Source organism: Marmota marmota, unplaced genomic scaffold, assembly GCF_001458135.2.
Source record: "Marmota marmota marmota unplaced genomic scaffold, marMar, whole genome shotgun sequence".
In the NCBI taxonomy this organism is placed as follows: Eukaryota; Metazoa; Chordata; class Mammalia; order Rodentia; family Sciuridae; genus Marmota; species Marmota marmota.
In genome coordinates, this window is record NW_026000080.1 from 3,959,482 (window position 1) to 4,031,570 (window position 72,089).

The 72,089-nt window shown below is 38.4% G+C and overlaps 2 protein-coding genes and 1 long non-coding RNA gene across 8 annotated transcripts in view; 2 read left to right on the forward strand and 1 right to left on the reverse strand.

The window, feature by feature from the left end:
• Nucleotides 1–8,065: 8,065 nt before the first annotated feature.
• Mcoln3 (mucolipin TRP cation channel 3) lies at nt 8,066–44,508 on the forward strand. The gene is made up of 13 exons (XM_015504747.2): nt 8,066–8,214; nt 17,983–18,212; nt 21,426–21,593; nt 27,528–27,681; nt 28,787–28,871; nt 28,953–29,049; nt 33,861–33,960; nt 36,421–36,533; nt 36,617–36,766; nt 39,893–39,994; nt 40,101–40,223; nt 41,047–41,253; nt 42,930–44,508. Exons 2-13 carry the CDS (start codon nt 17,985–17,987, stop codon nt 43,062–43,064), a joined length of 1,662 nt encoding a protein of 553 aa, XP_015360233.1. The 5' UTR covers nt 8,066–8,214; nt 17,983–17,984; the 3' UTR covers nt 43,065–44,508.
• LOC125620332 lies at nt 36,201–39,279 on the reverse strand. Its single transcript, XR_007351932.1, has 3 exons — nt 39,104–39,279; nt 36,441–36,550; nt 36,201–36,349 (listed from the first exon to the last, which is right to left on the reverse strand). It is a non-coding gene; the product is annotated as an uncharacterized LOC125620332 (long non-coding RNA).
• A 4,083-nt stretch (nt 44,509–48,591) lies between the features above and the next one.
• Nucleotides 48,592–72,089, forward strand: part of Mcoln2 (mucolipin TRP cation channel 2) — a 64,527-nt gene continuing 41,029 nt past the window's right edge. The window contains exons 1-4 of one of the 6 annotated variants that reach the window (XM_048814998.1): nt 52,208–53,584; nt 55,919–56,016; nt 61,990–62,149; nt 69,902–70,075. In XM_048814998.1, coding sequence (XP_048670955.1) covers nt 61,997–62,149; nt 69,902–70,075 — 327 coding nt within the window. In that variant the 5' untranslated portion in view covers nt 52,208–53,584; nt 55,919–56,016; nt 61,990–61,996. Of the gene's footprint in view, nt 49,327–49,622; nt 49,667–52,207; nt 53,585–55,918; nt 56,017–61,989; nt 62,150–67,574; nt 67,674–69,901; nt 70,076–72,089 lie in introns of those variants that run through there. The other 5 variants (XM_048815001.1, XM_048814996.1, XM_048814997.1 and 2 more) reach the window with 5 other exon arrangements.

Consider the following 72,089-nt stretch of genomic DNA (forward strand, 5'->3'; position numbering starts at 1 on the left):
TACTGGATTTAAAATGGGAAAATAGTGTTGAAGACTAAATCTGTCACTTTTTAGATAAGCAGCATCATATAAACTATTTTTAAAATTTATTTATTTATTTATTTTTTAGTTTTCGGTGGACACACCATCTTTATTTTATTTTTATGTGGTGCTGAGGATCGAATCCAGCGCCCCACACATGCCAGGCGAGCATGTTACCTCTTGAGCCACATTCCCAGCCCTAAACTATTAAATTCTTTAAATCTCAGTTTTATATCTGAAAAATTTGGGATCATGATGCTCTCCTCAGAGCAAGACAGATAAAGGGTGGGAGCAAGCACATTGTTGCCATAGGGGAATTCTTCAAAAGGTCATTTTTGAAATGAATTGCAAATAGTTCAGGTTTCTGTAGGGAACTCTCATTTGCTGGGAAATAGAAGAATTGATTCTTCTCTCAACCCAGCTTCAGATTTGAAATAAAATCTATGGTGAATATTTTTGTCATGTGAGGTTCCAAGTCATAAGGTGCAATTAAAAAGCAATACTCCCATCCTGGAGTCTGCCCAGTTTTCATAGCCAAATGTTGAACAGTTCAGTATGCTCCCTCAAAGTTGTATAGTTTAGAAAATTGTGTTTAATAAATCATTTAAAATGTAAAGAACAAGCATATGTTTATTTTCCCCCTCTTGCCTTCAGATAAATGGTAGATGAGCCTTTGAGGATGGATATGAAGAGATTACCCATTATTAGCCTGTCCAGATTGCCCATAGATCTTCATCTGGTCCTTCTTACATAACATTGCCATAAAAAGGCCCGCATAGTGCCTTAAATGTGGTATATATTTAGCGAATGCTTGTTAAATCAGAATCTTAATTCTGTGCAAAGTGAATTTAAAGACATTGTTATTGTCCTTTGGTTATGATTAAATATAAATTTAAATATCTATCTGTCTTCTAGGCATTTCCACTTGGATGACTAACACATAGTTAACCAGAGTGTGTCAGTCAGGTCAGTGCCTGCCAGGAAATACTTGTTACTAGTCCACTAGCCCGTGAAATATTTGTTACCATTCCACAAAAGAAGTGCAGAAATTGAAAGTGCTTAAAAACTTTTTAGCAATTCAGTAGAGTCTCTTTGTGTTACATATGAAGAAAATTGAGGTTCATATTCAAAATGTCTTTATTCCAGTTTTCCATTTGTACTGTATTTTATAGAAGTATCAGTGTGTAAAGAGATGAAAATGAAATAAAGCCAACCAGCCCTTTAACGGTCTGAAAAGAACTCGATTGACATCTCAGATACACATTCAAGACTAAATTCTCCCCACCTTCCTGTTCACCCTGCAGTCTTCTTCATTGCAGTGGATGGCAACTTTGTCTTCTTGGTTGTGTGGCAAAAATATATCAGATGCTATGTTAGGCAGTGCAGACAAAAAAGCCTAAGTCAATATCACGTCAGTCCTTTGCTTAAAACCCTCAACTGGCTCTCATTTCACTCCATTGAAAGCTCACATTTGATGGCCTGCAAGGTCCAGGACAACCTGGTTCCTGTTACTAGTTTCATTTTCTACCATTGCTCCCTGCAGCTCACATCTGTGCAGACACACTGGCTTTCCTGTGGTTACTCAAACACACATGGCAGGTAGCTCCTCTCTTGCATTAGATATTCCCTCTGTCTGGAACATTTAAACCACATACCCTTCAAACTTTTGCTAAAATACTAACTTCTTAGTGAGGCCTACCCTTCACCCTTTAAAATGACAACTCCCCAGCACCCTTCATTCTCTTAAGAGTATTTATCACCTTTCAGGGCATTGCAAAATATACTTATGTTCATTGACTGTCCACTGAGAAATAAACTCTACTAAGGCAGAGATTTTTGCCATTTTTACTGCTACACTATAAATGTGTGTTCAGTGATGTGGGGCAACCATTTTGGAGATCATTTGGGTGGTCTACATTAAAACTGAAAATGTACACTCCTATAATCTAGCAATTCTATTCCTGGATACTTACCCTACCTAGGGAAACTTTTACACATGTGCATAAGGAATTGGTTCATGGATGTTCACTGACAATTTTATATCTTTGTAATGGAAAAAAAAGTGCATTAGTCGTGAAATGGATGGAATGCTATGGTACAGTCAATAAATTATTATGAAGCTGTTAAAATAAATACACTTGCCTGGATATAACTAGAACAAAATTATCAGGTAAGCATTGAAGATTAGGTACAGAAAAATCTCATCTTTATGAACAAAAACATGCATGAATTATTTCTATATGTGAGAGAAATATTACATAGATATGAATTGAAAAGATTTACATGAATTCATGACTGAAGCTGCATTGAGGTAGAGCAGTCAATTTTGTAATGCTTTATTTCAATAAAATAAAAAGACTGGACCTGCAAAAAATGAAAACTAATATTTGTTCAATTGGAGGATTGTGGGTATCAATTGGGATCGACCTGTTATTTATTTTTTGTATTTTCTCTATTTGAATTTTTCCCATAATTAAAAAAACATTGTTTACTAGATTAAGATTGTTAGAATAGGAACTATATTTTATTTTATTTTGTGCAGTGCTGAGCATTAAACCTAGGGCTTTGTACATGCTAGGCAAATGTCCTGCCACTGAGCTCTATTCCCAACCAGGAATTATGTTTTATTTCTATTTTTATCAACAGTACCTAACAATCTCACTGTAATATAGGAGGTCCTCAATAATCTAAGTGTGTGTGTGTGTGTGTGTGTGTGTGTGTGTATGCTGAATAAATAAACATTTTATTAGGATCTCCTTTAGGGACAGAAGATGAATGCTTTAGACAGAAATGTGGACAACCTTTTGGGTTTACATATGTGTGACTTAACACCCATACTACCTGAGACTTCAGCTGAGCTGTTACTATAAAGCAAATACAATTTTGACATGGCAAGAATATCTGGGAAATAAGGAAAAAAAGTCCCCTTCTATCCACCAGATACCAAGGATGTCATGAGGATCTATTGGTTATCATAGAAGTGTTTCCAAATTTCAAACAGATGTTAATCACTGGAATTCAGGAATAGAAAAAAATTGAAATTTCTAAAATTATAAGTTATTTTGTATTTTTCATACCATTTTATTTAGATGTTCTTAAAATGTAGGGAGTAAGAATAAACAGTGAATAGTTTTTCTGTGTTAGAATTATGCTAAAAGTTCCAAGGATTTCTTTTCGTTTAAAAAAGATAATAAAAGCATGGTTTATTATTACTGTGAACCAGTATATTGAACGAGATTAAATATTTCAATTATATATAATAATGATTGCTGTTATAGTTTGTGTGTGCGTGTGTGGAATTAAGAATTGAATCGCCAGCCATGTGCTTGCTAGGCAAATGCTTCACTACTGAGCTGTATCCCCAGCACCAAGCCTCTCCCCCCACCTTTTTTTGGTACTGGGGATTTAACCCAGGGGCATTTTACCACTGAAGTACATCACCAGCCCTTTCTATTTTTTATTTTTAGACAGGGTTTTGCTAAGTTGCTGAAAGTGGCCTCAAACTTGTGATCCTCCTGTTTCTGCTTTCCAAGTAGCTGAAATCTGCCACCATACCTGGCCTGTTATAGATATTTTATAATAAAAATCATTAAAACAAGGAAGCATTGATACAAACTAATTCTAAAAAATATTTTTAAGTGAAAAATAAGACTAATATTTTAAGTTATTCTGTCAATGGCAATTTAAGACATAAAATAATCACTTTATTTGATATTTTTACTTTGTGATAAATATCTAGAGGTGATAAAATTTCTCTTATTCTGCATTTGATGTTGGTTCAGTTGTTAAAAGTGCTTCCAAAAGCATTATCATATTGAACATAGGGCATATATTGCTTTATATAAACTAACTTTTTTTTTCTTTCATACAACTGAGTGTTTTATTGGTTTCTTTTTTATTTAATTTGGAGAATTTATTAGTTAGGCTTTGGTTAATATGGTCTAGTTCTTCTCAAAAAGGAAATAGTATTCATATATACTGATACTCATAAAAAATACATATTCTTCATTGGAAAACCAGTTAACTTTCTTTTTGCCTCATTTACTTATTTATTTATTTATTATTACAATTCTTAATACACAATTACACAATAATTTATCATATCTCTGATTATATATAAAGTCTGTTCTAATTAACTTTTTTTAATATTTATTTTTTAGTTGTAGTTGGACACAATACCTTTATTTTTAGTTATTTATTTTATGTGGTGCTGAGGATTGAACCCGGGGCCTCACACATGTTAGGTGAGTGCTCTACCACTGAGCCACAACCTCAGCCCAATTAATTTTTTTTAATAATGAAAATATTTCATCTTTTTTTATATACTTTAGTGAATACAGTCATGCTTCTATATTAACAAGGGCAAACTCTGAGAAATGTATCAGGTAATTTCAGTGCTGTGTGAACATCATAGAGTATACTTACAAAAACCTAGATGTGTAGTCTATATACAACTAGTTATATGGGATAGCCTATTACTCCTACGCTACAAATCTGCACAGCATGTTACTATACTGAATACTGTAGGCAATTGTAAAACATTGCTGAGTATTTGTTTTTAAACATATCCAAACATAGAAAAGGTATGGTAAATATGTGGTATAAAAGTTTTTTTTTTAAATACTATACCTTATCAGACACTTACTGTGAATGGAGCTTTCAAAACTGGAATTTTCTCTGAGTGAATAGTGAAAGAATATAAAGGCCAAGGACATTACTGTAGACTGTGAACACTGCACTTAAGCTATATCAAATTTATTTCAAAATTTCCTTCTTTATTAACAAATTATAGCAGTCTTACTTTATACATTTTTAAGTTTTAAACTTGACTCTCATAATAACAGCTTAAAACATAAACACATGGTACAATCGTATGAAAATATTCTTTATGTCCTTGTTCTATAAGATTTTTCTATTATTACTATTTTTACCTTTGAAAATTTTTGTTAAAAACCAAAAAGCATGCACATCATCCCAAGCCCACACAAGACTAGGATCATTAATATCAGTGTCTTCCACATCCACATCTGTCCCACTGGAAGGTCTCCAGGGGCAACAGCATGTGTGAACAGTCATCTCTTCTGGTAACAATGCTTTTACCTGAAGGATCGGTCCAAGGCTATTTTACAGTGAACTTTTGTTTTATATAAGTAGAAGGGGTACACTCTAAAATAACAATAAAAAGTATAGTATGGGGGCTGGGGCTTTAGCTCAGTGGCAGAGTGCTTGCCTCACATGTGTGAGGCACTGGGTTTGATCCTTAGTACTGCATAAAAATAAACAAATAAAATAAAGGCATATTGTCCATCTACAACTACAAAAATTTTTTTAAAAAGTATCCGTGGTAAGTACATAAGCCAGTAACATAATCATTTGTTATTACTATTGAGTATTATATACTGTGTATAATTGTGTGTGTTGCCCTTTTACATGACTGGCAATGCATCAGATTTGTTTACATCAGCATCATCATAAACATGAGTAATATGTTGTGCTAAGATTTTGTGATGCCTACAACATCCCTAGATGATAGGAATTTTTCAGCTTCATTATAATCTTATGAGACCACCATCATGTATGCAGTGTGTTGCTGACCAAAATATCCTTATGCAGCACATGACTCAAATACTGGAAAATGCAGCGAATGAATTGATTGGGTAATATTCAAATAACATTTTTATCTCCTAGCGACAGCAGTAGTATTACACAGAGTCATATGTTGAAACTGCCAATTTAGAGGCTTTCTTGCTTCCAAGACTTACTTCTGGAAGTATCTTTCATGTGTGTAAATGTATTGACATTCATTTTATTTGCAAAAACAACTCCCCAACAGCCCCAGGAACACACACTTAAAACAAGGCAATATTTAAAAGCAAGATTGACTGATTAGATCTTAACTGCTTCTCTTTCTTGAGCTCCTGCCCTGCTTTCCAGAAATGTTTACCTAAATCTTGGAATTATTAGCATTTCCTTTCTTTTACTTGGTGTCAGTGTACTTCTTTGAGCCCGTAATAACACTTTGTTGATTGTTAAGGTTAATTTTCTCCCTTATATTACTTGACACCTTTGAAACAAATCAACTGAACAGGTACATGCATGTGAGTCTATTTTGGACTCTGTTCTATAGTTTATATATATTCTATTTGTCTCTTTTTTCCGACACCAAACTGTTTTGCTTATATAGTTACATTAGATGGCTTGGAATCAGGTAGGGAAAATCCTCCAGACCAATGAACCTTGGTCATTCTAGGTTCCTTGCATTTCCATATGGATTTTAGAATCATCTTGTCAATTTCTATAAAATAGCTTGCTGGAATTTTCCTTGAGAATGGGTAGAGTCTATAAATGAACTTGGTTAAAAACTGACATCCTAATAGAATTAAGCATTGCAATTGATGAACACAGTGTATCTTTTCATTAATTTAGATCTTTAAAAAAACAGAATCAACATTCTCAAGCACATTTAAAAAAACAGAATCAAAATATGCCAGGCACAGTAATGAGTGCTCTATATGCATCATATTAATTAAAATTCACCATTCCATCTATTAGACAATTCAACATAAAATAAATAGAGAGGTGGAAAGAGTAAATAATTTCTAGAGGCTGGTCAGTAAGTGGAATAGAAGGGAATTTGGGACCCCATTAGTGTGACTCCAAAGCCTAGCTTTTTTCATTCATGGGTCTGAATAACTCAGCTCTAAATAGAATTAAGTGAGGGAGAGAAGGCTATCCTTTATGCCTATAAGCCTTCCCATGACTCAGATTGTCCCGAACAATCACACATTGTAAACTCTCACCACCGCCATAAGTTCAATGTTACAGTAAGGAGATAGTGTTAAATTGTGTGGCAGCAAATGGGCATTAGAGATTATATTTTTCAAATTGCACTTGAGAATTGAGTGTGCCAATTATATCTTTTAGGCATCTATCTACCTTCTCTACAACACTTGGGATTCAGGCTAATGAACAGCAAAAAATTATTGTATGCCATTACAAGAAAAGATAATTCCATTTATAAATTGCTATGGCAAACTGATCTATGTCTGACAGCTCTTTTTTTTGCAGGGGCAGAGGGGGGTGGAATACCAGGGATTGAACTCAGGGACACTTGCCCACTGAGCCATATCCCCAGCCCTATTTTGTATTTTATTTAGAGACAGGGTCTCACTGAATTGCTTAATGCCTCATTTTTGCTAAGGCTGGCTTCCTGAGCCGCTGGGATTACAAACATGCGCCACAGCGCGGGGCCTCTGACAACTCTTGATACAATTTCCGGAATATCGTGCTAAGGAAATTTACTGGCATTTACAAACTTACCTGTGGCCCCAAATAACGAAAATCAAATAAATAAATAAATAAATAAATAAATAAATAAATAAAGCAAATCCAAAATGATTGTAATTAAAATCAAAGTTCCTGATCCATTCCTGATAAGGAGTAGACTAAGGTTAAATTCATGAAAAAAAAAAAAAGTTACAGTTCAAAGTCTACTTTAGGTGCTTCTAATCACATTGTTTCTAAGAGGCTCCCAGGGCTCTTCGTCCCACTGCCCAGCCTCGAGAAGAGTCCGGTTTATAGTCTTATTTTCATGGTACTTGTCTGAAGAACCAAGGAGGGCACAAGGCTCGGGCTTGATGTCTTATACTTCAGAATTTCACCTTGTACGCCAAAATCAGAATGACAGGCCTTGGAGTGGACTGTGCTCTTACACGTGCTAGGTGCTGTTCATCCAATATTGGGTGTAAGTCCTACAAATCACTGGAGAGGAATGGACCAGGAGGAGTGGCCCTGGCCCCTATGAGGCCCGAGCCCAGGCACCTGCACCACACCATGAAGTAGGGGTGTTTACTATGAAAGCAAGGGGCGCAAGGGGAGAGGGTGCCAAAGCACTCGGACAGCACCGGAGTCCTTCAGAGGGCTGCTTTGTCCACCCGTCCTGCTAAACGGCTGCCCCAGAAAGGGCGTGGAAAAGAAGCTGAGCAGTGGGGAGGAGGGTCACGGGTTAAAGCGGCCAGGGGAGGGAGGATGCCAGGCTCACGTTGGACTCTGGGCGGAGCGGAGCCTCAGAGGCTGCTCGGGCAATGCGCTGACATGCAGCACGCCCCAGCTGCTGAGCAGATTTGACGCCTCCTCGCCCAGTCGCTCGGTTGTTCCCCACTGGGCGCCCCCTCCTCGCGCCGGGAGCCACAGGTGAGCCGCACCAGGTGCCACCCGGAGGCATCAGGTGTCGTGGGAACAGCGCTTCGCGCGCAGGGAGGGACCACTGTGTAGCGAGCTGTAGGTGACGCAAAGCTGGAGGACAGGGCTTTTGACGCCATGGAAGGCACAGAGGTGGGAGCGGGGTGCGAGATGCAGCTGTTTGGCACAAAGCCAGTTCCATCGCTGGCTAAAGGTCAGTTAGTAGCACGCGCGGGCTGGGGGTAGGGTCCCGGTCTCCGGGGTCCCGTGGGTTCGGCGCGCCTGGTCTGGGTTAGCCCCAGGTGGTAGCTGCGGCGGGTGAGCTCGGCCCATCAGCTCCCGCCAGGCCTCCGCCCACTCAAAAGCCAGGGTCCTGGACTCCGAGAGCAGAAAGCCACCTCCGACCCAGAGTCTCTACCCTGAGAGGCTGCACTCTGCATTGACTTCCTGGAGCTCGGGGATGGTCTTGAAGTTGCTCAGCCCGCTGCTATTAACTCGGATTGTCCCTTTAGTAGAGGCGTGTGGTCAGGGAGTGGAATTGGGTCTACAGTGGGTCTCGGTCCTGGCGGAAAACAGCTGCCAGGGGAGCTTTAGCGGGCCAAAGAGCTTAGGAGCTCACAGGCCGACTGCTCTGGGTCAGCGCGGCATCTCGCACCTCCTACCACCTCACAGAGGAGTAGTAACGCTTGTTGCTGAAGTTTTGTGTCAGGTGAAATTGGAAAGGTTGAATCACTTTGTCACCAACTCAGAGGCTTTCACCATTTACACAGATTCCCTGTCTCTAATTTCCTGCAGCTCAATCCAGTTAAGCCTCTGACAGCTGTAAATCAGTGATTTACATGTATCAGAGCATGCTTCATACCTGGGATAGACTTTTTTGTTGTGGTTGTTGTTTTATTTTTTTAAGTACATGACAGCAGAATGCATCACAATTCTTATTACACATAGAGAACATTTTTTTTTCATATCTCTGTTTGTATATAAAGTATGTTCACACCAATTATTTTGATGGGGTCTGTGCATACCTTGCACTCCTAGTGCCTTCCGGGTAGATGCAAAAAGTAGCTGCCAAGGTGCCTTTTGCTACTGGGGATTCCAGCAATTTGCAGTTAGCAAACTGCACCCTCAGGAGAGTTTTTGAGACAGGTAAAATTAACGTTTGCAGCCAATTGAATGAACCTCCTGTCTTTGTGAATGTAATGTTGGCTTCCGGAGCAACTTGGTGCGATGTACTAAATAAATTAATGGTGGTTGGCTCATGTTCTCTCTGTTCCTGTGGGTTATTGTTACACGGTGTGTGGCTGCCTTGTTTAAGGTTTCATCTTCTCCATATCAAAACGGAAAGAGCTTAATGTGCTCTTAACTCTGTAGTCCATAAAAATATTATTAGCAACTTCGTTTTTATGTTGGTATTCATATGAAAATTTTATCAACATAAATCATCTTTGTAATAAGTCCGATAGTAAAAGTCTTCTTAAATGCTGGCTCAAATAGTTTACTTTTTAAAAGAAGAAAATTAAATGTTTTGTTTGAAAATACAAGATATTAACTTTTTTCTCTCTCTTTTGTCTTAATCTAAGAATTATTCCTCATCATTACATTTTATCCACAAACGTAAGAGCCACACTTTAATAAGTTCTATCACAATTACTTCATTTTGAAGGTACTGCATATGCTACTTGGTAAACATGCTTTATACTTTATTCATTCAGCGATATCCTTATTAATGTTTCTTATTAATCAAGAGTTTAAAAATGTTCCCCATGGCTAGCTTTTATAACCAACAACTATTTCTTGGAAGTGTTTGGGGTTTGCCAAGAATGTTGGAATCCAAATCAAATGTGGTTTCTAGACTTAGAAAACTGTGTGGTACCTAAATAGTGACTTGCCAGGTAGTGTATAAATGTAGGTTGTATTATTCCCCCTTCATTGCTGTTTGTATAAGCTATGAAAACAACAAACAACCAGTCTTTCTATTCTGTCTGGAAGGATTTTACTCTCTTGGTGGTTTGGGATATTTTATTTTGAACAGGTTTCCATAGTATCAAAATTAGTTTGGGGGAAAATCCAAGATAAGTCCCAATCTTTGGAGTGACTTTCTCCATTACTTTGGAAAAGCCACCTCACCCTTTTCAAAGTGACAAAAGAAACAATAGATATCAAATACTTTGAAAAGTAAAGTGTATTATATAAATATAAGGTCTGCAGTGAAAAGCAGAAACAAGTGATGGGGCTAGTTGGGAATTGGACTGCAACTGAGTAACTGCTCTCCCCTTTGTAGAGCATCTCAGTTCCCTGAGGTTCACAATGCTCTGAAGAACCTTATTGGCTGTTTAGAAAACTGCCCTATCTGCTGAGGGTAGAGGGTAAGCAGAGGTAGACATTATGCTAGAGCTTTATTTGCATTTTTATTTAATGCTTGTTATAATCGTATGAGGGTAGATATCATTATTTCTATTTTACAGGACAGGAAACTGAGGTGTCTGAGTGACTTGCATCAAGTCACACAAGTGTTAAACTGTAGAATAGAAACCAAACCAGATCTTGCTTCTCTACCGTACACCCTATTACCTACCACTCAGCGCTTTTAAACTTAAAAAAAATTTTTTTATTAAAGTTTTAGTTTCTCCCCAGAGAAAAAGTGACCATATCCACATATACATAAAATGTTGCATGTAATTTCAAAGTCCACCTACCCTCTGAAGTTCTTTTTTTTTAATTCAGCAGAATGCATTATAATTCATTACATATACAAGCACAATTTTTCATACCTCTGGTTGTATATAAAGTATATTTACACCATTTGTGTCTTCATAAATGTACTTAGGGTAATGATATCCATCTCATTCCACCATTTTTTTTTTACCCTCATGCCCCCTCCTTCCCCTTCCACCCTCTTGCCCTATCCAGTGTTTATCTATTCCTCCCAGGCTCTGCCTCCCAACCCCACTATGAATCAGCCTCCTTACCAGAGAAAACATTCAGCATTTGGTTTTTGGGGATTGGCTAACTTACTTAGCATTATATTCTCCAACTCCATCCATTTACCTGCAAATGCCATGATTTTATTCTCTTTTATCACAGAACAATATTCCATTGTGTATATATACCACATTTTTTTTATCTATTCATCTACTGAAGGGCATTTAGGTTGGTAAACAGTTAAGCTGTTGTGAATTGCGCTGCTGTAAAAATTGATGTGGCTGTGTCACTGTAGTATGATGTTTTTAAGTCCTTTGGGTATAGATCAAGGAGTGTGATAGCTGGGTCAAAAGGTGGTTCCATTCCCAGTTTTCCAAGGAATCTCCATACTGCTTTCCATATTGGCTGCACCAATTTGCAGTCCCACCAGCAATGTATGAGTGTATATTTCTCCTCACATCCTCACCAACACTTATTGTTGTTTGTGTTCTTAACAGCTGCCATTCTGATTGGAGTGAAATGAAATCTTAGAGTAGTTGTGATTTGCTTTTCTCTAATTGCTAGAGATGTTGAACATTTTCATGTATTTGTTGATTGATTGTATATCCTCTTCTGAGAGGTGTCTGTTCAGTTCCTTGGCCCATTTATTGATTGGGCTGTTTGTGTTTTGGTGTTTAGCTTTTTTGGGTTCTTTTTATACTCTAGAGATTAGCGCTCCATCTGATGTGCAAGTGGTAAAAATTTGCTCCCAGGATGTAGGCTCTCTATTCACCTCACAGATTGTTTCTTTTCCTGAGAAGAAGCTTTTTAGTTTGAGTCTATCCCATTTATTGATTCTTGATTTAAATTCTTGTGCTATAGGAGTCTCATTAAGGAAGTTGGGGCCTAATCCGATATGATGGAGATTTTGGCCTACTTTTTCTTCTAATAGGCTCAGTGTCTCTGGTTTAATTCCTAGGTCTTTGATCCACTTTGAGTTGAATTTTGTGCATGGTGAGAGATAGGGGTTTTATTTCATTTTGTTACATATGGATTTCCAGTTTCCCCAGCACCATTTGTTGAAGAAGCTGTCTTTTCTCTAATGTATGTTTTTGGCACCTTTGTTTAATATAAGAAAACTGTAATTATGTGGGTTAGTCTCTGTGTCCTCTATTCTGTACCATTGGTCTGCCAGTCTATTTTGGTGCCAATCCTTGACTTTTTCCAGTTTTTAGAGGGAATGCTTTCAATTTTTTTCCATCTAGAATGGTGTTGGCCTTAGGCTTAGCATAGATAGCTTTTATGATGTTGAGTTTTTTTAAAAATTTAATTTACTTCTTTATTTTTAATGTGGTGTTGAGGATTGAATCTAGGGCCTCACACCTGCAAGCACTCTACCACTGAACTACAACCCCAGCCCTGGGTGTTGTATTTTGTTGAATGCTTTTTCTGCATCAATTGAGGTGATTATATGATTCTTATCTTTAAGTCTATTGATGTGATGAATTACATTTATTGGTTTCCGAACCAACCTTGCATCGCTGGGATGAACCCCACTTGATCATGGTGCACTATCTTTTTGATGTTTTTGTATTCGATTTGCCAGAATTTTATTGAGAATTTTTGCATCTATGTTCATTAGAGATATTGGTCTAAAGTTTTGGTTTTTTTTTTTTCCTTTGATGAGTCTTTGCCTAGTTTTGGAATAAGGTTGATATTGGCCTCATAGAATGAGTTTGGAAGTACTCCCTCTTTTTCTATTTCACAAAAGAATTTGTATAGTATAGGTATTAGTTCTTCTTTATAGGTCTTGTAGAACTCAGCTGTGTATCCATCTGGTCCTGGGATTTTCTTGGTTGGTAGGCTTCTAATGGCATCTTATATTTCCTTGCTTGAAATTGATCTGTTTAAATTGTGTATATCATCCTGATTCAATTTGGACAACTCATATCATATGCCTCTATAAATTTATTGATGCCTTCCATATTCTCTATTTTATTAGAGTACAAGTATTCAAAATAATTTCTAATTATTTTTTGTATTTCTGTAGTGTCTGTTGTGATATATATATATTTTTTTTTCATCACGTATGTTTGATTTGAGTTTTCTCTCTCCTTCTCTTTGTTATCATGGCTAAAGGTTTGCCTATTTTTTAAATTTATTTCTTCAAAGAGCCAACTTTTTGTTTTGTCAATTTTTTCATTTTTTAAAAAAATTTCAATTTCATTGATTTCAGCTCTGATTTTAATTATTTCCTGTCTTCTACTGCTTTTGGTGTTGATTTATTCTTTTCCTAGGGCTTTGAGATGTAGTGTTAGGTCATTAATTTGTTGACTTTTTCTTCTTTCAAGGAATAAACTCCATGCAATGAACTTTCCTCTTAGTACTGCCTTCATAGTGTTCCAGAGATTTTGATTTGTTGTATCAGTGTTCTAATTTACCTCTAAGAATTTTTTAATCTCCTCCTTGATGTCTTTTGCAACCCATTGTTCATTCAGTAGCATACTATTTAGTCTCCAGCGGTTGGAGTAGTTTTTATTTTTTATTGTATCATTGATTTCTTTTTTTTTTTCATTGATTTCTAATTTCATTGCATTATGATCTGATAGAATGCAGGGTAGTATCTCTAATTTTTTGTATTTGCTTTGTGGCATAATATTTGGTCTATTTTAGAGAAGGATTCATGTGCTGCTGAGAAGAAAGTGTATTCACTTGTTGAAGGATGAAATATTGTATATATATGTAAGCTAAGTCTTAGTTATTGTTTATTATTGAGTTCTATAGTTTCTTTGTTCAGCTTTTGTTTAGAAGATATATCCAGTGGTGAAAGAGGTGTATTAAAGTCACCCAGAATTATTGTGTTGTGATCAATTTAACTCTTGAACTTCAGAAGAGTTTGTTTGATGAACATAGATGCTCCATTGTTTGGGATATATATATATATATATATCCAATATTCATGAGCAGTATGAAATGTCCTTCTTTGTCCCTTTTGATTAACTTTAGCTGGAAGTCTACTTTATTTGATATGAGGATGGAAACCCCTGCTTGCTTCTGTAGTGCCTATGAGTGATATGCTTTTTCCCAACCTTTCACCTTCAGTCTGTGTATGACTTTTCCTATGAGATGAGTCTCTTGGAGGCATCATGTTTTTTTTTATCCAATCAGCTAGCCTGTATCTTTTGATTGGTGAGTTTACGCTATTAACATTCAGGATTATTTTTGAGACATGATTTGTATTCCCAGTCATTTTTGTTATTTAACTTGACTTGGGTTTTCCTTTGATTAGCTTTTCCTTTAGTGTAATTCCTCCCTCTGCTGATTTTCTTTTTTTTTTTTAATTTATTTTTTTATTGGTTGTTCAAAACATTATAAAGCTATTGACATATCATATTTCATACAATAGATTCAAGTTGGTTATGAACTCCCAATTTTACCCCAAATACAGATTGCAGAATCACATCGGTTACACATCCACATTTTTACATAATGCCCTATTAGTAACTGTTGTATTCTGCTACCTTTCTTATCCTCTACTATCCCCCCTCCCTCCCCTCCCATCTTCTCTCACTACCCCATCCACTGTAATTCATTTCTCTCCTTGTTTATTTTCCCATTCCCCTCACAACCTCTTATATGTAGTTTTGTATAACAATGAGGGTCTCCCTCTATTACCATGCAATTTCCCTTTCTCTCCCTTTCCATCCCACCTCATGTATCTGTTTAATGTTAATCTTTTCTTCCTGCTCTTCCTCCCTGCTCTGTTCTTAGTTGCTCCCTCTGCTGATTTTCATTGTTGTTTTTCACTTCTTCTTCATAGAATATTTTGCCAAGGATGTTCTGTAGTGCAAGTTTTCTAGCTGTAAATTCTTTTAACTTTTGTTTATCATGGAAGGTTTTTATTTCATTATCAAATCTAAAGCTTAATTTTGTTGGATACAAATTTTTTTTGGGGGGGTTGGCATCCATTTTCTTTCAGAGCTTGATATATATTGTTCTAGGATCTTTTAGCTTTCAGGGTCTGGGTTAAAAAAATCTGCGTATAACCTAATTAGTTTCCCCCTATATGTAATCTGATTTTTTTCTCATGGTTTTTAATATTATATCCTTATTCTATATGTTAGGCATTTTCATTATAATGTGCCTTGGTGTGGATCTGTTGTGGATTTTGTACATTGGTATCTTGTAAGCCTCTTGAATTTGGTTTTCTAATTCGTTCGTGTTTGGAAAATTTTCTGATATTATTTCATTGAATAGATTGTTCATTCCTTAGGTTAGGAACTCTATGCCTTCCTCTATCCCAATCACTCTTAAATTTGGTCTTTTTATGCTATCCCATATTTCTTGAATGTTCTGCTCATGATTTCTTACCATTTTCACTGTGTAGTCTACATTCTTTTATATATTTTGTCTTCATTATCTGAGGTCCTATCTTCCAAGTGGTCTAATCTGTTGGTGATGCTTTCAATTGAGCTTTTAATTTTGTTTATTGTTTCTTTTATTTTAAGGATTTCTGTTTGGTTTTTCTTTAGAACCTCTATCTCCATATTGAAGTAATCTTTTGCTTCTTGTATTTCCTTATGTAGCTCTTTGTCGAAATGATCTTTTGCTGCCTGTATTTGCTCTCTTATATCATCCTTTATTTCACAGAACATTTTGATTATGTTCATTCTGAAATCCTTATCTGTAATTTCATCTGCTGTGCTGGCCATGGATTCTAGTAATGTGGTATCTTAATTTGTTTGGGGCATTTTCTTCCCTTGTCTTTTCATATTGCTTCCTTTCTAGCTCTGTTGATCCGAGGCATTATTGTTTTACCTTTAGACTTATAGCTCCCCTGTAGGGTTCCAATACCTCACCTTTGAGGGGAAGGGCAATGTTAACAGATCCCAATATACACAAAATACCATCTAAAAACAAATAGTTGTTATTAAGACATTAAAGTTTGGTCACAATGTACAGAAATAGTGAATTCAATTATTATCTACAATATAATCCGTAGGTTTGTAAAAAGGTTTACAGTTTCTAATGGTGGACAAAGAACCAGGGGTGAGGTATAGGGAGATATGCTGAGGAGGTATGAGATGAGGATACAGAGTTATTATATCTTAGGAAGTGTGAAAGAGAAATCTAAAGAAGAAGATTAGTAACAGGAGAATAGAGAGGTAATAATTTGGGGTAGACAAGTAAGTGGAAAGTCAGTAGAGTGCCTAAGACAAATACACATATATATTAAGAAAAATTTAAAAATGTTAAAATAGTAAAAATTGGAGGGAAAAAAGAATATATAATACAACTGTAATAAACTATTCAGTCGTCTCAGTTCTCAATATCCTAATTCATGCAAAATACTTGGTTTCACATATGTCGAGGATGTGAGGGTGGGAGAATAAAGGGGAAGAAGAAAGAAAAAAAATCTCAAAGGAAGAAACCACGATTATTTTGGTTGGAGATCAGTCCTGCTTTCCTTCTCATCCAGTAGGTGGGGATTTCTGTTCTTAGTTGGTATCTCCACCCTCAGGATGGTGGGGGTTACCAGGGTGTGAGGTTTGGTCTTGGGTACAGGGTACCTGGAAGTGGGGTATAACACCATCATCCTGTTGGGAGACTGTACCTCAAGGATCTCCTTTGAAGTCTGCTCCTGTGATGAGGGCGCCGGGTCTCCTCATCTCATGTGGACCTCACAGTTCCTGCCACCTAAATTAGTCTCTAAAGTGTATCTCCCTCACCCTCTTCCTTTCTACTTCCTAATCAGGAACCTTTTTCTCTGGGGGTCTTGTGTGTTGCACTCTGGTGGCTGCGCACCTGTCACAGAGAGCTGTTTTGAATTGAGCAGTCACTCTGCTGAGTTAGAGGCTGCTGGGGATTGGGAGGAATTAGAAAACTATGGGTACCTGGCTATTGGGTGTTTCAAACCGGTAGTTTCCCTGACTAAAGATGGTGATGGAGGTGACCCAACATGGAGGCTGCTGCTTTCAGCAATGGGGTGTTGGGTCTGATGGGGGGAGCCCGGTGATGGCTGTGGCATGCAGAGTTGTGGCTATAAGCTTTCTTCAGAGCCTGTGATGTCCTCAGGTGCAGGCAGGCTACCTTGAGTAGGGGACTATGGAGCTAGCTGCTAAATCCCAAGATGGAGGCGACTGGGGGAGCCCCACATTAGTAGATGGGGGTCCACATGGAGTGGCGGCCAGAGTTCCTGCATGTGGGTAGCAGCTGAGTGTCCTTTGCGGGGGTGGTGCCTATGCTGGTGGTTCTGCTAAGGCACCTGCAAGATTTGTATGGGCCAGTACTTGGAAGTCCTTTTCTAACTCTGAGGGCCTGGGCCCTGTGCAGCACAGTGGCTGTGATTCCTGTGCAGGATCAGCTGTGGAGGGGTCCTCTACCACTCTCAGCTAAAGCAGTATTCCCACTAGTTGAGACCCAGGTCATGGATGACACAGAATGACGCCTCCCTCTGGCCCACCATCTTGGATCCCCAGCCCTGTGAAGTTCTTACCCAGAATCTCAGGTCTCCAATCTTTGCTCTAAGTATATCTGTTACTTAATGATATAGAGAGCATATATCTATCTATGTGTATACACACACACACACACACAATACATAATACATGCATATAATCTTTTACTGATAGGAGCAGCTCTTGAATTTGATAACTTTCAACAAGGTGGAAATTCCCTTAGTAATAGAAATAAATGGAGAATGTGATGTCTTGTATTTTAATTGATTCTATAAGCATATAAAGTGCAGTTTAGAATAATTGTGCTTATTTGATACCAGACCTGTGTTTGGACTTCTTCCTGAACTAACCTGAACTCTCAAGCAACATGGACTTGTGTTTTCACTCACCTACTAGAGCTCTTGTTTATCTTCTTCCCTAGAGATGGAAAATCCTGAGACAGGTATAAGTAGCTGCACTTCTCATGAAGAGGAAAATCGCTGCGCCTTTAACCAGCAAACATCTCCATCTGAGAAGCTTCTGTTAGAAGACCAGATGAGGCGAAAACTCAAATTCTTTTTCATGAATCCTTGTGAGAAGTTCTGGGCTCGAGGTAGAAAGCCATGGAAACTTGCCATACAAATTCTAAAAATTGCAATGGTGACTATCCAGGTAAGCAGCTCAGATCACAGGAGTGAGTTTGGTAAAAGCGTCTTTAAATAGCAAGAGAACAATGGAAAATAATTTGTAAATTCACGCATAATGGAGAATAATAAATAAGGAAACATAGGATCTCAACCTTTTTCTCCTTAAAATTAGTGAAAAGCTTTGGCTTTTTTTTTTCTTTTAATCTTTAATTAAACTGTAATTTTAGCCATAGATCTAATTGGTTTTCAGGGATAGACAATTTTAATATTTGGATTCCAATCAATAGGTTTAATAGTATGTGTATGTGTGTGTGTTTGTGGGGTGATTTCTAAATCAGCCATGGAAACTAGACATTGCCTAACAGAAGGACTTCCTTTTCCTTCCTACTTGGTTTTCTGGACATTTATCTCTCTTAAAAAATGTCATAGGTTTCTGCTAAAGGCAAGTTCTTGGATTCTCACAGCCCTGTGACCATGAGAACTATGCAGAGGGAGAATGTGAAGTTAAATGAAAATTGTCATAGCCAGTGAGAGATGGAACCATTTTAATTAATAGGGAAATTTTGAATCTAATTGCCTTGACATCTTTTAAATTTCTTTGAAAACCATATTTTGTGATGCCTATATACAGTAGTTGTAATTCATTCTTTTGAAAATATGTTTTCCTTCTGATGAGAGTAATTATCTCTTGTTAAAAACCATAGGGCAGGGAGTGGGGGGCGGGGAGAAAGGAAGGAAGAAAAACAAAACAAAACAAGCAGATGCTAATGGTGAAAGTAAATGATAGGTTTTTTTTTCTTTTGTTAATTTTTGCTTTCTCTTTTTGATTGACAACTGGTGTTGAAAGAGAGATTTGTGAAAAAAATAAAATCCTGACATTACTAATTTTAATTGCTTTGTAACTGGGAGACACCAAGGGTAATTCCTATAATCCTATGAAGTTGGTAGAATGCTTGCATGTGTTTCTAATACTGGAGGTTATGTTAAGGGAAATGAACATTTGGATGATACTCTGTTCTAGTATATTATTTTACTTAATTCCAACAAACCATTTTATTTAAAATTAATAAAATACTAGCATTACTCATATTGCAGAAAAGGAGACTGATGTTTATAGTTTTAAAAAAGCTAATATGGCTAGTCAGTGGCAGAATCAAGACTTCAGAGGCAGGTGTACTCTCTCTCTAATATTTCACCCTCAAAACAGATTCTGGATTCTCAGTATAGTATTTGTCAACTTTGAATTGAACATCTTAATTTCCAGGTGCTAAAACAATGTGTCACAATAAAGTTTATCTGTGTTGTTTTGTATATAGGGGACTATGTATCAACTAAATGAAAGTATTATTGCTTGAAATAATAATAGGTATCACACTGAGTATTTTCTGTAGACCAGACTAAATATTTTTATAGACATCATCATGTTCAATTTTCACAACAAATTGGAGGTGGGTAATGGGATCTCTATTTTACACACAGGGGACTGAGGCTCAATGTGACAAAATAACATGTCATAGTCAGGAAACTGGAAGAGTAGAACTGAGATTCAAACTCAGGTTTATATCTTCTAACTCTTAGGTTCTCAGTGTGCTTTAATCTTTTAGGGAGTCCATCTAACTTTCTTATAATTAGTAGAGTAGTCAACAAGAAAATTGGCCAGTGGTTTAAGCCTGATGGTAATAAGCATGTAAAAGGTGTTTAGGTGAGCTTTTAACAAGAAACTTAGGGTTTCTTTATTGTAATGTTTCTTTACTAGTACTTGAGCAATCAAACAAATATCACATAAAGGCAACTTTGTCACTGAGCAAATGAGGGTGACATGGTGACAGTTTATCTCTTTTTATAAAAAAGGAGTCTTTCTGTTAAGTTGGAGATTTTTGTGTTTGTAGCAATAGAAGAAAAATGTCTACAATGACAGGCACCCTCCTAAGAATCATCCTTTCCCTCTACCTGGCTTAGTCTCTGAATTATAATCTCAGTCACTCTTACTCTTGTCTGTCATCAGGCCCTTCAGGGCAATGACCTCATTATGTCCTCAGCACCCAGCTCAGTATTGGCATGTGGAAGGTATTCATGTATTTGAATGAATTGGTAAGAATATCCTGGGAAATCTTTGGAGACTTTTTTGGTCATCAAACTCTCATCTTATTGGAATTTGAATGAGGACATTTGGCTTAAAGAGGGTTCTGAGGAATGGGAGCCAAGTTAGGTGGAGGGGATGAACGTGTGGTGTTGGTCAGACATCCTAATGGGAGGAAGAAGGGGAAAGATTTCTTTGCTGATGGAGCACTGCATTGCTTTGCATAGTGTAAAAGGGTGGAGAGAGTTTAGATTTAGTCTCCTGGGTATGGGTTCTAATTTTGATTGAACACTTGCTAATGTTGTGACTTGAAAAAGTTGTTTAACTTCTCTGATCCTTTATGAACTCATTTGTAAATTTGTTATATTAGGAACTATGCTAAGGGGTTGGTTAATAAATATGAGGAAAGTTCCTAGAATAGTTTATGGCACATAGGTGCTCAGAGTTGTTCCTCCTTTCATATAAAATATGCCCTGACTCACCCTGGGATCTAAGTCTTTTTTTGATACTGAGGATTGAACCCAGGGGTGCTTTACTGAGCCACACATCCCCAGTCCTTTCAGACAGGTTGCTAAGTTACTGAGGCTGGCCTTGAACTTTTGATCCTCCTTCCTCAGCCTCCTGAGTTGCTTTGATTATAGAACATGCCACTATGCTGGCTCAGAGTACACTTTCTAAACGGGGAGGCTGGGGGAGAGGGAGAATAGAGTAGATATTGAAATAGATTGGGAGAGAAGAAAAGATGAAAGAGTAAAGCAAGCTTTGGGGTGTGATTGAAAGGGTTTCTGTTACTATGGCAGCAGAGCAGTGAAACAGATTTTTGTGTGTGAACAATTGAGTTTCATGTGAAACTCTGGAGTCAATCCTGCCTAAATATTAAGAACACATTATATTAATATACTTTAACTTAGAGATTAGTTGAAAGGATATTTTTAAATTTTAGTCTTATTGTTACCATTTTGGAAATGAGGCCTAGGTATATAGTTTGGCCATGGGACTTGGACTCTCTTACCATGCAGTATCCAGCAGCTGCAAACCTCCTTGGTATCCTATGGAATTCATGGAAACTCTCGTTTGCTGTTCAAGCCGCTGTACTATCTGCCTCCACTTTTTCTATTCAGATTTTTCCCCTGCTTACTGTTTCTTTTTTCTTTTAAGCTGGTCCTTTTTGGACTAAGTAACCAGATGGTGGTAGCTTTTAAAGAAGAGAACACTATAGCATTCAAACACCTCTTCCTAAAAGGCTATATGGACCGAATGGATGACACGTATGCAGTGTACACACAAAATGATGTGTATGATCAGATCGTCTTTGCAATGAACCGGGTAAGTCAATGAGGGAAAGGAACAGACTGGGAAAATGGTAGCAGTATACATCATAGAAACTGACCCTTAAGGACAGAATGGGAATAGTTTCATGTGGAAATGTCTTATGTATAAGGTCATTTTAAAATTGTCTTTTAAAAAACATTGCCAATAAACATTTATGAAACTAGAATTTGAGAAAAGCTTTTGTTTAGCATTAATAGAAATAGATACTTTAACGACTTAATTAAAAGCTTCAGAGATAGGGCTTGGCATGGGAACTTCAAAGATTTTTAAATGATTAACCATGACCCTGATTAAAGTTTTCATTAAGTCTTCAGAGCTCCTGTTTGCAGAGGGCCTCAACAAATAGTGAGATTATTAACTTTGCAGAGTTTATATAGCAATCAAGATCTGAAAGTTCATTTAAAATAAAGTAAGGCTTTAATGTCATATATTACAATGATTTTATTGTGCTATCGACTACCTGTCAAACAAAAAATAAAATTGTTTTTGATACTGGTGAGTCTCTAATCAGTTTTTTTTTTCTAGAAATAGTACTTTAGCGAGATCCCAAGTATCTTATTTTGTAGCTGAAAGTGTTCTTGAAGTTGGTATTTCCAACCTGGGTTAGTTTATAGCAATGTTTCATAATTATTACAACTCTTCTTCAAAACATAATTTTAGTGTGATTGTGACTCTTCATTTTCTAGAGACAATCTATGCACTGTGATGAAAAATTGTTAGAATAAAATACGTCTTTATGGCATTAAGATTTTGGTTAGCATTGGGAGTAGAAAAATTAGTGATAGAAATAAGTTGCATAAATTGTTAAACAAAATTACGTCCTACAATTTGTAGGGAAGAAATAGCATAATGCTCAAGCGATTAGTTTTTTTCCATTTTTCTTTTTATTTATTTATTTTAATTAGGTATATATTATAGCAGAACACATATTTATTCATTGTACACAATTGCAGCACAACTTTTTATTTCTCTGATTTTATACGATGTAGTGTTGCACCATATGTGCAGTCATACATGTACCTAGGGTAATAATATCCATCACATTCCACCATCTTCCCTGCCCCAATACCTACCCCCCTCCTCTCCTTCCCCTCTGCTCAATTCAAAGTTCCTCCATTTTTCTCATGCCTCTGTCCATTTGGAATCAGCATCCACTTATCAGAGGGACCATTCAACCTTTGGTTTTTTGGGGGATTGGCTAACTCCACTTAGCATGACATTCTCTAACTCCATCCATTTACCTGCAAATGCTATAATTTTATTCTCTTATAATGTTGAGTAATATTCCATTATGTATACATGCCACATATTCTTTATCCATTCATCTATTGAAGGACATGTAGGTTGCTTCTACAGTTTAGCAATTGTGAATTGTGCTGCTATAAGTATGCTGGTTTTAAGTCCTTTGGGTATAGACCAAGGAGTGCGATAGCTGGGTCAAATGGAGGTTCCATTCCAAGTTTTCTAAGGAATCTCCATACTGCTTTCCAGATTGGCTGCACCAATTTGCAATCCCACCAGCAGTGTATGAGTGTGCCTTTTCTCCCCACATCCTTGCCAACACTTATTTTTGTTTGTATTATTGATAACTGCCATTCTGACTGGAGTGAGATGAAATCTTAGAGTAGTTTTGATTTGCATTTCTCTAATTGCTAGAGATGTTGAACATGTTTTCATATACATTTGTTGATTGATTATATATCTTCTTCTGATAAGTATCTGTCCAGCTCCTTAGCCTATTTATTGATTGGGTTTTTTTTTTTTTTTTTTTTGGTGTTAAGCTTTTTGAGTTCTTCATATATCCTGAAGATTAGTGCTCTATCTGACATGAGTGTGGCAAAAATTTGTTCCCAAGATGTAGGCTCTCTATTCACCTCATTGATTGTTTCTTTTGCTGAGAAGAAGCTTCTTAGTTTGAATCTATCCCATTTATTAATTCTTGATTTTATTTCTTGTGCTTTGGGAGTCTTGTTAAGGAAGTCGGGGCCTAATCTGATGTGATGAAGAGTTGGGCCTACTTTTTCCCTCTATTAGGCACAGGGTCTCTGGTCTAATTCCTAGGTCCTTGATCCACTTTGAGTTGAGTTTTGTGCGTGGTGAGAGGTAAGGGTTTAATTTCATTTTGCTGCAGATGGATTTCCAGTTCTCCCAGCACCATTTGTTGAAGAGGTTATCTTTTTGCCAATGTATGTTTTCAGCTCCTTTGTCTAGTGTGAGATAACTGTATTTATGTGGGTTTGTCTCTGTGTCTTCTATTCTGTACCATTGGTCTACATGTCTGTTTTGGTGCCAATACCATGCCATTTTTGTTACTATCACTTTGGAGTATAGTTTAAGGTCTGGTATGTGATGCTTCCTGCTTCATTCTTCTTGCTAAGGATCACTTTGGCTATTCTGGTCTCTTAGTTTTCCAAATGAATTTCATGATTGCTTTTTCTACTTCTATAAAGAATGACATTGGAATTATAATTGGAATCACATTGAATCTGTATAGCACTTTGGGTAGTATGGCCATTTTGACAATATTAATTCTGCCTATCGAAGAGCATGGGAAATCTTTCCATTTTCTAAGGTCTTCTTCAATTTCTTTCTTTAGTGTTCTGCAGTTTTCATTGTAGAGGTCTTTCACCTCTTTTGTTAAGTTGATTCCCAAGAATTTTATTTTATTTTATTTTGAGGCTATTGTGAATGAGGTAGTTTTCCTAATTTCTCTTTCAGAGGAGAAATTGCATTTGATTTATGGGTGTTGATTTTATATATCCTGCTACTTTGCTGAATTTATTTATAATTCTAGAAGTTTTCTGGTGGGTTTTTTTTTTTAGCCCTCTTAAGTATAGAATCAGCAAAGAGTGATAGTTTGATTCTTCTTTTCCTATTTGTACCCTTTGAATTTCTTTCATCTGTCTAATTGCTCTGGCTAGAGTTTCAAGGACTATGTTTGAATAGAAGTGGTGAAAGAGGGCATCCCTGTCTTGTTCCAGTTTTCAGAGAGAATGCTTCCATTTTTCTCCATTTAGAATGATATTGGCCTTGGGTTTAGCATATATAGCTTTTACAAAATTGACATATGTTTCTACTATTTCTAGTTTTTCTAGTGTTTTGAATAAGAAATGGCGCTGTATTTTGAAGAGACTTGATTTTGAGATTTTTCATTTTAAGTGTATTAAATTTCTCTAAGGTACTCAGCACCAAATTAGTAAGTTTTTTTTTTTTTTTGGTGGGGGGAAGTGTGTTAATTAGAGGCAAGAGATAAACAGTCCATTAAAATTCTTTACAAAACATCTTTACTATTATTGACAGGCCTAAAATCAATCTTTAAAATACAATATTTGGCATTCGGGTCATTCTGCTTATCAGATCTCCATGTTCTTTAAATGTAAAAATCCTTATAGATTCTTTATCCTAGTTGCATCCTAGTTGGTCTATTCTTGATACTACAATAAAATACCTGAGACTGGGTAACTTATAGACAACAGAAATCCATTTCTTACAGTTCTTAGGCTAGAAAATCTAAGACCAAGTCATCTGCAGGCTGTGTTCTCACATGGTGGAAGGGCTAAAGGACCTATCTTACTTTTAGTCCTTTTATAATGTTCTCAATCCCATTCATAGGGGCTTCTCCTTCCTAATCACTTCCTAAAAGTCTCACCTCTTAGTATTATCATATTGTGGTTTAATTTCTAACATAAGAATTTGGGAGGATCATAATACATTCAAACCACTGCACTAGTATGTAAATAAATAATACTAACCATGGTGATTTTCTTTGGTCAGGTGAGTCCCAACTATCTTCCAAGCACTCATTTTTAGCTGAGGATGAATACTATCTATTTTTGTGAACAAATAGAATTTTTATGGTTAAGAGATGAGTTATTCCACATGTATCTGTGGAGTTGGAAATGGTTCATGCTAAAGAGCTTAGACCCCAGATGGCATCTAGCTGGATAACCATCAGGGCTCATTCTGATCAAATATTGCAATTTTAACAGTTTCACATTTTACTATGCTTTTCATGTTTTACCTGTGCATCTACATTTGAGTGTCAAAGACCTAGTTACTTTGTTTTACTGCTAGGTCCTGACTTTCCTCTTACTTCCTCAGTCATTTTTGAGTCATCTTCATTGACTCCTTTTCTTTCATCTGCCCCTTAAATTTGGACAATTCTCAAAGATTTGTCTTTTTCCTGAAGAAATTCCCCCCACACACACTACCAGCTTTTGGCCAGCGCGAGGATAAGGTGACTCCCAATCTGCTGCTCACTGTGCTTTGTGCTGCTCCTCAGAGCTGCCAGTCCACAGCAGCTTTGAGTTCTCTTCCACCTGCTCCCCAGACTGCTGCCTCTTTTTGGCCAGTTGCTTATGTGTAAAGGCCTTAAGTTCTTCTTGGAATCTTTTATTCTTTTAACTCATACTGTATAAATTCCTGTGTCTGGTTCGCCTCCTTTTTTTTCCCCACTCACCTGTTCTACCATTTCTTGGTTATTTTCTAAAGAATTCACCTAGAATCACAGAACTGATTGCATAATATTTCCCATGATATAGATTTAAAGATAGAAACATATAGACTATCTTTATAAATATATCTATAGCTCCATAAGCAGTGTGCAGCAACACAGAATTGTGTTTTTATTCTTTTGTGGTTTTATTCCACAAAAGGAGAGTTATAGAACAGGAGCTCAGATGTTTGCGAATGAGCTCATAAGACTCATTATAGGTGGTTGGATCTGGAGATCATAGAAGGGCCACAAACAAGCATTCTATAATCAGGAGCAATCAGTTTTAATTTTCTTTGCTTTTGGTGCCACATCACTACTCAGCTTTTAATTATGTTTGTATATTATCATCCAAAGGATGATTTGGGATCTTGCATCTGAGTAATAATTTCCTCTCAAGGCTGCAGAGGCCAGAGGGACAGATATCCAGCCTGATTAAAGCCCCACAGAGGTCACAGCCACTTAAGTGCCCTTTGCAGTGTCTTCAGAAGTTCCCCAGGGTACTGCCGTCCAACCACACACTCATCTCACATCAAACACAATGGAGGAGTGAAGTTAGATGAGGATGAAGAACTACCATAGATTTGGTAACATGTTGCTCATTGGTGACCTTGGCAAGGCCCAGCTTGGAATGTACCGCATAGGCCCATATTATAAATTATTTCCTTCATTTATCAAGGCATGTTTCCCATGCATCTTTTGTAGAATTATTGTTCTGTGTCCATCATACAAAATTGTTAATTCCAGGAGAGACAGGTATCACATACCTATCTTTATATCACCAATTGTGCTAAACGTATTGCTCAGGGTAAGCTCTGGAACCGTCTACAGAAATCCATCAGGTGTACATTGGCAATTATTTCAAGGTACCATAGGATTCTCATTTGTAAAAGTATTCTTTTGTTTTATTTAGAGGACTCACTGAAACAAGGGAAACATTTCCAAGAAAGTGATTAAACTGTATTATAAAGATTAAGTTCCTTTTTTTAAAAGAAAAAGTTTAAATGGTGAGCCTGGAACAAGTGTATCCCATTTCTATTATAGTTGTAAGTAGAACTCTGATCTTGTAGGAAATATTTCAAAGATAAACAACATTTTTACTCACACTGACTGTAACAATCAGTCTCTGGACATAGTTCTTTAAGGAAGGAAAGAACCTCAAAGATGGTGTGGTTTCAGGCTTTAGTTTTGCGGATAAGGAACCAGAGCTCAGAAAACGTGTGACAGACAGAGATAAGTCTTGAAACCAGAATTCAAGTTCAAGGGTGCTCTTTGCCCTTAGCCTTCCAGGTGCTCAGCAGCAAGTCACTTACTCTGCATATTAGTATCTCTGCCCTGAGGGGAGGTGGGAACCTGCCAGAGCTGGGGAGGGAGGGACATCATGGCTTACCTCTGCCCTGGCTGGCATGCCACTTTCTATTTCTTTTTGGTCGCAGTTCTTGGAGCTGCGCAACATTTCAGTTGGGAATCACGCTTATGAGAACAAGGGGACCAAGCAGTCTGCTATGGCAATCTGTCAGCATTTCTACAAGCAAGGAAGCATCTGTCCTGGAAATGACACTTTTGACATTGATCCCGAAATTGAAACAGGTGATGTTCATCTATAAGCTGGAAGTTTAGTTTTTAACTCTTTGCTTTGTACCTAAAATCATTTATTTCATCTCTGAAAACATGGATATGGTCACTATTAGGGCATAGTAAGAATTATACGGAAGTCATTGTGTCAGCTTCTGTTCTAAGCCTTTACTACAACTCATGAATCCTCACAGAAACCCAGATAAAGCAAGGTTTATTATCATTCCCCATAGAAGGTTGAAGTATGGCTCAGAGAGTTAAGAGCTCTGCTCAGGATGGAGCTAGTAAGAGGCACACTGAAAGTTGGCCCAGGCTGTCTGTGCTTGGACACTATACTACACCACCTCTCATGCCCAAAAGTCAATTAAAGAGATGAATAGTATGTCTACGACACATCATGGGCTCACAAACTCTTTATGTATTGTATTAAGAGGGATAGTAAAGGACAGTGGTAGCAACTAGTGAAATTTTTCTAAAATGCTGCTTTTCTTTTTTTGGTACTGGGAATTGAACTCAGGAGCACTCAACCACTGTGCCACATCCCCAGCCCTATTTTGTATTCTATTTAGATAAAGGGTCTCACTGAGTTTCTAACCCTGTTGCTAAAGTTGGCCTTGAACTCACAAACCTCCTGCCTCAGCCTCCCCGAGCTGCTGGGATTATAGGTGTGTGCCACACCACCAAACCTGGCTAAAATGCTTTTCTTTATTAAAAAATTGCTTATAGAGAAAAAATTGTAAACACATAATATTTTTAAAAACAGGGCCTTTAAACCATTTAGAAAATCTTAAGCACTGCAAATGCTTCAAATCCTGTGTTTAGGATACTAAAAGGAAGTGAGAGGCACTCAGAGTTAGGCTTAAAAAGGAAGCAAGAGGGCATTCTAAGGAGGAGCTAGAGTCTCCATCTCCCAACCAACCCAGAAGTGCTGTGGTCTCTCGTGTCTTAAAAACACAGGAGGCCCTGTAACCAAGTGGTATTGATGTCTAGCTTCCAAAATCTTATTTCAGAAAAACATGAGGCTCTGAATAACTGATCTTAAATGTGCTATCCTTTCAAAATGCAGTTTTATTTTTCTGTTTTAGACACTACATCATGTTTTTGTTTCTTTCTGTGGCAGAATGTTTCTTTGTAGAACCGGGTGAGGCTTTTCATATTGGAACATCAGAAGAAAATAAACTCAACTTCACGCTGGACTTCCACAGGTAAGGGAAACAGACAGGAACGTAACTTGTGTTTGTTTGTGTGTGTGCTGCCGCTGAGCCAATGCCTCCTCTCTTTTCTAGACTGGTGACAGTGGAGCTTCAGTTTAAACTGAAAGCCATTAACCTGCAGACAGTTCGTCATCAGGAGCTCCCTGACTGCTATGATTTTACTCTGACTGTAAGTGTGAGGTGCACTGAATTCGGTTCCAATCTGGAGGAAAAAAAAAATCATTTTATCTAGTTATATGCTTCACATACTTGTATTGAGGCAAGATCAAAATGACAAAATATTTCCACATGAATGTTTGTAAGTGGGGTATGGATACAGCTAGCTCTATTTTGCTATAAATTATCTACTTGAGAAATTCTGTAACAGCAGGGGCTTGTCTTATCTCCAGTACCAAGAATAGTGTCCGGCGCAGAGTTGATGTTCATACATGAAAGGAGCAGAGGTGTGTGGTTGTGAGTCCAGGGTTCCCTACTGAGTTTCCTCATCGTGGATGGTTTAGCCTTTGGGTTATTGCTCACAGTGGCTTTCTCACATTGCCTCTGAATGCTCTGAATGTCTCTCCTCCTTCCGTCCACCCCATCACTTCTATGTTGTCTGCATTCCAGTTGCAGGTGGAGCTGTAAAGCTCTCTAGCAAGCAAGAGATGCTCTCATGTGAATTTAACAGCTCACAAGATCAGATCACTCACCTGCTACTGTCTGGTCATAGCAGAAGAGCGTTTGAAACAACTTGGCTTCATATGATCCAGATTTCTGTTACTTCTCTGGTCGTTTTAATCAAAAGCTATGCTTCTGATAGTCAGCTAATTGTAAAAAAAAAAAAAATCAAGTTTTCAGAGATTGAGGTTAGAAAAAAATCTAGCATATAATGTAATGTAATAGTTATACAGAACATTTAACAAGAAAAAGCACTAAAACCATAAGACTAGTTAGAATTAGGCTACATATTTTGATCCTAATATTATCAGCAAGTTATGAATTATCAGTGTTACTTGATTTCTTAAACTTCAGCTATCATCCACAATCTCCTCTCTTTATTCTTTCTCTCTTGGGTTTGAGAAATGACAATTTTCAGGTGTTTTCTAATTTTTCTACCTTCTTCATGGACTTCTTTGTGATTCCTTGGTTAGAAATACATTCTACACACTGAACTCCTAGGTGTTTTGTGGGCTTCCTCTTTTGCTCACCCCCCTACCTGCTGGTAGAAAGCCCCTTGAAGTCAGGAACCATTTTGTTAATGTTGTGATCCCTCAGCAAAAATAAAGGTGACAAAAATATTTGTGGGACAGGTAAATGAAACATTTATGAGATCTGGACCCTTGTCAGTGGCCCAGTTCAGTGGTGTCAGCAAACTTGATTTTGAGCCACAGGCAGATTTATTTTATTTTCAACATTATTGGTGGATCATCCTAAGCTGTGCCTCTTTATGGTGAATTTAGCATTGTATCTCACAGAACTGCAGTAGAGCTTGTGTCCTATGAAGTGATTTAATCATAAAAGCCATTAATGCACCTGTATCCTTGGAAGGAAACATGCACTACACAGCATATATCTGATACAAAATGTAGGGGATCTGGAGTCAGATAAGTCTAATTTCAGCTCACCAGTTAGTAGCTATCTAATGTTAGGCAAATTACTTATGTGGTTTGCACCTCAGTTTTCTCATCTATAAAACAAAAATCAATGTCTGCCTGACTGACAAGATTATCACCAAGATGTGAGATAATATATATACAGGACTGACTTAAGTATTTGTTATGTACTAGAAAACAACTACTCTTCTTGGTTTTCCGTGTTTGTTGTTGCCTTTGTTTTTTTGTGGTGCTGGAGTTTCAACAGAGGGCTTTGTCCATGTGAGGTGAAGGACTCTACCACGGAGCTACCGCTCTTGACCTTCAACAGCTATTTTTAAACCTTTGTGTGGGTGCCCCCAGTTAGATTTATAACAGAAAAAAAACAGCGCATTTTCAATCATGCATAGTACTTTAATGATTTGTGCATCATGTACTTTGAAGATCTTTATTAGAGGCATAAATATCTAGGATTCTTATATTCTCTTGAAGAATTAGTTCTTTCATCATTATGAAACAGTAGTTTTTAACCCTGATAACATTCTTTACTCTTCAGCTTTCTTTTGATTAGTGTTAACATGCTACATCTTTTTTATCTTTTTAATATTAGTCTATTTGTGTCTTTTTATTTAAAGTGGGTTTCTGGTTAGGCATAAAATTGGGTCATCCTTTTTTATCCAGTCTTACAATCTCTTTTCATTAGCATGCTTAGGACATTTATTTTTTTGTGGTTATTAATGTTTTCCCTTTTTTTCTGCCCTCTTTAAAAATTTTTTTTCTGTAGTTGTAGATGGACAGAATGCCTTTATTTTATTTGTTTGTTTTTATATGATGCTGAGGATCGAACCCAGTGCCTCACACATACTAGGCAGGCACTCTACCAGTGAGCTACATCCCCAGCCCTCTGCCCTTTTTGATTAAGTATTTTTTATTATTTCATTTCTCATTTTAGTTATACCTCTTTGATGTTTTATTCTGGGGCTTATAGTATACATCTCTAAAATCTACCTTCCAGTGATGCTACTTTACTGCATGAATAGTAGTTTTAGAACCTTATAATCATGATTGCACATCTCCCATCTTAGTTTTTATGTTATTGTTGTCACACAATTTCTTTCTTTCCTTTTTTAAAATTAGAGCTTAAGGGTTGTACATGGTAGTTGGGTTCATCTTGACAAACTCATACAACAATTTATTTCAGTATGTGTTATGGAGTTATAAAGCTCTGTAGAAAGCACACGATGCTCTCATGTGAGTTTATCAGATCACTCACCTGTTACTCTTTGGTTATACCTTATTATTATTTTTCTTTAAATAGCCAATTATTTTAAAAATGATTAAAATGATAAGAAAAGTATCTGTATATTTTCTTATGTACCTACCATTTCCAGTGTACTCCATTCTTGTTTGTAGAACAGTTTTGCATCTGGTATCATTTTCCTTCTGACAAAGGGCTTTCTTTAACATTTCTTTCTCTTTTAAAAAATATCTTTAGTTGTAGATGGACACAATACCTTTATTTTGTTTATTTAGTTTTTTTTTTTAAATGTGGTGCTAAGGATTGAACCCAATGCCTCACTCGGGCTAGGCAAGCACTCTACCACTGAGCCACAACCCCAACCTCCCTTAACATTTCTTACAGTCCAGGTCAGCCAATGATGAATTCTTTCAGCTTTACATCTGAATAAGTAATTTGACTTTATTTTAAAATACAGTTTGGATATAGATATCTTGTCCTTCCCCTCCATGGTACTTTAAAGATGTAACTCTTCTATCTTATACTGTTTCTGATGAGAAATATGCTGTCATCCTTATCTTTGTTTCTCTGACCAGGATGTGTTTTCCCCCTGACTCTTTTTAACATTGTCTCTTTATTTTTTAATTTAAGCAATTTGGCTGTGAAATGCCTTGAGGTTATTTTATTCATGTTTCCTATGTTTGAGGTTCATTGAGCATCTTTGGTTGGTGATTTGTAGTTTTTATTGCATTTGATATTTATTCGTCATGATTTCTTCCCATATTTTTCTGTCATTTTCTCCTCACCTTTTAGAGAATTCAATTACATCTATATTTGGTCACTCAAAGTTGTCCCATAGCTTTGCTAATGTTCTGCTTATTTGTTTCATGTTTCAGTATTTATTCTCTGTGTTTTTCATTTTGGATGGTGTTTATTGCTGTGTTTTCAAATTTACCATTTTTTCCCCTGTGCTTTTTAATTTTTTCTAATTCTATCCAATATATTTTTCTTTTTTGTATGAGGCATTCAGCTTCTTCTGAACCTTATTTGAGATGCGATTGACATTAAATCATGGTTTACTCATTCCAGATATTTAATGAGCACCTATTATTCATAAGATTCTAATGCTCTTCAAACAAAACATTTTCTCCTTGGCAAGGATTTCTGACTCTGCCACATAATACTGAGCATTTTTATTGCATGAGGCTGTTCTGGGCCTTCTAGCCACTGTGAAGAACAGTCAATGACAGTGCTCTCTGTTACTTGTGGAGGAAAGAAGCTTGTAATTCATCATGACAAACAGAGTGACAAGATTCTAAACCCATTTGAAATCTCATATCTGAAGTGAATCTGACTGCCTCACATGAAGAAGCTTCAATAAAATTATTCAAATTACAGACTTTCAACAAAACTGCTTCTGGATTTGAGAGGGAGAGAAGAAGAGAGGGGAGGTGAGGGGCAGTGGGGTGCTGTGGGGCAAGGATTGATTTTCTTGCCTTGTCTTCCCTTTCCCTGCACGGAAGAGGGAGGCAGCTAGAAGGGGAAGACAGCAGGAGGCCTGTGGGGGGCATTTCAGCATAGCTTCACTCTGCTTGTTGCCCTGTGTTTTACTGGTTATCCCAGAAGCAAGACATGGCTGGCGACTTCCTGTCACCAAGCCCTTTATAATATATGTGAAGCTAGAGTGACCACATAATCTAGGCCCCGAATGAACATTTTGAAAGCTCCACCTGAAATGTGTCAAGACAGAATGAGTGCCTGTGTTAGTAAAACTTGCAGGAGCACTGAAAATCTACCCCCAGCTGAGGCCCTGCTGGAAGTTAAGGTAAAACATAGCAGCACCAGCTCTTACCACATCAAGAGGGTTTCTGGAGGGGCTTAGAACCCGTAGATGGAGTAGGTACTCTTGTTATAGAAGGTGTGCAGGGGTGGAGTGCTGTCCTAGAAACACAGGGTTTTGGAGACTAAAAGTTCTCTACAGAAGACTCCTACAATCTTCTCAATTCACAGAGAAATACAGAAAACTTCCCAAGGTTGAATAGAGGTATCAATAGGTTGGAGATAGGAATCTGGGTCTCCTGTACCAAAAGAATTGCTTCTCAATCAATACATCGTGGTATTTTAGCTTCAAAAACTGTACACATGTCTTTGACCTTTTTAATTTCTTCACAGATAACATTTGACAACAAAGCTCATAGTGGAAGAATTAAGATAAGTTTAGATAATGACATTTCCATCCGGGAATGTAAAGACTGGCATGTATCTGGATCAAGTAAGTGATAAGTTCTACTCATTTTTAGAATGCTTACTAAAAAATGTAAAATGTTTATTAAATTACTGCCCAAAATATGTGTGGAGCACCAATTAAAAGATTCCCAAGTCCCAAGTTCTCTGCAGTATCAGTAGATACCTGATATTTCGGGTAATATGTAAGTTATTAGTATTGAAATGACTCCTTCCATTCTCCACGTGTCCTTGCTTGCCTACTCCTTACCAAGAACATACTCATAGACCCCGCTATAATCTACATGTACCAAATCGATATTTATTGAATGCATATTGCATATTTCTATCTTCATTTTTCTCCTTTTAATATTTTAAAATATCTTTGTGAGAGGCTGAATCCTTGTTTACAGAGGAAGAAACCAAGGCTCAGAAGTTATGCATACTGTCTATGGTCATGCAGGCAGGGAGAAGTCAGGTATGATTTTACCCTGAAGCATCCCACATATTATAATTGTCTTCCATCCAGGTTAAAAAGTAGACTAAAGGAGAAAAGGGTCTACTCTTAGAATCCAGGTCTATACTGAATACTGTCAAGAATTTTGCAGCTGGAGACTAAGGACTTGAGAAAACTGCCTAGAAAGAATTTATCTGTCTATTTTATGGATAGATTATCTATCCATTAGATTTTAGATCCAAATTAGATCTATACATTTTATCTATCCCTCATCAATAACAATGGAGTGCTTAATAATTAGGTCAGGGGTTCTTGGATTCCATTGAGAAAAGGGATCATGGCCGGTATCTGCACCCAGGAATGGGTAGTAATCCTTGCTCAGACAGTATTTGGATAATTACTGTTTTAGGGGTTCCTACTAATTGATTTACCAAGTTCAAAAGTAATAATGATATAATATGAGTAAATGAAAAGAAATTTCTGCATTGTAGTTTTTTTTTTTTTTTTTTGCACTGACAGGCAACTTTGAATATATGAGGCTCTTGAATCACAAAGTTTATTTCAATCACAAACTTGTTTATTTCAAAGACAAACCTGTTTTGTCATCTGTAACACCATAATGCTTTTTCCCACAAACTTTAGGGAAAATTAGAGGATATGAAATACTATTCCTGGCACACAGGCTTCCTCTCAATGTTTGTTTCTTGGTTTTGAAGTTTTTCTAATGTAGATGTAGCCATTGTGTAGCCCTTAGGTGCCCCTTGGCAAATAGGATGCTTCAGGACAGAACTAGTCTTAAGTACTTTACCTTTATATCTGTATAGAGCAGTCTAACTGGCTAGAAATAAGTTCTGTAGCAGAGCTGAGGCCTTTGTCCATCTTTCTTCATTGACTCTACCCATGTAGCCAGATTCTAAACTTTTTCTTTTATGATACTAAGGACTGAATCCAAGGCCTCACACATGGTAGGCAAGCACTCTACCACTGAGTTACCTTCCAAGCCCTTTTTATTTTTTCAAGAAAGAGTCTTGCTGAGATGCACAGGCTGGCCTTTTGGTCCTCCTGACTCAATCTCCTGAGTCACTGGGATTACAGGCATATGTCACCATGTCTAGCAACTCTGTACTTTTGATTCTCCAAAAGCTCTGAGTGGGTGACCCTTTCTTATCACTCAGGTATCAGCTAAAACTTACTGCCCCCTAGGTGAGACTTCTTACTATGCAATATACACAGAACTCCTCCCCACTTTCCCACCCCAACCGCTCCACACACTACAGTGGTTCTCAAATATTAGCATCACCTAGAGGATGTAAGACCCATAGAGTTTCTGAGGTGCATTTCTAACAAGTCCCCTAGGGATGATAAGAACTAACAATATAGAGTGACAGGTGCTGGAAACAGCCGACAGAGGTTTAAACCCTGACTTTGCTACTTATATCACCTTGGGCAAATTATGTAACTTGCACAAGGCCCTGGGTTCAATCCCCAGCACCACAAAAACAAAATAGAACAAAACAAACAAACAAAATAAACATATAAAGGACTTGGTGCTATGTCAAGAAATGTGCTCATTACATATCAGCTATTGTGATTTATTTGGTCTATATCCCTGACTTCCATCTGAAAGTATTTTGTTCATATACTTATTTACTTCTTAACTTGTCTCACTGCAGTAGAATAGAAACTCTGGAAAATCAGGAGTCTTGTCTGTTACTGTGTCCCAACCTCTAGAAAATGGCAAATGAATAGTGGGTACTTAAGGAATATTTATACCCAGAAAAATAGCTGTTAATAGGCAGTGCGGGAAGGATAATTCTATTTAGAACAAAAGATCACAAGCTGATAATTTTATTTGATTGATGGCCATGGTGATTTTCTAAAGAAGGGCTTTCAATCTTAGTTAAATGCTGGTTGGAAGAATGTCAGGTCTTCTTTTCTTTGTTGTCTTTCTGGAAAGAAAGTTGAAATTTTCTGAATTATTCTGAAAAAGAAGTAGATGCCATCATATTAATGTCTTACCTCATACAAACTACGTATGCTGTTTGCTTCTAGTTCAGAAAAACACTCATTACATGATGATCTTTGATGCTGCTGTCATTCTGACTTGCTTGTCTTCGTTACTCCTCTGCTTCAGGTCTGTGGTTAGAGGACTTCAGCTTCAACAGGTAGGAGCTGATGTTTTCTGGGAATGCAGATGGCATTTTGATAGAGAGGGAAATTCACTGTACCTCTCTTCTTTCCTCTAAAGGAATTTGTCAATTTTTTCCTCTTCCATTATAAGAAGGAAGTTTCTGTTTCTGATCAAATGGAATTTGTCAATGGATGGTACATTATGATTATCATTAGTGACATGCTGACAATCATTGGATCAATTCTGAAAATGGAAATCCAAGCTAAGGTAAATATTTTTACTAATGATTTGTAACATTTCCATCATTAGTATCTGATTTGGATTAATGATAATATATTTTTGCAGAATGTGAGAATTCATTCTCTCTCTCTCTCTCCCTCCCCCACCCTCTCTCTCTGTATTTTTTGTACCAGGGATTGAACCCAGGGGTGTTTAGCCACTGAGCCACATCCCCAGCCTTTTAAAAATACTTTATTTAGAGATAGGGTCTTGCTGAGTTGCTTAGGGCCTTGATAAGTTGCTCAGGGTGGCTTTGAATTTTGATTCTCCCACCTCAGCTTCCCTAGCTGCTGGGATTACAGATGGGTACCACCAGGCTAGGCAATAATTTCTTCCAAGCTTTATGTTGAGTAAAGTTGAAATTGATAACAGTAATTTTCTTTACTCTAGTCAGGAAGTCTCTTAGGCAGATGTTTTTGGAGTATAATCCATAAGCCACTGTGTCAAAATCATGGATGCCCAGTAAAAATGCCCTGTTGGACCTTCTGAATCTGAACTCTTCAGGTGGGGTCTGTAAATTCTTATACACAACAAAATTCATACACACACCAAGATAATAATGGTGAGAGTTTAAAAAAATCTTAAAAGACATATTAAAATCCTTAACATAAAAAAGAATGGGTTAGAGGGGAAAGTAAGGTCAAGGTACTATGGTATAGTGCTTGCATTTGTTTCCTATCATTCAGAAAATACTCTCATTTACTTGCTTTTCCCATTGATGTGCTCCAAGATTATCCTTTTAAAGTTATGATTCACCTAGCTCTGAAAGAAATCCTTCCCCCAAAATAAAAACCAAATTAAAAAACTAATATTGTTCAAAATAGTCTTGCTCAATCTTACATTTTTCTAGCCTTGGTGCAACTAATTATGACTCTTGAGTCACAAAAGGAGCCAGTGATGAGCCTGGGCAGAGACCACAAACGCAATGGCTCAGATCAAAGAGGAGCTTATTTCTCTCTTAGTAATAGTCAGGGTGGGTATTCTAGGATGGCAAGTAGCTCAGCTCCCTGCTGTCTTTCAGGGACCCAAGTTCCTCCTGTTTTTGTTTGTTTGTTTGTTTGTTTGTTTTGCCATCCCTAAGGCTCAGCCTGACTATATGATCCACACTGGGTCACCTCACAAATGGGTGGCCTCTGGGAAGTGAAACTATCCCTAAATATACATACACCAAGGTAATGGTGGAAACTTTCCCTTGTTTTATAACCCTGGTTCAAGGGTGGTAGACCTCATTTCTTTTCATATCTTACTGGAGACAACCCAGTCAAACTGTACTGCAAGGGATCCTGGGGCATGTGCTTTGGAAGTAAATAAAAAAGAAAGAAAGAAGAAGGAGTGGTAGATTTGCAGTATATTTTTATTTTTACCAAACTCAATGATCACTCATCTCCATGAGTCCTTATTGGTGTCCAATAATTTTTCTTCATTTTCCTAGACTATTCATTCCTCCTGTCTCACAGATGATCATTCCTTCTCTTCTGAAACCTCTGACCCCATCCTCACTCTCAGCTGATAACCTTACTTCTTATTTTACAAGACCAAGAGGGGAAAACAAAACAGAACTTTGGCAAACTCCCACATCCCTTACCTACCTATAAGCATGAGTGCCCATACTTCTGTTTTTTCCTCTTTACTGTGACTAATAGGTGCCCTCCCCACTCACTTACTCAAGAACACAGCTCCAGCTAATCTCCCTTCTCTCGGAATCATCAATTTCCCTCTCCCTCCCAGATAGTCATCCCCTAGCATGTTTCTCCTTTCAGAGGGATAAAATCTCAGCTTTATTTCTCTATTCCAGCTTCTGCCCCATTTCTCAGATTCCCTTTTTATAGCAAAGGTCCTCAAAAAAAGTAGTTATCTCATCGCTGTGGTTCTTTCTTTCCCTTTCTCCTTATATCTATTCTGATCAGGCTGCCCTGCCACTCTGTGGAGTCTTTCTTCCAGTGATCTCCCATGTTGCTAAGTCCATGAATCAATTATTTATCCCCATCTTGACGTGTCAGCAACTTTTAACACTGTTGATCGTTCTGTCTTTGGTGGCACTTTTCCACAAGGCTGTCACTTACCTGGCTTTCCTCCTGAGTCACTGTCTGGTATTCAGACTTTCCCTTGCTGGTTCTCCTTCGCCTTGCCAACCTTCAAGGTGTTGTGCTTGTGCACCTTCTCTTTTCTGCCACAGCCTTGGTAAGATCATCTAGTATCGATTAGCTAATGTTCCCCAAATGTATATCTCCAGCTTGGAATTCTCTAGATTCCAGACCTGAGAATCCAAATGGGTATGCCACATCTCCGCTTGGATGTTTACTTGTCCTCCCAAATTTAACTCACCTGAAACAGAAGTAGAATCCCCACCTCCACAGTGCAGACCTGCCTCTTCCATGGCCTTTCCAATTCCAGTTAATGTCAACTCTCTTCAGTTGCTCAAGCCAAAAACCATAGATTCATCAAGAATTCCTCTTTCACTGATTCCCTCTCTCACACATGTAAGCCAAGAGGAAACAATATTGGTCTAGTTTTAAAAATCACCTCACCCCCACCACTATTCCCAGCCTGGTCTCAGCCATCACCAGTTCTTAGCTGTTATTGCAATAGCCCCCCCATTCCTCCTCTAACCATCTGCTGTCAACCACAGCAAGACATTTGACTATGAGGACCTATGCTATCCTTACCTTGTGTCTCCATATTCTATCAGTTGCTCCCTCTCTCACCAGGCTCCCTCCTGCCTCAGGAACTTTGTACTTGTTGGTTCCTCTGCCTGGAAATCTCCTCCCCAAGATTTTTGCTTGACTTGCTTCCTCATTCCTTCCAGATATTTGCTCATGTGCTACCTTTTCATTTGATCATCCCTGGTCACTCTATTTCAAATTATGAACCTGTCCCCATTCCTCATCCCTTCCCTGACTTTTCTTCTCAGCCTTTACCACCAGCTATCTCTCTGAACACCCAGCCTCCCCCTGCTCCATCTAGAATGTCAGCCTCAGGAGGGCAGGGAATCTTTTTGTGTTTTTTTACTGCTTTATCTTGAGCACCCTGGATAGTCCCTGGTTGGTAGTTACCCTATATTTCTTGCCCAGATGACTTTGCTATTTGACTAATTTTTTTTTCACTCCATCTTAGAGTCTAACAAGTTATGATGTCTGTAGCATATTTCTTGGGACTTCTACCTTGCTCGTGTGGCTTGGAGTCATCCGGTACCTCGGTTTCTTCCAGAAGTACAATGTAAGGAAGTGCATGATTCGCCATGCCGTTGGCATTTGTTTCAAAGTTATTGTTCTGCTTTGGACCAATAACAAGGGGATTCTAATGACTTGTCTCACTTTCCCAGCTCCTTATTCTGACCCTTCAGGCAGCGTTGCCCAATGTCATCAGGTTTTGCTGCTGTGCAGCTATGATTTATTTAGGCTATTGCTTCTGCGGATGGATTGTGCTGGGCCCTTACCATGACAAGGTACTGATAAACCACATTTTTATTGTTGTTGTTACTAAGCTCTTAGAATGGGGCCAAGGGCTTGTTTATCCTTTTTAAAGGAACTTCTTTTATTTTGTGATTCAGCCTTAACATGTGGAAGGTAGTATATCTGTCGCCATATTTATAAACTAGAAAAGTATGACCAACTTGAGAAAATCATTGATTCACTCAACTGTCCCAAATTCTGTTTGGAATATGTTAATTATTAAGTTCTTTCTACTTTCAGCAAATTTTAGTCAATTCGATTCATCAGCATATATCAGAGGAGGACATGGCTAAGCCTTCTTAAAATGTGACTTTATTTTTTTTTAAGTTGTATATAGAGAAACTGGTAGCAATATTTGAAAACTTTGTTACCAGAGGTGCAGTCTTGAAAATTATATCTTTCCTTAAATGGAATGAGCTTTAAAATGAAACATACACACATGTATGGTTGGGATCTAGACATCTCTGCAGAATGCCAGGGTCTCTTTCTGTGAAGGTAAAGAGGAAGGGGAAGGCTTATCTTAGAAAGGCCCAGGGGTACAGATTTAGTACTTCTGCCTTCCATTCAGATTGCTCCAATTAAGAGGAGCACCAAAAAAGGGCTGCTTATTCCAAAAAAAAAAAAAAAAAAAAAAGCAGTAGGTCTGTGTGTGGTATATGCATCACAAAGCACATGCTGTGACTACCTCAGGTTATTTGTTTGCAAAGGGTAACTTGGAATATCTGGTCCCAGTATTTTTAAAGTAACATCCTGAACACAGGTCTCTAATGGGAAGGAATGTGGAAGAAAATGAATTTTTCTCTTTTCTTTTTCCAGTTCCGTTCTCTGAACAGGGTCTCTGAGTGCCTTTTCTCCCTGATAAATGGAGATGATATGTTTGCCACATTTGCAAAAATGCAGGAAAAAAGTTACTTGGTCTGGATGTTTAGTAGAATTTACCTCTACTCGTTCATCAGCCTCTTTATATACATGATTTTAAGCCTTTTTATTGCGCTGATCACAGATACATATGAAACGATTAAGGTAGGTTTACCAAGAGACATGTACCAACATTCTAGATTTTGTATGGTGACAATAACACTTAGGACCAAAGAAAGTTGACGGATGTTAACTTCTTCAGGGTAGGGAAGGTCTTAATTTAGAGGCAAAAACAGAACTGAAAACAAAGGAGAATTTCCAGAATGTTAACAGTCTTATCTTTAAGTAACTGTGCTTTCACAAGCAACTTTTCTAACATTTTATTAGAATTAAAAGGATCAGTATTGGGTGAATAAAATATCTGGAATTGCAGAAAGCCAGAATTGTGTGGGAAACTTTAAAAATCTATTTTCATAAAGAAAAACTGAGCCCTCCATTTGGTGTGTGCTGTAACTGAATCCATTACTCTTTGCAATGCTCTTTGGGGCACACCCCCAGGGACTCAGCCTCTGGAGCAGCAAAGGGATTATGGCAAGTACTCTGTGCTTTATCCAGTCAGAAACTTGATTTTAAAAGCTATTGTCATTCATATTGGATATTTTAAAAAATCCATTGAGTCCCTTAAAATATGGAACAGTAGAATAAATATCCTTATGTATTTAAATTTCTAATAACTTTATACTGTTAAGTCTATTATTGGAATTGACACTTCCCCTTGGGGACTTCTCTTTCTGAGAATGAAAATATGGAAATATGATTGGCCCAGGGATGAAAAGAAGGCTGATTTGGAGTTGATAATTATGATCACCTTGCTTGTGAAGACTGAGCCATGACTACATTCTTGACCAACTTTCAGGTCAAGAAATGCTCTCTTCGATTCTTGTTTGGCAGATGTATGCTTTGGTCCCCCAAAATGACTGGGAAAGGTTGCAGATGTAACTGTCAAATACCTCCCCATGGGGCTTTTAAAATTCAGTATCTTCAACTCTGTGTGCAGAGAACTGTGTCATTCAAGGGTGACATCCCAGAAGGCTAAGAGTAACAGTTTGATGACACAAGCTAATAATGTATAATGTTACATTATACATTGTAACATTTCAGATGTTACCCTCTCTCCCTGGGCTCAGAGCACTTGCAAAATGGTGGAGTTGTTTTGGATCCTTTCTGTTGAGGGAATCCTAAAGATCTCATATCCTATACTTTGATGCTTATGTGGCCCTTAAACAAACCTGTCTGCCTGAAGGAGTAACTCCAATAGGGTTCACAGGTGCCTTATAAGGCATTCAGACCTTTGTCCAGAAACCTGTACCAGCTCAGGAGTGTCAAAAGCTGTGTGCTGAGGTCATCTGGGGAAGACCAGGGGTGTCGACCCCTCAGCCCCCCAAAACACCTCCACCAATCTATATTAGTTGGGTTTCATCCAAGAAACTTCCTTCACACAGACATAGAAGCCAAGGGGCTGCAGCAGTGACAGAGGGTCCCACGTTTTATATGTGGCTGACTGGAGTCTCTCCAGAAGGGAGACAGAAGCATAGCCAGACTCCACATGCTCATTGTGGGCTGAAGTGGACTGGGAAGAGCAGAGCTGAGGAAGGCAGCTGCAGAGTCCCAGGTCTACTTTACATCAGCCAAACCTAAGGGTGACTCCAGAGGCTGCATCTCCCTAAGCTACACTGCCCCTCTAGGAAAATCCCTACCCTTATCAAATGGTCCATTTTGTATTTGGAATAAAGCTTTTTTAAGGGCTTTACTAATGAGAGCTTTTCCCTTCTTCTGCATAGCACTCCCAGCAGCATGGATTCCCAGAGACTGAACTTCATACCTTTATATCAGAATGCAAGGACTTACCCAATTCTGGAAAATACAGATTAGAAGAGGAATCTCCAGTATCTTTGTTCTGCTGTTGTAAAAAGTAGCTATTAGGTTTATCTGTGTTCTAGAGGAAAATATAATATGTAGCTGAATTAAGAGACTATTTGAATATTTTGAGATCAGGTGCAGTATGTTCAAATACTATTATTTAAAGCTAATTATAGCTATAGCTCACCAAGAACTTTTTGTATTTTAAAAATAATACTTAATGTCCTTGCTGTTTTATACTGGGTTTACTTTTAAAGAGTAATTTTGATGAGGGAAGCTATTGGATTATTGTTCTTTCTTATTTATTTTGTCATAATGTTTGAATGTGTTCTCTGTGCCCCTCTTTACTCTGCCTGTATGAATTGTGTCCTCAATGAAAAGCAATTCCTAGTTTGACAGTGACCTTGGACAACTCAGTGTCCATCCCTGAGGGAGTGGGGATGGTTGCTGTATATCCAATGATCACTGTATTTAAAAATCTTCTCTTAAGGACTGAACAAGAATGAAACAACCATCACCAGCTAACAGTGTGATATATTTGTTTCTGAAAGACAGTTGTTATCAATTCTGCTTTTAGTTCTGGAGAATATTGGGTATTTTAATATTCATTTACAAGTTTTTTTTTTCTTTTCTGTCAGTGTTAAAGTACAAAGTTGAAAGAGTTTGTATACATAAAATGAAAATGAAACCAAATACCAATTGTATATTAAATAAAGATTATGTTATTGGTATTTAAGTGGCCTTATGAAAACTTTTATGTACTGTGCCTTTCCTAGGCACATTCAGTCTCATGGTAAGGCAATTTGGGGCCGGGAGTTATGATTTTATGGAATAATTTTCTATCAGTCATGCAGAAAATATGTTGGACAATAATTATGCTCAAAATTTAAAAACAAGTGAGAAATGTGTGCCTTAAAAATATACAAAAATATTCTCTATTCCTTGTAGACCATCGATTGGTACTTGCAGGGGTTTTCACAACATGAATATTTGTTTTATGTATTATTATTCAAATAGAAATGAGTTCAATAATGTATAATAAAGGTTTTCTCAACGCAAACTTTTCTAAGGAAACTGATTTTTAAATTGCTGATTTTAAAGGCTTAATGAAGGTGACTTTGAGACACTGAAATCTTCTATTTACAATAATGACTCCAGGTGTTGAAATGTGAGGTTCTACAAAAGTGTAAGCTCTTTTTGTAGTTCTTGTGGCTTTTAAAAAATGAAAAAACTCAACCTCCTGATGAGGATTTGGGGGGACTTAATTCTAATATTCGTATTACAATCATTTTTAGAATTTAGTAGGATGCAAAATGAATTTTAAAATCATGTTTATTATTTGATAAGCCCTTTTTGTTACTCTTTGAGAAACTTCTGCATTAATAATAACTTCAGCGGCGGTATGGAGCCACTCAACGAGGGCTGGGCCTGGAGTGTTGCTTTGCTCTGCATTCACTGTGTTTCTTCCGTGGAATTAAAGTCAGTGACTTGGTGCCTTCAGATCTCTCTTCTGATTCTTTGCGCTTTCTCATTGTGGCAGGAATCCCTGATAAATTCCAAAGCCTAATTTTTAGTAATGCTGCCCATGAGACAATAGCTCAACTATTTCATGAAAGTAACAGCGCTAACTTTCTTGAACGACCCCAAAATCCGACAATAGACTGATCTAGGTTGGAGAACGGTTATGGGCTATTTCTAATTTCTCCTTGTTTGTGCATATGTACCATGAAGAATATCAAAGCAATGATAGGAAGGAATGGAGAGTGAAAGTAATTGCTTTCCCAAGCCCTTCACTCTCCTTAACGCAGGAGACCAGGGTTGGCTTTTGTTGGATACTCCTTTAAGAAGGTGAGCCTCCTTTCCCTCTATACTGATTCTCAAGCTTCTAGTCATAAGAATCCCTGGGGGATCTTGTTAAAACTCTAGATATCCAGGCAGCACCAGAATAGAGTCTTATCAAGTGATATCGGATACTAGGAATCTGCATTTTTAATAATCACACAAGGTGATTCTGATGCAAGTGATGGCCGCATTGCCTAGAGCAGGACCAGAAACTAGATACATTATTTTGTTGGCGCTATAAATAAAAATCTGTCTATAAGGGTCAGAATTCATAACACAAGTTATTTGAGAGTGTAGATGAAATGAGATATCTACTCTGTTATTCTTAGTAAGTACATATTAATTTCAGCTGGAAACAGAAAAATGTGAACATTTCAGAGTAATCTTAGTAAAGTAGTATGTGGTATCAAAAAAATTTTCATGATCTTTTAATAATCAATTTGATAGAAGAATAAAATTTGGAAGGCATAATATAGCATACCCAGTGTATAAAATATGCAAGAGCTATAAAGGTATGAAGGCCCTCATCTAGATTTCAAAGAATATATTGAACTGCCTGGGACCCACCACAGAGTTTCTATGTCAGAAACCTGCCTAGGGAAGAAGCCATCACAGAGCTTCAACCTAATACATCTGTGGGAGTGGGACATGTGCTGGGATCACAAAATAGTTGGGCCACTGGCAGCATGCCACTCAAGCATCTGTGCATTTCCAACCTGGGAGAGCAGCCCTGTGGGCTGAGCTCTGCCAAGCTGTGGGGCCAGAGCTGCCTAGGACTTTGGGAGCCCATACCCTACCCCAGTGTGTCCGGGAGACTGTGCTTGGAGTGAAAGACCATTCTGGTGTTTCAAGATTTAATGTTTTGGATTTGCTTGAGGTTGATCCCCCCTTCCATATATTCTATTTCTCCTTTTTAGAACAGGAATGTCTACCCTATGCCTGTCCTGCCAAAGTATCTTAGAGGCTTAAAGTTAGAAGGAGTTCATCTTGAGTTTCAGATAAGACTTTGGACTTTGAAGTTGGGACTAGTTAACACTTTAGGACTATAAGGATGGAATTAATTTTTTTTTTCATTGTGAGAAGAATGTGAATTTGGGACAAGGTCAAAAGTGAAAAGTTATGGACTGAGTGTATTCTGCCCGAAATTTAGGTATTAGGAGATTGGGCCTAGTGGGAAGTCTGGTTCATGGGAATGGAGCCCTCGTGCATGGATTAGAACCTTTCTCATGGGAATGGGCTAGCAGCCATAGGAGTTTGGTCCCTTTTTTCTTTTGCACATGTGCCTACTTATCCTGGTTTCTGCCGTGTGTTGAAGCAGCACAAGGCCCTCACCAGTAGCTGAGCAGATGCTCTTCCAGAAGGTAGAATCAGAGAGATTATTTCCTAACTCACTCTATGAGACCAGAATTATCCTAATGCCAAAAGCAGACAAAGATATTATATGAAAACAACAGACAAACATCTCTCATGAAATAAGAGATTCAAAAATCCTCAACAAAAATATTAGCAAAATCCAACAATATGTATAAAGAATTATATATTACACGAAGAGGAATTTATTCCAGGTATGCAAGGCTGATTCAACATTCAAAGATAAGTTAATGTAACCCATCATATTAATAGGCTAAAGGAAAACATTCACAAGATCACATCAGTACATGCAGAAAAACCATTTGACCAAATCCAACACACATTCATAATAAAAACTCTCAATAAGCAAGGAATACAGGGGAATTTCCTTAAACTTGATAAAAAAATGTCTATGGAAAAAAGACCTACAGTTAACATCATACTTAACAGTAAGAAACTTAAGAAGCTGTCCTGCTAAAATCAGGAACAAGGCAAGGATATTCCCTCCCACACTCACTTTCAACTTTACACTGGAAGTCCTGGATGATGCAATAAAGTGAGAAAATAAAAGTAAAGGTATACAGATTAGGAAGAAAGGAGTAAAATTGTCTTTGCAGAAGAAAACCTGAAAGAATTTTTTAAAAACTTCACGGAACTAATAAATAAGAATAACAAAGTTGTAGGATACCAGGTTAATATGCAAAAGGCAGCTATTTTCCTATGCATCAGTAATGAATAATTAGAATTTGAAATTGAAACATTTTTTTTAAAAAAAAAATATATATATATATAATATATTTAGTTTTAGGTGGACACAATATCTTCATTTTATTTTTATGAGATGCTTAGTATCGAACTGAGTGTGCCTCATGCATGCTAGGCAAGCACTCTACCACTGAGCCACAACCCCAGCCCTAAACTCCTCTTGATCCTCCTGCCTCAGCCTCCCAAGCTGCTGGGATTATAGGCGGGTGCCACCAAGCCTGCCTACTGTTTATTTTTAAAATGATACATTTATACCTCTTGGTAATATATGCATCATCAGTTACATATATTGAAGTAAATGTATCTCTTTTCCACTTTGTGAGACTGTTACAGCAATTCAGTTAGATCAAGAAAACTACTGAAGGGCAGCAATTGTTTTAATCATATCTCTAATGTAGTCTTGGGGTTAAAGTAAAGATTTTGGAGATTCAGAGACCTGAACGGAAATCTTGGACCTGCTACTTACTCAGTGAGTGACTTCCGGAAAGTGACAAGCCTCTCTGCACCCATTTCCTCACTTCAAAAAGGAGATGATCGCCTATTGAATGCTCAGCACTTGGTGAGCTACAATATGCAAATCAACCTAACTAGTATGCACTCAGGGTTACTTTTGGCCTCTTTGAAGCACAGAACCTCTGCACATTGCAGAGCTTAATAAATGCAATGCACTTTGAAGCTGTTAGGATGTTCCTCTACATGGCAATTTGTCTTTGAGTTTAAAATGCTTTAAACATTTTTTTTTTAGTAAAAAAAAAGTTCATAAATGGTATACAATTTCTTATTATATGCCTCTAACACTCTCCAGTTATGCCACAGTCTGTCTCCTTTACAAGTCTACATCCTTTCCTGAAAAATAGCGCTGGGACATTTTCTTCTAAAAAGGAAGCTAAGCACAACATTGTTCCATCCACCTGTGGGGACTGTGATTGCATGCATATTCTTCCAAGCTCTCTGTACCCAATGGGCACTTCTGATGGTGTGGTCCTCAACCTAACTGTACTTTTTAAAATTGGTTTTATTTTTTAAATACATGACAGCAGAATGCATCACAATTCTTATTACACTTATAGAACAATTTTTCATATATCTGTATATAAAGTATGTTCACACCAATTCATGTCTTCATACATGTACTGTATTTTTAATATGCCGAGACTTTCGACAGAATATTTTTTGCTTAAACCCGAGACCTTTAATACACTTGCCCCTCCAAATAGCCTAGAACTCGCAGGGCGTGCACTCCTGTAACCCCAGAGACTGAGGCAGGAGGATCATTAGTGCAAAGCCAGCCTCTGCAAATTAGCGAGGCACTAAGCAACTCAGGGAGACCCTGTCTCTAAATCAAATATTTTTAAAAGACTGGGGATGTGGCTCGGGCTTTTGCTGCTGTTGCTGCTACCTGTTAAAGACAGGGAGAGGACTCCTCAAAGAAGCTTTTGGCCTTTGCATCCAAACTGTCAAGTCAACCTCTCCTTCTGTTGAGCAACACAGTCTTTGGGCAAGTGCCCACAACCTTCTTCTCTAAGATTCACGAATGGCAACCAATCGTTTCCCACAGGCGTCTTATTTTCGTGCATCAAGAAGGAAGAGCAGTGGCGACTGAGGTCAGGTGCCTTGACTTGGGGAGTCCCGCTGCATAGGCAGTGCGGATCTGCGCCCTCTCTGAATCACGCGGACCCTAGCTCTGGCTGTCGCACACGAGCTAAGGTCGTTTTATGTTGCTTTTTCCTGTGCATCCGTCGCATCTCAGAAACATGACCTCGTCACGGAGATTTCTGGCTATTTTTTTCCTCCAGAATAAAGACATTCCGGAACGAATGAACTTGTCGGTTCTATGAGAAGTCCTAGAGGGAGAGGACGGTTTCTTTCTCATCCCGGTGAACACAAGTACAGCACCATCACTCGGCGTGGTGCTCAGCGAGTGTTTCCGGACGCATCAAAATCAAAATGACCAAAGAAACAGACAAATGAAAGGAGGTAGAAAACGAGAAGTGAACGCCTCCAAAAGTAAAGGAAAGAGGAGAAGTCAGCAAGGGGATGAAAGGCAGGAACCACGGAGGACAGGGCGTGCCCGGAGGCGGGGTGGAGGGCGCGTGGGCCGCTTCGCAACAGCGCTCGCGGGCCAAGTTTCCTTTATAAAGGCTTCTGACCAGTCTTGCCCATGGGGGAGACATCCCGGACGGCGGAGGCTGGGGACAAGCCGCATTGCTGGGTTCCAGGGACCTAGGCAGGTGCAGCCTTCCCACACAGCGCGCGTTCTCTTCCTGTGCCTTTTGCCCGCGCGATGCCTAGAGGAGGGGAGTCACTGGACCTGTCGGTGTGGGACCGCGCCTCAGGCAAGTCCAGGGGGCCGCGCCACAGGTCAGTATCCCTGGGGCATGCCGCAGTTCTCCCACCCTCTATTCCCGTCCCTCTTCGGGCCCTGGCTGCCTCCTCCCGGGCTGATCCTTCCCTGGGTCTTCTGCCGCCTGCAGCTGGGCTCTATACCCTTGCTGCCTCCCGCCCCCGGGAGCTCGGGAGCTCGGAGAAACCGGCTAGAAAGTCCTCCAGCACATCGGGCTGAGAAGCTCTGACCAACAAGCAGTTCCCCGGCTCCCTCGGATCAGGCGGGAGGCGAGGGGCGTAGGTTGTGACTTGGGGCGGAGCGGGAGCGCCCGGCAGCCGCGCCTACTTTCTGTGGCACCAGGAAGCTGGCTGGAAGGTAAGAAAAGTTGGGGCCCCAACTTCTGGGGGCTAGATCCCCGCAAAGCCGGCATGGGTGTCCTTTGAACGATTTTTCCTGCTGCTCCCAATCCCCAGAGCCTTGGAAAGTTGTAAGGGTGGAGGCAGGGCTTGGCAGCCTTATCGTTTCCTCCGGGCAAGGGACCAAGAGGGAAGATCATGTGCTTTCAGGTTAACTGTCAGGTGAGGTGGCTGGGCTGCATCTTTCAGTATACCAGACACTGGAGAAATTCTCCCAGGGGCAATGGCTTTACTATTCTAGGCTAGAACTTTCTTGCTACCGTGGGCATGCTTACAAGTTGGTTAAATAAGGCTGGGCTTTGCTGTCCAGAACAAACAGGCCTTTTCTCAGGTGGGAGGTGAGAGTGTGATTAACCCGCTTCTCAGCCTTTATGAAAAGGCCTACAGTCTAGCCAGATGGCGCTGCCAAGGGGCCCCTCCTCCGTTGTCAAAGCTCCAAGCCCCAAGCTCATTTGAGCAGAAGTGGGAGTAAAAGGGGCCTTGGCTCCTCTGCTCTGAAAACAAATCCAGTGGTGAGCTGTTAAACTTTCCTCAAGTAGTTCGACGAAACTTCTCTGCCTCTCCCGCATGGTGCTGTCAAGGTTATAAATGGACTTAGAGCTAGCAAGGAAAGTCAGAGTCCAAGAGGGGAATTTACTTCCTCTACATGGCCGTCCAGATTAACTAATTTCCAGCTAGTATGGCTTATACTTTTTTTAGACATTTTAAAGACTAAGTTTGCATTAGAAAACGAAATGTTAGTGCAACTTTATTGACAACTGGATATTTGTGTCACACCAAAATGGCATATGTCATGTGATTCATAAACTCTCTTAATGCTGAGGTGTCTATTTTTAATAGTCCAGATGGGCTGAAGTAATACACTACCTCCATCTGCCTTATCCCTAAATATACCATCCTAAAAGGAAGAAGCAAGTGGACTCTGGATTTATTTACCTTCTTCTGCTTGGGCCGGAGAATGGACTTGTGTTCACAGTGGGTGTGGTGTATCATCTCTATTTTTATCTTGACTACACTATTTTTCTCAGCACATTTCCTTCAGGGTTTATATAGCTTTTTACATATCCTGTATCTTTAGAAGCAGCACCCACTGTTAGAATAAAGGGTACATATTTGGGTTTGCATATAAATAATCTTTGAAAGCTTTAAGATTTGAAATCTACTGTATATAGATGTCTGGTTGTTCAGTACTAGTGGAAAACAGAAGAATATGTGACATTATAAATTGAGACTGGAAGAAAAGGTTAAAAAGAGAGATGTGGGAGAGGTTTACTGTAGTTATCAGAAGGCAAATTCTGATATTTTAGGTCGAAAGGACTAAGTACATAATTCTCCCCAAAAGTGGGATGTGGGCTTCAGAGCCAAGAACTGCTCACTATCTCTGTGATGCGCTAACCAGGCAGCTCAAGTTTTGGGCCTCTGGCAGTATGTTTTCCCCCTATCAAGTCAGAGGCCTCTTGAGATTTTAGCATATTTCTTTAAACCTTTTTTTTTTTTTGGTGTGTGTGTGTGTGGTGTTAGGGATTGAACCCAGGGTATTGTGCATGCAAGGCAAGCACTCTTTATACCTTAAGAGGAGTCATTATGACAAATTTTCCCTGGACCCTTCTCCTATAACAAACCTTTAGCAGATTCTGTGGCCAGGTCCCTTTAAAAACAGACAGTTTCCATGCTATCTCTGATCATTCTAAACAGAGGCCTTTATGATAATGCCAGTTTGATTTAACTTCCATGCTGAAAAATTGCTCAGTCCTGATTAAGAGTTTGACGTAGTTGCAGTCTTTTCTCCCAAGGAGGAGACTATAAAAAGTGTCTTTTTTTTAAACAAATAATTTAGCAAATCAAAGGTTTGCATGTAAATAGTCTTTTGAAATATTTAAGATTTGAAATCTACTGTAGATAGATGTCTGATTGTACAGTATTAGTGGAAAACAGAAGAATATGTGCCATAATAAGTTGAGAATGGAAGAAAAGTTTAGTAAGAGATGTGGGAGAGGTTGTTTTTTTGTCTCCCCACCACCAACTTACTTCCTAATGAAACAAGTAAGAAGAATTGGCGGACAAATTTTGAACAGAATGATAAAGAATAGGGAACTGAAAGTTAGAGATGGTCATATTCACAAGCTAATCTCTTTGTTTAATCGCTCCTCTGTTAGTGAAGTGAAACCCAGATTAAGAATAGTTTTGCAATTTAGAGAAAAAAGAAAAAAAAAGGTGGTTTTGTGCGTCTGTAGTTTTCAGAGTAAAAACAGTGGCTGAAGAAAATCTGGTTGGCCGCTAAACTAAAAGTGGATGCTTCCCTGCAGGGAGACTGTTCTCTTTGGCTGAGGCCTAGAGTCTGAGTTCCATGTGTCATTTCCGAAGGACTCAATGACTAGAGAGTTCTAATACTACTGATAGGGCTCATAGAGAGATGTAATTTTATTTCCAGACTTTTATTTATTTATTTATTTTTATCAGACTTGGAACACGTTATTTAGTATCCAATGTTTCAAGCCATTTTTTTTTTTTTTGGCTTGTTTGTTTTGGCAACCATCTGGGTTTTTCCTTCCCATTTTTTTTCTCAGCCCACTTCTGTCTGAGCTGCTGACTTCTGTCATCTCTTTCCAGCTTGGGCCTCAGCCCCCTTCTCCCTGATATAGAAGAGACTCCTTTAGAGGCACATTGCACGTTTGTCTTTCCCCTCAGTCAGGTGAGCTGCTTCCTTTATTCCCCTTTGAAAGTTAAATATTTTTTTTTCTCCCCTTGATTACATCTTGGCAGTTTCAGCCTAAAACATCTGCCAGGCAATAATTGGTAACTTGTGAGGCTGGAGATTCTGGCAAATTGACCTTAGTGTAATAATTCTAAAAGTCTCACAGTTCAAATGGTGGGCGTAAAAAAAAAAAAAATCATATCACCTATTCCAGCTAGAGGGATCTAAAGATGGGGCAAATCTAGGTACTATCATGACACTGAGGTGGGCAAAAATTGTGTGGTTAGGAAATGCCATAATTCCAGCTGTCTTTCCCAGCCTTAACTGCATTTGGAACCCTGTATAATATGAAACTGCAAAATGGAGCTTTCTTTGTACTTATCTCTGCCCCAGAGAAATGATTCTTCATTACATTTTCAAAAGGAGTGTGGCTTGTTAAGAACAAGCACTTTTAAGACATACAGCTCTACTTCTCCTTTCTTGGTAGTCTGAGGCAACAAAGTGGTTGGAGACGGAGGGGGGACAGGATGTTATAGGAACCTTGTGGCATGGTTGTCTTTAGGGAAATTCCTGGAAGATTAACATGTTCATTTTTTATGGGTGGCTCTACTGGAAAATGAAAAGTCCCTTTGGTTTTTCTTCAGGGAACTTCTTAGGATATGAATGATTGCATTATTTTTGTTCTGAGAGAGATGCTGAGAAGGTAACCAAAGTTGACTTCTTTGTCTCCCCACCACCAACTCAGCTCCCTTCAGTTGGGGCCTAACTACTCCAGACCCTCAATTGATTGGACATTGTTTTCCTTTCCTTCTAGAAAACCATGAGGAAATTAGTTAATAGTATAGAAATTGGAGTGAAAAAGTCACGTGGAAGTCGTTAGGATTGTCCCAGAGTCTTCCATCCGCTGTCCTGCCCCTGGCACTCTGCCTGGCTGATGGGGCCAGGACCCCTGAATGTTAGTCTCTATACTTATCTGCCTCCACTCTCCATCCCCCACCACCACACAAACTAAGGGTAAGGAAATATCTGATTGCCTGACACATATTAGGCTCTTTCTTTTTGAAATAGCTTGACCCATCATGAAAACTCAAGGATTCACATGTTAATTACTATATGAAGAAAATGAAAAACTTGATGAAGAAAATTAATATCACCTATAATATACTTCATGGAGGCTACCAGGTTTGACTTTTGCTTTTGTTTTCTGGTTTTTACACTTTTAGACATTTTGAAATGTCTACATATAGACATTAAAAAAAAATGGAATCCCATAGTATTTATTTTCTAACTTTAAAAAAATCAGTCATAGACATTTTCAAGTCAGTACACAGTTATGAAGAGGGCTGCAGTCAGTATTTTTGTAACCATCTTTTTAACCAGTTATTTTAAAGTTTAAGTATAGATCCACAGGTGTTTGATTCCTAGACCAGAGAAACTCTTTTAGAATACTGCCCGAGGGTCCTTCAAAATTTACATATCTTTCAACAAGGTTTTTTTACCCCACTCTTGATAAATAAAAATTAAGAGATTTTTCACCAGATTGTTAATGAATTTTTATCCAATGTTTTGTTCAGATCCTTTACCTGTTTTTATGTTGGGTTGTATTTTTAAAAAAAATTAGTAGTCTGGAACTTTCTGTAGGTCATAGACAGTAGAGATTTGCCTGCTTATACAGATTGCAGGCTTTTTCTCTCATCTTTTGACTTAGTGAAATTTTAGATTTTTATTTTAAGGTCTGTCAGTCATTTTCATGGCTTCTGAATTGTAGTTAGGCATATTATTTTAAAAATTCTCTATCCTTTACTCCCAATTTTGTTATTTACTATGTCTAATAATTTTTTGGGATTCATTTTGAGGGAAGATTTTAGCTCTCTCCTAAACAAATAGCAAATTATGATAATAATTCATTGTAATTCATTTGGAAATACATAAGAAATAATGGATAAAACAAAATAAAATTTCTATCACTTTTTTTAGTCAGTTAAATAACCTAGAATCCTCTCAATTGTCTTGCCTAAGCAATAGTTGAATATATTTTAATTCCTTTTTTCATATCAATATTTTAAACTTTCTATGATTGTGTTATTAATATTGTTCTCATTATTTGATCTAAAGGGTACTTACTGAAGTATAGACTCATGTAGTCAGGGTTGTTTTCTTATTCACGGACTCATTTTTCCAAGAATTATTCCCTTGGACCTGTTCTGTGTTAGGTAGTCCTCTGTGTACTGTGGTGTATAGTTAGGAGCTAGACAGGAGCTTGGTGAAGCTCTCTTGTAGGGAAGACCCACAGAGACTGTGTCTCAATCATGAAGGTAACAAAGGAATAGGAGAGACAGAGGGGAAGGCCATATGTAAAGGAGTGTGAGTCCTCCCTAAAAAGGTAACATTGGAACTGAGACGTGAAGGATGGTGAGAAGGAGCCAGATAAGTGAAGAGCTGGGGAAAGAGCAAGAGGGTGGTTGAAAGAGCAGTGTAAAACCCAGAATGGGGGATGTCCCAGGGCCAGGAATGCAGCCATGGTGTACTGAGGAAGTGGAAGAGGGTAAGAGAAGGTGAGGGTGGAAGGAAGTCTTTTAGGCAATGGTCAGGGTTGAACTTTATTCTGAGAGTAGGGGAAAGTCCCTAAAGTGTTTGAAGTATGGAAATGACGTCGACTTGTGAAATTAGTTAAAATTATTTAATCAATTTCCCCTTTAGCAATGATGTACATTGGGAAGCCGTTGCTGTTTTTAGGTAAGAAATGATGTGTTTTGGCCAGGGCAGCTGCAGTGGGAACAGAAAGATGGAGACTCAAGTTGAAAATAGAGACTCAAGTTCATAGCTCAAGTTGAAGTAAGACTTGATAAACTGGATGTGAGAACTGAAGGAAAGGAGAAATGGAAGAGTGCTGTAGAGCAGTGGTTTCTTCTGCACATGAAAATCACCTGGGAGGCTTATTAAACCCTGATGCCCAGTTTGTCCCTTAGACCAGTTAAACCAGAGGGTGAAGGGGCTGGGAGCCATGCAGAAGTTCTGTAGAGCTCCCCAGCTGATCCTACTGCACAGGTAAGGTGGGGAACCACTGAATGCACTATGGTTAACAACTGAAGCACTTGAATGGATGTGTTTAGATCATTGCATTAAGAAGATGGGTGGAGGACAGGTTGAGAAACCTATTAGACATGCATATGGACTTTCAAGGAAGGGGCTGGATAAGGGAATCTATTCAAAAGAGAAGTTTTCTGGAGATGCAAATGTAAAAGTTCCCACCAGGAAGACTGTATTTCACAGGGTGGGACAAGCTCTTCTAAAGAATGGAGAATAGAAGAGCTGTGAACTCTGCCCTGACATCTAAAGGTCAGATGAAAGAAGAGCCAGCAAAGAAGACTGAAAGGGGCCCAGTGAGGTAGGAAGAAAGCCAGAGGAGCAGAGTGTTCTAGAAGCTGAGAAGCAGTTGTGTCAGGGAGGTGGTGGTCAGTGGCATCAAACACTGCTGAGCCACCAAGCCCAAGAAGTGTTCATTGTAATCCACAGCAGGTGATGTTTACTCTGAATAGCGTCATTGGAGTAATAGAAATGGATGTCCAATGTTTGTTCTAGAGGATCTGAAGCACAAAGGTACCTTGAAGAAGGTAAATTCTGTGTTCACTCCGTCAGATAGCCTTACGTGTGTGTGTGTGTGTGTGTTTGCATGTGTGTGTTTCTCATTTTTAATAATATGACCATGTAGAAACCTCCTGAATTTATGGACTAGAATACTTATTTGTCAAACATTTTCAAATGAGAGAAGTTATATTTGAACCTACCAGTTTTTTCTTCATTACTGACTATATTATTGGCTATTACTTCTTAAAGAAATATTAACTCAGGGGTCAAGAAGAAACATTGGATTCCTGTAGTTGGGGGTGGGTTGTAACCTTAGAGCACTTAAATTGCCTCATTTGTGAAATGAGCAACAGGTAAGACCTTTAAGGTGGATATTTTTCAAACTTGGTTGCACCTTTGAATCACCAGGAGAGTCCTTGTCACTCTTGCTAGGTGGAGTAAAAACCACACAAGTGCAAGTCCAAAGCAGTAGCAGCCCATGCTGGTTAGTTTATTTCTCTGACAAGGCACCATCACTGAAATTAGTGTGTGCATTTTCTTGGGCAAAGGTTGAAAGCCTTGGCCCTTTCTCATTAGGGTTTATGACCTCAGTTGAAGTTGCAGTATTTCTCTTGTCTGTTCACCTAATTCTTGCTTAGAAAGTTGCAATTGTAGCCTTTAGTTCTCCTGTACCAATCACCAGCTGGTGCGCAGCATCAGAGGGTGTGGAAGTTTGTGTCAAATGAAGAAAGGTATTGGTCCTTTGATACTATCCTCTCTCTCTCCTTTTTTTTTTTTTTTTTTTAGTAATTTTTCTTAGTTGTCAGTGGACCTTTATTTATTTATATGCAGCGCTGAGAATCGAGCCCAGTGCCTCATACATACTAAGCATGGGCTCTACCACTGAGCCACAACTCTAGCCCGATCTCTTCTCTTTTGCTTTTTAATTTTTCTGTCTCTTCACTTTGTACCATTCTTTTGTAGTTGTTGTTTTTGTTATAACAATAAGATGTCTGGGTATGTGTCTGTTTAATACCTTTCACCCGTCAGGGAACTATTGTGAATCTACAAATAGGAAGAGGTGGGCAATAAAGAACCCTCAGAAAAGTTTAGAAAATTTTAGATTCATATTTTCCTTAAGCTACTAGAATTTCAGAGCCTTTATATTTTGAATTTAGATGTTATTTAAAACTTAATAAATTAGACTTATTAAAGAACATCTATCTCATTGTACAACTAATTATCTGTATTTCTATTATTATAAGTTGGTCACATTCAACTAGTAGTATCTTATATTTGCCAATTGATTTATATACTCAAGAGAACAGTTTTTCAGGGTAGCTTTAGAAAAAGTTTTCTTTCTTTCTTTTTTGTACCGGGGATTGAACTCAGAAGCACTCGCTCACTGAGCCACATTCCCAGCCCTATTTGGTATTTTATTTAGAGACAGGATTTCATTGAGTTGTTTAGCACCTCACTTTTACTGAGGCTGGCTCCTGCCTTAGCCTCCCAAGCTGCTGGGATTACAGACACGCTCCACTGTGCCTGGCTTCTTTCTTTTTTTAGTGGCACATGCCTTGTAATCCCAGCTATTTGGGAGGCTAAGGCAGAAGGATGGCAAGTTCAAGGACAGCCTGGGCAACTGAATGAGACCCTGCCTTTCCACCTCCAAAAAAAGAAGGGGACTGGGAGTGTAGCCCAGTAGTAGAGCACCCTTGAATTCAGTCCCCAGTGTCACACACATGCACAGTCTTTTTAATTTTAATACTTCACAATGTTAGAAGTGGTGCAACTGCTTGTAAATAATTTAAGTGAAACAATTCTGGAAGAATATAGTAGTATAAACAATGCAGCACAATTAGCCATCTTGACATTCATTAACTCCTACTTTACTTTTTTTTTTTTTTTTTTCGCTATTTTGGAAAAAAATGCTACCTTTTTCTTTTATTATTCTTTTTGTTTTTCTTTTTTGGGTGATCAGGGATTGAACCAGGGGTGCTTAACCACTGAGCCACATCTCTAGCCATTTTTATTTTTATTTTGAGGCATTGAATTTGCAATCCTCCTGCCTCAGCCTCTGGAGACACTGGGATTATAGGCATGCACCACTGCGCCTGGCTTTTTTTTTTTGCCTGAGACTTCTTAATAAAGTTTCTTAGGGTAATGTTAAACAGCAGCTATCATTTCTTGAACCTTCAGTAGCCATGTCATGGGAGGAATCAATGGCCAGAATCATTTGAAGCCTCTTGAAGCAACCACGCTGCATCAGACACTCTGTCTATTCCTAGGGTTCTCAGTGCACACTTCAACTATAGTTCCCAACACATTTGATTGCACTGGTATCTATTCACATCTCTCCCTTCCCTTGGACTGAGCTCCTGGGTGGAAGGAAAATGTCAACAGCAGAGCTTGGCTCTCCAGATGTTCACTAAGTGTATGATCAAATGTGCTTCTTCCTTTGCCTTAGCATTCCTCACACAGAGGTCGGGTATGTTTGTGTGTGGGGAACAGGGGAAGCTCCATGGCTTTACTCTCAGGGCTCTGAGAATTTTACACACACCTTTTTGAATTCTGTTTTCATTTTATTAAATGGAAAGCATATTGTGAATCATCAGGATGAATCCTTTAGCAATACTCAACCACTAAAGCAATGTTGATTAGCTCTCAATTTAGTATTGCTCAAGCATTCCATAAAGGCTTTTTACAGGCGTGTTCTCAGGGCTGTGAAGTTCATGTTTCAGGATGTTGCTCTCAGGAACAGTTAAGATGCCACCTTCTTTTTGGGAATAGGTCCTTCATTGCTCAGTCAAGTAACTTGAATGATAGCTTAACCTATTACAGTTTATGTATTAAACTTACCATCAAGACACTTCCTGAGAAGCAAGAATGTTGGAACTCAGATTGGCTTGAGTCCCAAAGAGTATGGCACTAACCACGGTTCAATGACTGTGATGGGTTCCCCCAGCATTCTCTCTCCCCATGGTCAGAACTGTGTCCATAATATGTTTTAGGCTATGCTCCAGCACTCGCTGACCTATTTGTTAATGCTATGGTAATTCTGTCTGTCCTGCTGGACATAGAGTATGTGAATTTCAAGGAATCTATTCAACCCTGTGTCTAGTACATCCTCACTTAGCAGAGTAAGTGCTTGTCCGGTTAGTCAGACTGAATCAAGAGTGTAGCAGGCGCAAGACAAACACATTTGTAAAGTCTTCTCCTTCTTTTGAAACTAGACTCATTGTGCTAACTGATTTTTGTTTCTAAAAGCACTTTGTCTTTTCCTAGTTTTCTCGTAGATTTTTTTTTTACCACGTTGTTTGTCTTTAAATATGGCAAGCCTGTTTTTTTCCAATGTATCTGATTCCAGTATGCTCAGTCCTATTCCTGCTGTTTCTAAGTAACTGTTTTATGTGACTCAGTTTCCTTCTATGCTTAGTTATATTTAACTGCCTGCTGGTTGTTGTGTTTATAAATTACTTGTTAGAGTGCTCCAAGTCTTAAGGAACCTCTGGAGAGATCTTTATATTTTCTGGGATATCAATGGTGATTCCAGTCTGGGCCTCCCAGACCCAAGCAGGCTCACCATTTGAAGTTCCCTGGCTCAACCAGGTGTGACACTCACAGGGCTGGTCTGTGACTGTCCTTTTTTCATGCTAGGTCTACTTTTCCTTTCTGTGATTTGGAGCCACTCTGCTCTCCTTTGTAGTCCTATTAAATTTGGGGACAGGCAGTTTCGATTTTGGTTCTTGTCCCTAGAGAGCAGCCCTTTGGGGACAGCTGTCCTATTATATCTTGGTGGTTCTCTTGTTTCCCTTACCTGAGGCTACAAAACAAAAGCCTAAGTATGTATGCTTGACACTTGGCTCTTAACTTCTCCAGTAGCCCCTGGGATTGGCCTAGGAGCTCTCTGCTCTTTGGACTCTTTTTGATAGTTTAAAGATACTTTCCCATCCCACCCTTCAAGAGCCTGTGTTTCATTTAGTTTTCTTTTCTCTCTTTCCTTCCCTTCCTCCTCCCTTCTCCCTTCTATTTTATTTATTTCTCCTGTCATGTCTTTATATTCTTTCCTCTTTCCTCCTTTACTATGGGATAATTCTGACTATCCCCGTCCACTAATCCTGGAAACAAGAGATCTTAAAAAAATCAATTTAGGGCTGGGACTATAGCTCAGTGGTAGAGCACTTGCCTAGTATGTGTGAGGCCCTGGGTTCGATCCTCACACCACATAAAAATAAATAAAATAAAGGTCCATCAACAACTAAAATTTTTTTAAAATCAATTTAGAAATAGAAAAATCACTAAAAACTGAGTGTGAGCCTTAAAACAGTCTTTCCCTTTTGAGCTTCTTTTTTTAAAAAAAAAACTTTTATTTTTTAGTTTTAGGTGGACACAATATCTTTATTTTATATTTATGTGGTGCTGAGGATCGAACCCAGTGCCTCATGCATGCTAGGCAAGCACTCTACCACTGAGCCACAACCCCAGCCCCTCGAGCTTCTTTTGAGCTTGTTAGTTAAGCTAGATAACAGAGATCATGAGTCAGAAATAAAAATATTATTTGGATATTTCCAGGAAGAGGATTCCCAAGAATAACTTCAATTACAAAATCTTGATAAGAAATGAGTAACTGGAATGGTGGCCTAACCTATTATAGTTTATTCATTAAACTTACCATCAAGACACTTCCTGAGAAGCAGAAACTTCAGGACTCAAGATGGCTTGAGCTCCCAAATGTATTTATTGGCTTAAATTGAAAGCCTTTGAATGGACAGCCTCAGGCACAGTTGGATCTAGGAATCCAAATATTGTTATTAGACTTGGTATCCATCTCTTGTCTGACCTGCTATGCCAGCTCCAATCTCTAGCAAACTCTCCTGTTGTGGCAAGATGGCATCTAGCACCCCAAGACAGCCTGTGCTTGAAGGGTATGGTCTCCAAACTTGATGTACCTAATAGTACGATTTGAGCACAGCATTCCCCATATATATATATTTATCTGTAAATTATTATATAATATGTCTATATATTTTGTTATATGTATGTTCTCTAAGCTATGTTAATTATTATGTTATATATGTATATTCTTTGTTAATTTTTAATAGAGCTCATTCTTTTAGTTTCTAAAATGAGGACTAAAATGGAAGTATTAATATTTTCTATACTGGAATGGATTGTATCACACACCCCATGTTGGGGACTACTTAGAGAAAATACCACATTTGTCCCCTCAGTTATAATACATTCCTGTAATCATATCCTGTGTTTCTTTTTGGCCTAGCTTGAATAATGAGTCCTGTTCCTTGAAACAGTCAAGTAAAATTTTACTAATATAATGACACAAAATTTGATTAGGCATAAATAAAAAAATGCTATCTTAACTTTTAGAAACATTTTATATTCTGGAACCTTATAATAACTGATATTTTATCCAAAAAGCAGGGGTGGTGGTGGGGGTAGAGTGGGATATAATCCTTCTCTTAGTGCAGTTATAGAATAGATTCTCAACTTCTATAACAATTAGATTCCATTAGTCTATGTAGTCTATAATTGAATATGCAATGTATCCTGAAAGTGTTCCATCTAATTTTTGTTGATACACACACTCAGACATTTTTGTACATTTATACTCTTACACATTCTCTCTCTCTCTCTCTCTCACACACACACACACACACACACATACACACACACATACACACACACACATCTTGTAATACTTTCTTGTGATAGAAGAATGAGAATGTTCTATGTTAAAATGCAGGAATTGAGTCTTACAAATAAATTTTATTTTTATTTTTACTATTGTTGAGAATGACCACGTTGAACAGGAGGGACAGCTCTGTGAAAGTCAGGTGGTAGAAGGGAATAATTTTCTGATTTCTAAAGATAAAAGCAGTTCATTGGTTGGAGAGTTGTGTTTCTACAAGAAACAGGTAAAGCATGTGAAGAAAAAGTGTCATTTAGGAGCCTTTTGAGGAACAGACAGTTGTGGGTATTTAAAAATCCATCTTCTGTGGCAGAAATGCAATGGCACATCTGGATTCTGAAGTGAAAGAAGAATGTCTGAGGGAAGACCTGAGGTTTTACTTCATGAACCCCTGTGAGAAGTACCGGGCCAGACACCAGATTCCATGGAAACTGGGTTTGCAGATTTTGAAGATAGTCATGGTTACTGCACAGGTAATTCATGCTATTATTTTTTTTCCTTACCCCAAGATGAAACTGTTTTCATGTGTTCTATACTTGATTTTTGTTCTGAAATATCCACATTCAAGTTCATGAAACTATAAAATGATGTTGACTCTGGAGACAGGTGATGGGCTGAAGTTCAGATTAGAAGGCAACCATTTCTTTCTTTTTTTTTTTTTTTGTAAGAACATGAGGTTATCCCTCCACAGGTTCTGTAAATACTACATAAATGTGGATCTGAACTGAGGAGAATTTCTATTTCTCTGTAAGGTTCATAGGCTGCCAAGACTGTCAGTATGAAGTGATTTGTGTTCTTGAAATCCCTCACCTTCAAATATACTGTATTCAAATATGCTTTTGAAATCTACATTTTTTTCCCCTGACTTACAGAACATTAAGTTTCCCTTTTATCAGCAATAAACATGCTCAAAGTAAATACTTACCCTGGGTTACTATCAGTAGTGTATAAAAGCAACATTTGGATCATTGGATTAAGTTCATACTATGGAGCAGTTTATCACCGTATTAATGCAGCCATCAGAGTTGCTATCTAGCTGTTGAGCTTGACACTGAACTAGTTTTGAGTCAGCTTCGCTATAGGTACCTACATCTAAAACAGATGCCTTTTTAAGAATAGTCCTTAGGTTGTGGATGTAGCTCTGTGGAAGAGCACTTGCCTAGCATGTGTGAGACCCTGGGTTTTATCCTCAGCACTGAAATAAATAAACAAACAACCCAACTCCTGCAAAAAAAAAATGAAAACCCAGTACCCAGTACTGATTTGGAATGTTCAGCTCTATTGGCAAATAATCATTCTGCCACCAATAGAAAAGGGGGTAAAGATGTTATTTCTAGAACATTAAAAAAGAAGTTATAGAAATGAAGAAGGAGCCTGCTCTACCTGAAGCTGCCTCTTTATTCATACAGAGGTCTTTCCATTGTATGGCATGCTGTCCTAGTTCATCCAGCTTTAGAGAAAACAAGTGGCTTCAGAAAACACAAGATTGAGATGTAGGAACATTGTTAAAAGTGCATGCTTCTTAGCTCTTTTCATTCATGGTTTTCAAGTTTTAATTTTTATAATAAAATAGGTGCATTATTAGTATTACTTGGAAGGAGAGTCATGTCCTGATTTGTCATTTGGTTAATTTTAATTGTCTTGCAAATCCTTATCTTATTAAACCAGCTCTCATTTTGGCTTTTCACTCTAATGTTACTAAAATTCTATTTACAAAGGCATAAAATGTCGTTTCCTTCCTTGACTTACCTTCTTTGTCCTGATAACTTACTAAATCCCATTGATCGGTTTCCCTCTAAATTGCATATATTTGTTTTTTTCATACTTGTTATCTTCTCTTTAGCACAGATTCTGAGCCCCAATTTAAAAAAAACACATGAAACATTACTGGATATTGAGTTGGGGATACAGCTGTAAACATATTATCTTGCTACTGACAGCTGAACCTAGCATGGAATTTTCCATGTGCCAGACACAGTAAGCATTTTCTCTGTTAACTCGTTTCCCCCTTACTGTGACCCTGTGAGGTAGGTTCAGTTATAATCCCCTTTTTACGCATGAAGAAATTGGGGGGAAAGAGTGAAGGAGTTTGTTTATAACCAATTAGTAAGTGGCGGAGCCGGGCTTTGAGTTCAGACGGTCTGGTACTTCCTCTGGAGTCTGCCCTCTCACACTCTCATACTATGTCTTCTGGATGTAAGTGTTGCCCTTGGAGCTCACAGTTATCAACACAGATGAGTGAACTAGGCTGCTTCTGATCATCATCCTGTTTGCCCTTCTTACCTTCCCGCATACCAGTCTATTTCATGCTAATATCACATTACTTTTCTTAGAATAGCCAGACCAACCAGATGATTCTCATTCCTGCTTGTTGGTACCCCATGTCCAGAGTGGTTCCTTCTCCCTCACCATGCAGGTGCTATTTGAAGTCCTGTCTCCCCATCAGCTTTTCCTGACCACTTGACATGTAGTTTTCCTTAATACTCTTTACTGTCTACATCATTAATTTTACTGTTAATAATGAAGTATTTCTGGGAACCAGTAATTTACTTTCTGTGTGGACATACTTACCTGTCTACCCTAATAAAATTAGGAGAGATTGAATTTTTGTTCCCCTGTAGGATCATTCCACTAAGTTTTGCTACTTGGGTGCTATCTAATTGGAGATTTCTTTCCTTCTGTCAAATCCCACTTTTCTTTCTTCCTCCTTTTCTCTTTTATACTCCCTTTTCAAATCTAATGGGATGGGTGGAATTTTATCAAGGTCAAGGTCGATGAGAAGGAATATTATTTTTTTTTTAAGTTCCAACTTTGCCTTCTGCAGTAATTTATAATCTTGAGGGAGGTGTCTGCATTCTTTTGCTAGTTCTACTCTTTCCCTCCCATGGTCCTTGTGCCTCATTAGAGTGGTATCTTGTTTTTACCTGGTACAGAATATTTTCTCCTACATTGATTTCATAATGAGGTGTTTCATTCAGTCTTTTCCAGACTACATTTAGTGAGTAATGATTTTTCTGTCTTGTGTCACATTTTCAGCAAATCTTAGGATCTAGATGGGGGTATAAGAATGCACTTTTGCTGTCTGCTGCTTTTTGAACATAAAGTCATTTGGTCAACACCAGTGTTTTAGTCAGCTATTTCACTGCTGTGACTAAAGGACCCAACCAGAACAATTTTAGGAGGAAAGGTTTACATGGGGGCTAAAGGCTTCAGAGGTCTCAGTCCTTAGACAGCAGGCTCCATTCCTTGGGACTTGAGGTGAGGCAGAACAGGAAGAGGAGTGTTGAAGAGTGTGACAGAGACAAGCAGCTCACATGGTGATTGGGAGAGAGGTCTCCACTTGCCAGATTCAAGTGCATACCCAAAGTCTGGCTCCAGTTTCCACCTCCTCCAGCCACACCCTCCCACTTCAGTTTCCACTCAGTTAATCCCAATCAGGGGATTAATTCACTGATGGGGTTAAGACTATTACAACCCAATCATTTCTCCTCTGAACCTTCTTGCATTGTCTCACACATGAGCTTTTGGGGGACACCTCACATCCAAACCATAACAACCATCACCCCTTATTCTTCCTCTGCAGGGAGAGTTTGGTTCAGTCACAGCAATAAAAAGCCTTTGCAGCTTCCTCCTAAGGGTTTGTTTCTCTTGAGAGAAGCTTTGAAGATGCCCGCACCTCCCTGGTGGTAGGCCATAGATGAAGATCTTGGTTTGTTCTATGAACAAGAGAATGAAGGGAGATTTTTGTTCTTGATGCCAGACAGGTAGTTTCAAGCAGAGAGTACAACACTAACCATTTCTTCTTCTCAAAGTTGAATCGTGGCTTTGAGTTTGAATAAAATGGTGGCTTCATATATCAGCAAATCATATGCCACTTTCTCAATTGATTGTCCATTTTCTGTTCAGACCTTTTGTGTTTCTTTTCCTGTGGGTGTAGGAGGGATAGGTCTAATACCTGAGTACAGCAGCGTTTTAGTATAAAAGCTGGGGAAGCCCAATGGACAAGAGAATGAGCAGGCTTTAATGTCAACAGACCTGGTTTGAATCCTCAATTTGATACCTTCTAGATATTCCAGCTTGGATAAATTAATTGACTTCAGTGTGCTTATGTATACACTGCAATCATATTTAGCCCTGACATTGTGATGGGCACTATTTGATTTCCTGAGTCTGTATAGTACTAGGGAAAACAAAAAAAAAAAAAAAAAAGAAAGAAAGAAAAGAAGGCATATTTTTAAAAAAATATAGTTCCCAGTGTAACAACTCTATCATAGAATATGGGGAAATTAAATGAAAAATAATACTTGTAAATTTTTAGCACAGTGCCTGTGTGCTATTATGTAACACCATGAGGGTTGACCCTGCCCATATGGTATCGAGCTTGTCAGAAAGGAAGCAGTTGGTAAACTTCAATTGAATAACTTAATTTAATGGTGCTATAGGTGAGGTAGGAGAGTTTGGAGGATGCAATGTTATCCCCTTCTAACATCTTGAATCAATTGTGTGTGCTGGTTCTCTGGTTTACTTTTTAGCTTTCAAAAAGCAACATGACCTTTCTTTGTCTCTCCTATAGGTGCCATTGACAGGTGTCACATGCTTGAAAGAACTTTTAACCTTAGCTTGCTTGATTTTCAGCACAGGTGGAATGATGTGGGATGTCTTATCTGATGTTCTTCTTAGAATAGCTGTGTTTTTTGCAATTGCTCAATCCTTTGAGTTGGTATTTGAGGAATGTGACATGGTGAAATTGAAATGCTCTAGAGTGTCATCTATGTACATTCTCAAGCAATAGCTGCCTTTCCTAATTATGAAATGCCAGCACTTAAATTGTTTTTTTACAAGAAATGTCCCAAAGATATATATTTTTTTCTAGCAGAAGGAAATTGTTCATGCAGCATCATAAAGATGGTTTTTGGAGTTAGACCTGGCTTCCATTCTAGTTAAGTGGGTGGGGGCAATTTAATGAGGCTAGGTGTCAGTTTACACTTATGTAAAATGCAGATAATAGTGGTAACATATTCATGGGTGGTTACAGTGGTAAGCAAGAAAATACAGGTAAAGCAGTTAATACAATGTCTGGCATATAATAGCTGGAAAATAGTCAGATTTATTTATGTATTTATGTATGGTGCTGGAGATTGAACCCAGGGCCTTGTGCAAGAGAGATAAGCACCAACTGAGCTATATCTCCAGCCTGTCAATATCATTTTAATAATTAATTAATTAAATTTAATTTAATTAGCAAACCTTAGGATCTAGAAGGTGGGACAGGAATGCATTTTTGCTGTCAAAATGTAAAATGTCAAAAGTAAAAACTGAAATAAAAACTACTAAAAAAACATCCTTGTGCCAATTTGCTTGTGCAAGTTAACGTTAATATCATCTGAATTTTTCATAATTAATATTTTATGTATTATTGTATAGTTTTATCATATTGAGTGATGGGATGGCAAGAAATGCCAGAACTGTCAGGGTCATCTAATTAAACTTGCTAATTTCACACATTCCCAAAGTGTTCTGACTCAGCTGGGTAAGGACTTGAGGAAAACTTCAAGAGTCTCATTGTTTTATGAAACAGGGAAGTGGGAAAAAGTGTGTGGCACAGGCTTTTGGAGGTTTAACTTCAGCAAAAATGTTACTGCCTGTGTGTGTGTATGTGTATGTGTGTGTGTGTGTGTGTGTGTGTGTAAAAAAGAGAGAGAGAATGTGTGAGAATGCACAGGAGGTGTGAGAGGTGAGGGCATACATGAGAGTTTAAGTGTGCCTGCACACATGTGTGTGTGTGAGAGAGAATACACCTGATAATGTGCACTTGTGTGTATATGGCCGTTTGTGTGGTTTCTTAGTTTTTTGTAAACCTTTGATATTGGCTAATTTTCCCTATTTATTGGGTTCCAGGCAGAAAACTTTCACTCTTGGTGAGGAGAGCCCTTGGGTGCCTAATCTTGTATCAGATACAATGGAAGGGAAAGCAAGTAGATGTTTTATCAGGAGCAGGTGGGTGCTTGGTGATAATGAATGGGTTTGACATCATATAGGTAAAGTGAGCCCTGTTATGCTTTTATTTTTTATTTGTTTAATGGTATAGATGATTGAACCCAGGGGTGCTTTACCACTGAGCTATACCCTCAGCCATTTTAATTAATTAATTTATTGAAATAAGGTTTTGCTAAATTCCTAGGGCCTAAGTTTCTGAGGCTGATAGCCTTTAACTTTCAATCCTCCTGCCTTAGCCTCCAGAGTTGCTGGGGTTACAGTGTGCCCCAGCTCATAAAAGAGCCCCAACTCTTTTATGAACTTTAATACTGTAGATCTTGTTGGGCAAACTCTTAGTTGTAAATGCTATATAAGAATTTTTGCAGAACTGGATTAACTGAATTCTTTGAACAATTGTTATACCCTATCTGGAGTAAATATTTATATTGATAACTTCTCAAAGGCATTCTTAAAAGCCACTATTTCTAAGTATATTACCAATAAAACATACATTATTGCTTTGCCAACTAATCACTTATGAAAACAATTAATTTAAAACTCAAATATAGGAAAAAAGTATTCAGACTTAGCTGTTATGAATTCTTTCTTTTTTAAAAGCCAGTAGGATCAGGGCATTGTGGTATATGCCTGTAATCCCAGTGACTCCGGAGGCTGAGGCAGGGGGATTGCAAGTTCGAGACCAGCCTGGGCAACTTAGTAAGACCCTATCTCTAAATAAAGAATTAAAAATGATGAGGATGTAGCTCAGTGGTAGAGGCCCTGGGTTCAACCTCCAGTATCTCTCTCTCTCATACACACACACACAACCAAGTAGGGTTGGGAGTGAATTTCTTTTAATTGTAGGGGCAAAGGAAGTTTCCTCTCTGCTCTCTGAAAGTTTGGTATTTGTGTCAACTAAAATAAACTGACAGGAGATGGATTAACAAGAGGAAAAAAAACACTCATTTATTATGTGCACGGGGAGATCACCCAACAAAATTTAAAAGTTGATATACCCTTCTTCACAGGGAAGAGGGAAGTGGGAAGAGAGAATATATGCCATTTTAAAGAGAGAGTAAGGACAATGGTTAATTTTGGTTGTCAACCTGACTGGTTGAGGGATACCTAAAAACTGATAAAGCATACTTCTGGGTGTGTCTGTGAAGGTATTTCCAGGGAATACCCAGAAGCATACTTCTGGGTGTGTCTGGGAAGGTATTTCCATGTGGGTCAGCAAATTGAGTGGGAAAGACCTGCGCTTAATGAGGGCTGTACCATCCACTAGGCTGGGGGCCTGGATGGAACAAAAAATTGGAGAGAAGCTTTCTCTCCTGCATTCATCCCTTTTCTACTGGGTGCCATTTTTCTCCCCCTGTTGTGTGGTACATCAGCCTCCAGTTCATCAGCCTTTGAATAAGCACCAGCACCAGCCGCTCTCAGGGTTTTCAGGCTTTTGGCCTCACACTGGGACCCCATTGGCCTTTCTGTCTCCTTCTGAGACTTCCTGCTTCTTTGATTCAGCAGCTGCCTGCTTTCCCTGGCCCCCTAATCAGCTGCTATGGGGCAAATTAACTTCTGATCATGGGAGTCAAGCTAATAGACCCCCTCGTTCTATTGGATTGGTTTCTCTGGAGAACTCAGAGTAGTGCAGTAAGTAAATGTTTTTTGTTTTTGTTTTGGGGGTTTTTTGGGGGGTGGGGATAAATGGGCTTGAAGAACAGACAATAGCCTGGGACAAAGTTTCTCTGGACTCTGACTATGGTGTTAACTCTAGTCCTCTTTCCTTTGAATTAATCTTTCCTGTTTAATGAGCTTATAGTGATGGGATTCATGGCAATTACTTCCTTCTGGAGGAACTTTTAGGTAAAGGTACTTCAGAGAAAGGCCCTTCCTGTGTTTCAGGAGAGGTAGGGAGGGGAGAGAAGGTCAGGAAGACCTTTGTGCTTTGGCTGCTGCTGAAGTTCAAGGTACTCAGCCTGTCACAGCACCATGCTTAGGGATTTGTTTTTGTCTGAGCTCCAACACAATCTTATGCTCCTTAGAATTGCTGATGTTATTCTTTGAGTGAATTTATTCAGTGAAGTTATTCTTTGAGGGGACTTTTATTTTGTCATTGTTGCTATTGGTATTAAGCAAGGAATTGAGATGATTTTTCTTATAGGGTTTGAGCAGAAGGTGAATGATCAAAAGACATTTTCCTTCCTTGGAAAATGGTCAAGTTCATATTCCTATATGATTTTCTTTTCCAGCTTGTTCGTTTTGGTTTAGGTAACCAATTGGTGGTTGCTTTCAAAGAAGATAACACTGTTGCTTTTAAGCACTTGTTTTTGAAAGGATATTCTGGAATAGATGAAGATGACTACAGTTGCAGTGTATATACTCAAAAGGACGCCTATGAGAGCATCTTTTTTGTTATTCATCAGGCAAGTACTTGTTGTGAATGACCTGTTCTTTAAGATTATGTTGACCTATACCTTAAGAATATATATATATACTTGAGCCAGGCATGGTGGTGCATATCTGTAATCCCAGTAGCTTGGGAGGCTAAGGCAGGAGGATCACAAGTTCAAGGCTAGCCTCAGCAATTTAGTGAGGTCCTAAGCAGCTTAGTGAGATCCTGTCCCAAAATGAAAAATAGAAAGGGCTGGGGATGTGGTTTAGAGGTTAAACACTCCTGGGTTCAATATCTGGTACCAAAAGAAAAAAAAAAAGATCAAGTGTATAATATATATATATGTGTATGTATGTATATATATATATATATATATATATATATAGCCTTGTTGTCTTAGCAAGCAAACAAAAATAATATATGATGTAAATGAAAAAATGAAAAATGTTTATTACTATTTTTGGAACCACATAGTAAAGTTTGCCTATTTTGACCTTTTCTCTAAGATTTGTTGTTTTTAATTTATTTCTTCATACTCACTACTTTGGGGAGATTACTTCAGATCAAATAACCAAGACATTTATCATCTCAGAAGCCTTGATGAAGACTTGAAACTAAGAAGAGTCTTTGTTGGTCTCAGTTTTGATGTCTTAGCATTAGTAATTCTATCCAAATCTTACGAACATGGAATATAACAGTTGTGTCTGGATGGGTATGAGACAACAGACTGGTGGACCTGAGGAGAGAATTTAGGGGAGAAAAATTGGTCTTTTCTTTTTCATTCATTCATTCAATAAACATTTGAGTCCCTAGTGTTAGCAAGTACTATTCCAGACATTGGAGATGTATCAGTGAATCAAACAAAATCCCTGCCCTTTGTAAAGGGAAGAGCCAGACAAATAAAACAAAATGAAATGTATAGTATCAAATGCCAGCTCCCTAAGAACACTATCCGAAAACATGCTGATAAGCAAAGCTGAGATCCTTGCTGCAGCAGTAAGGAAGATGCCACTTTGAACAGTCCAAACGGTGCCTCAGGTAGAGCCAGAGTCCTTTAATGTGGGGGTCCTCGATTAGAATTGGGTAAGGATCATGCTATAACTGTTCACGGTTGGTGGATCTAGCAAGACGAGGGTCAGGGAAATAGTCTCAAAAAGTCTTGGAATTATTATCAGACTAAATCTTCGAATTGTTTAGCCACCTATATGAGTCTTTTGGATATTCCTGAACAATATAATTATCTGCAACAACTTTTGTGTTCCTAGGTAAAAGTTTCCTAGAATAGTAAAATGATATTTGTGAAGATGGGAGCTAGTGAAGTCCTGTTAGTGCAGATAGCAAAATTGTGTTAGTGTAAGCTGGTATTAGTTGTGTTAATGTAAGCTGTAGCTTCTCTGAGAGTGATCACTCCTATGGAATAGGACAGGAGGAGTGCGTTTGGCATGGGATGGATGTTTACTCTGTGTGTGTGTGTGTGTGTGTGTGTGTGTGTTGCTGGGGTTGAACCCAGGGCCTTGTGCATGTGAGGCAAGCACACTACCAACTGAGCTATATCTCCAGCCCAATGCTTGCAGTTTTTTTAAATTTAATTTTAATTTTATATATATATATATATACACACACACACACACACACACACACACACACATACACATACACACACACATACATTTTGGAGGGTACAATGTAAGGTTTTGATATATGCAATTTTCATTGGCTTGGTAAGGGAATGCCTGACTGAGGTGGTGATATTTGAGTCAGGACCTGAAGGCGTGAGCTAGGTTCCAGGTGGAGGGAATGGCAAAAACCAGAGGCAGAAGTGTGTCTGGCAAGCTCCAGGAGCTCCCTGGTTGTGACCTTGTGGCGTGGAGCACGGGGACCATTGTAGGCAGTAAGGTCTGAGAGATCAGCAGGACCCTGTCTTGGGCTCTGAGGGAGATGGGAGCCAGCTGTGAGCAGGTTTGCTTTAGTTTAGAGTTCTGTGGGGTAGTTTGTTCCCTTGCAGCCTGAGAAAATGACTTTGGGTTATTTAAAATTGGAAAGTG

Bases quoted from the DNA above. Each gene is read 5' to 3' on its own strand.
- Mcoln3 (XM_015504747.2), top strand. From the start codon at position 17,985: ATGGAAAATCCTGAGACAGGTATAAGTAGCTGCACTTCTCATGAAGAG. The intron at 29,050-33,860 runs GTAAGTGTGAGG...ATTTCTTCACAG, and splicing joins GCTATGATTTTACTCTGACT to ATAACATTTGACAACAAAGC. The intron at 36,767-39,892 runs GTAAATATTTTT...ACTCCATCTTAG, and splicing joins AAATGGAAATCCAAGCTAAG to AGTCTAACAAGTTATGATGT.